Source organism: Sycon ciliatum, chromosome 1, assembly GCF_964019385.1.
Source record: "Sycon ciliatum chromosome 1, ocSycCili1.1, whole genome shotgun sequence".
Lineage (NCBI taxonomy): Eukaryota > Metazoa > Porifera > Calcarea > Leucosolenida > Sycettidae > Sycon > Sycon ciliatum.
This window is the reverse complement of record NC_088643.1, coordinates 58,844,724-58,913,889: the sequence shown is the minus strand read 5'-3', so window position 1 is coordinate 58,913,889 and position 69,166 is coordinate 58,844,724. Positions and strand designations below refer to the sequence as shown.

At 48.2% G+C, this 69,166-nt stretch overlaps 8 protein-coding genes and 1 non-coding gene across 11 annotated transcripts in view; 5 read left to right on the top strand and 4 right to left on the bottom strand.

Moving 5' to 3' along the window:
- LOC135804612 (DNA replication licensing factor MCM6-like) overlaps positions 1-4,309 on the top strand; it is a 10,494-nt gene extending 6,185 nt beyond the window's left edge. Inside the window, exons 13-20 of the mRNA XM_065318524.1 lie at positions 1,056-1,136; positions 1,268-1,315; positions 1,685-1,751; positions 1,945-2,036; positions 2,215-2,326; positions 2,712-2,900; positions 3,141-3,274; positions 3,711-4,309. Of these exons, the coding sequence (XP_065174596.1) occupies positions 1,056-1,136; positions 1,268-1,315; positions 1,685-1,751; positions 1,945-2,036; positions 2,215-2,326; positions 2,712-2,900; positions 3,141-3,274; positions 3,711-3,806 (819 nt within the window). The 3' untranslated portion in view covers positions 3,807-4,309. The remainder of the gene's footprint in view (positions 1-1,055; positions 1,137-1,267; positions 1,316-1,684; positions 1,752-1,944; positions 2,037-2,214; positions 2,327-2,711; positions 2,901-3,140; positions 3,275-3,710) is intronic.
- A 1,222-nt stretch (positions 4,310-5,531) lies between these two features.
- On the bottom strand, positions 5,532-9,089 carry LOC135804613 (nucleolar RNA helicase 2-like). The gene is made up of 2 exons (XM_065318525.1): positions 7,910-9,089; positions 5,532-7,178 (listed from the first exon to the last, which is right to left on the bottom strand). The coding sequence occupies exons 1-2, from the start codon at positions 8,966-8,968 to the stop codon at positions 6,069-6,071; spliced, it is 2,169 nt and encodes a 722-aa protein (XP_065174597.1). The 5' UTR covers positions 8,969-9,089; the 3' UTR covers positions 5,532-6,068.
- Positions 9,090-9,395: 306 nt separating this feature from the next.
- Positions 9,396-12,295, top strand: LOC135804614 (EH domain-containing protein 3-like). The gene has a single exon (XM_065318526.1). The coding sequence runs from the start codon at positions 9,677-9,679 to the stop codon at positions 11,426-11,428; it is 1,752 nt and encodes a 583-aa protein (XP_065174598.1). The 5' UTR covers positions 9,396-9,676; the 3' UTR covers positions 11,429-12,295.
- A 4,787-nt stretch (positions 12,296-17,082) lies between these two features.
- On the top strand, positions 17,083-17,544 carry LOC135805862 (AP-1 complex subunit sigma-2-like). Its single transcript, XM_065319984.1, has one exon. It carries the CDS (start codon positions 17,083-17,085, stop codon positions 17,542-17,544), a length of 462 nt encoding a protein of 153 aa, XP_065176056.1.
- Positions 17,545-19,170: 1,626 nt separating this feature from the next.
- Positions 19,171-24,076, bottom strand: LOC135804610 (uncharacterized). The gene is made up of 2 exons (XM_065318520.1): positions 20,942-24,076; positions 19,171-20,302 (listed from the first exon to the last, which is right to left on the bottom strand). The coding sequence occupies exons 1-2, from the start codon at positions 23,555-23,557 to the stop codon at positions 19,871-19,873; spliced, it is 3,048 nt and encodes a 1,015-aa protein (XP_065174592.1). The 5' UTR covers positions 23,558-24,076; the 3' UTR covers positions 19,171-19,870.
- A 4,447-nt stretch (positions 24,077-28,523) lies between these two features.
- On the top strand, positions 28,524-30,563 carry LOC135804618 (store-operated calcium entry-associated regulatory factor-like). The gene has a single exon (XM_065318529.1). The coding sequence runs from the start codon at positions 28,786-28,788 to the stop codon at positions 29,902-29,904; it is 1,119 nt and encodes a 372-aa protein (XP_065174601.1). The 5' UTR covers positions 28,524-28,785; the 3' UTR covers positions 29,905-30,563.
- Positions 30,564-30,740: 177 nt separating this feature from the next.
- LOC135804611 (tyrosine-protein kinase Mer-like) lies at positions 30,741-55,491 on the bottom strand. 3 transcript variants are annotated; one of them, XM_065318521.1, is made up of 13 exons: positions 54,990-55,485; positions 47,404-47,615; positions 47,015-47,273; positions 45,383-45,583; positions 45,046-45,175; positions 41,503-41,612; positions 41,090-41,197; positions 40,254-40,331; positions 39,092-39,303; positions 38,301-38,407; positions 36,874-37,033; positions 35,354-35,490; positions 30,741-32,017 (listed from the first exon to the last, which is right to left on the bottom strand). In XM_065318521.1, the coding sequence occupies exons 1-13, from the start codon at positions 55,147-55,149 to the stop codon at positions 31,438-31,440; spliced, it is 2,454 nt and encodes an 817-aa protein (XP_065174593.1). In that variant the 5' UTR covers positions 55,150-55,485; the 3' UTR covers positions 30,741-31,437. The 3 variants fall into 3 exon arrangements, with proteins under 3 accessions (XP_065174593.1, XP_065174595.1, XP_065174594.1); XM_065318522.1 differs by lacking the exons at positions 30,741-32,017; positions 35,354-35,490 and adding an exon at positions 35,498-35,925 and having other exon boundaries at positions 54,990-55,490; XM_065318523.1 differs by lacking the exons at positions 30,741-32,017; positions 36,874-37,033 and having other exon boundaries at positions 35,358-35,490; positions 54,990-55,491.
- Trnak-uuu (transfer RNA lysine (anticodon UUU)) lies at positions 36,746-36,818 on the bottom strand. Its single transcript has one exon. It is a non-coding gene; the product is annotated as a tRNA-Lys (tRNA).
- Positions 55,492-63,368: 7,877 nt separating the features above from the next.
- Positions 63,369-69,166, top strand: part of LOC135805851 (uncharacterized) — a 17,753-nt gene continuing 11,955 nt past the window's right edge. Inside the window, exons 1-5 of the mRNA XM_065319973.1 lie at positions 63,369-64,545; positions 65,815-66,063; positions 66,523-66,591; positions 67,147-67,368; positions 68,258-68,348. Of these exons, the coding sequence (XP_065176045.1) occupies positions 63,369-64,545; positions 65,815-66,063; positions 66,523-66,591; positions 67,147-67,368; positions 68,258-68,348 (1,808 nt within the window). The remainder of the gene's footprint in view (positions 64,546-65,814; positions 66,064-66,522; positions 66,592-67,146; positions 67,369-68,257; positions 68,349-69,166) is intronic.

Sequence of the window (69,166 nt, the reverse complement as noted above, 5' to 3'; positions counted from 1 at the left end):
TTTTGTCTAGTGCTGAAACGGCTATAGTTCTCGCTTGTAGAATAGTTAGTTGACCATCGTGGTCTTTCAAAATGTTTGTAGTGAAAGTGCACCGTGCATGTTCAAAAATGACATTCACCGTTCTGTAGGCATCCATCCTGCCATTCCCAAGACTCCACAATGTGCTCCTGGGTCCTGGCTTTCCTTATCTGCACCATTTAGGGGTGAAACGATTAGTTCGAATATTCGAGTATTCGTTCGAAAATTTCAAACGAGCGAGTATTCGAAATTTTGCACTCGATCGTTTTTTTGTTTTGTTTTTTTGTTTTTTTAGTATTGGCATTCTATTTTTCAAAAACTTCTGTTGTACCGCTCATTGACTGGTATGCATGCATTTTGCATGCCTTTGAGTCAGTATTTTATGACTTCGACGATGCGATCACCACGGCAAGTAACGTTAGTTTGTTATGAGATAGTACTGGTGAAAATCGTTACTCTAAACTCTGTACAAGACGTTGGCGACTTTTGTTCTATGTTCACAGATAATTTCTTCCGAATTGGTCGAGAACTCACAAATCTAGCGCTTTCGAATTTTGATAAAATACTCGAAATAATCGGACACTCGATCGAATATTATGAATGAGTGATCGGTTGGTCAAAATAGATACTCGTTTCACCCCTAGCACCATTGTCACTTTTCTGCCTCGAGGCTGCCCTAATCCAAGAAATTTGCTGGCCAGACCCCATGTGGAAGCTACACGCTCTCGCCTTCATGAGCTTTTGATAGCAAGTGTACTACTAAAATTTACAGATTATACAGGAATGAAAACGTCACTGCGGACCTGCTATCGAAACGGTCACATGACCGTTGTAATAATCACTTTAGCCCTGGTATTGTAATCAACTCATGCCTCCTGGCTTTTAAGTTTTAACAGTTGGTCTGCTGGCTCGCGCCTGTCTGTTTGCGTGTGTGTGCATGTGGGTGTTTGGGTGTCTGTCTGTTTGTGTGTATGTGGATGTGTGTGCGCACGCATGTGTGTCTGTTTGTATGTGCGTGTGTGTGTGTGCTTGCACAGGTCACAGACTATGCCATAGCTCAGCGTATTGTCGACCTGCATACTCGTGAAACACAGGCTGTGGAGCGAATATATGCATTGGTATGTTAACCTACCAGTATTATATTAGGACTTGTTCTGTGTGCATCCTTCCTTTCATTTTCAGTGCCTTGGGCCTGCCTATCCAGTAAATTTTCTCTCGCTGTTCTTCTGAATCTCTTCCTGATGTCCAGGATGACATAAGACGCTATATTCTCTTCGCTCGTCAGTTCAAACCAAAGGTAATTCTGAAATATCATAATCGCTTGATGGGTGCTTCAGTATCGGGAACTATAATTATACGAGTTCTGGACATTTTCGTTTTCTCGGCATTCACTCGAATTTTGTCGTGTCCACTTCTGTACCTTTGGCACGAAACATGTACGTGTATGCCCATAGAATGTTACTCGCATCACGGTCGCTCCGCTATGACTTGTGAGGGACTTCCAGTGATGTGCCTGTGCTACGTTTTGCTGTGCTATGGCGAGGCAGACTGCTCTGGTGACAAACATGACTGGGATTGAAGTGGCCAAGACTTCACCGCCGCTGTCGCTGTGCGCGAGAGCTGATCGGTATCCTATGTTCTGCTTTGGCTGCCCCTCCCCCTCCAGATTAGCAAGGAAAGCCAGGACTTCATGGTTGAGGAGTACTGTCGCCTGCGGCAACGTGACTCCGGTGGTAAGTGCTTTTCTGCACACACTTTGGCAGGTGCTTCTATCTCCACAGCATGTTGACCGTAGCCGTTTTGTCTTGGATTTATATTCCTCTTTGTTTGCTGCCATAGTCCCTCGTCATGCATGTAGTTGGTTCTGTGTGGGCGGTGCTGTAACAGAATAGTCTGCGGACCTTTTTGTCTTCGATGTGAGTGCAGGCACGAAGTCGTCGTGGAGGATAACAGTGCGTCAGCTTGAGAGTTTGATCCGTCTGTCCGAGGCCATGGCAAGGATGTACTGCTCTGATGAGGTACGCTATCAGTGCTGCCCATTCTTGCATTGTAGTCTTGACTTGCGTTGGCACCTTGGTCATTGCTGGCTGCGCGTGTTGACCTTGCATACTTGTACTTCAGTACGTGTGTTCTGGTCAATGTACATGTATGTGCTCTGCGATGATAATTTTACTCCTGCTTTGTTTGTTGTTTTAGGTGCTCCCGAAGCATGTGAAAGAAGCGTTCCGTCTGCTGAACAAATCCATCATAAGGGTTGAGACGCCGGACATTCATTTCGATGAGGATGTCGAGGAACAGCTGCAGAGTGGTGGGTAGTAAACCTTTGAGGCATAAAGCAATCTGTTCGCTTGCCATCAGCAGCACACGCGACGTTTTTGAGTTTGCTGTAAACAACGCGTTGCTGGACGGTAGCACCGTTTTCTCTTGTCACTACATGAACGTGTATTGCTGCCCAGCAGCTGTGCAGGCCTATACTAAATTTCTACTGCCTGCATACCCGTGACATATGTGCAGTCGCAGTTTGTAGGCGTTAACCACGGGGAAAGGAGTGGAGTATACACTGTGGCTATGCCTAACTTAGTTATGTTCATTGGAGGAGTGATAGTTTTCCTGTTCTCGGCCGGTGTACATCATTTAATTTCAGCTGCTTCTGGTCGTTCTCGGCCGGTTTGTGTGTGTGTGCGTCTCTCCAGAAGATCAACCCGAAGATGTTAACGGTGGTGAGCCGGCGGCGGCAGCGCCTGAAGACTCGTCGCAGGTGCCAGCTTCTAGCACCACCGGCAGCTCTCAGTCGCAAGTCCGCATGTCCTTTGAGGAGTACCGCTCGATCGCCAACGTTCTGGTGATGCAGCTGAGACGGCTCGAGACAAAGTCTGATGGTGGTAAGAGGAGATTTACTCTTCTGCCTAATTAATGCATTTTTTGCGCGACCTTCATCCGGCTGGTCAGAATATCATGATCATTAGGAACACCTATACGTTTGGTTCTGGTACTTCATCATTGACACTTATCTTCTCTTTCCACCATGTTGTTGTGCTGTCTCTCTCTCTCTCTCTCTCTCTCTCTCTCTCTCTCTCTCTCTCTCTCTCTCTCTCTCTCTCTCTCTCTCTCTCTCTCTCTAGGTGAGACAATGAAGAGATCTGCGCTTGTAGGCTGGTATTTGTCCGAAGTAGTCGGTGAAGAGCTGGACTCTGAGCAGGAGCTTGCCAAGCGCAAGTTCCTTGTTGAACGTGTTATCGAACGTCTCATCAAGCATGTAAGCTACCCAAATGTCAATGCACACGTGCACACACGCACAAAGACTCTCACACTCCTCTCTGTGTGCATGTTATCTAGCATAGGGCTTGAAAGTGACTATTGCATGGTATGTTTGTATGGGACGGTTGGAAGTGAGTTGCACACAATGTCTCTGTACCTGTTATATTACCCACTGCACGGGTGGACACACTAAAAATCAATTTTTTCACGTCAAAGTTTTTAGTGAGATATACTGCGGCGTAATGTCTCTCCTTCGAGAATTTTCTAGCAATAGCATTTTAGAGGTTGCAACGAACAGCAAGTTGCTGCTGCAATGTGCTCGTGCGCAAGGTCCTTTCCTGAACCACTCCAGGTGGTAAGTTAGTACCAATCAGTTGTGTGTATATAACAGTTGGTGTGTTGTGTGTGTGTGCTTTTTTTGTCATCTTGAACAGGACAACGTTCTTCTCTCCATACGCCCAGAGGAGAGTAGCGAGGAGGATGAGGATCCTGTTCTAGTTGTTCATCCTAATTTCGTCGTGGCCGAGTAGCGACAGTTACTGGTGTGACGTGACGCTGCTTTGATCCGAACGGCTTGCTTCTGCTTGTACAAAGGCTGTAGGCTGAATAATGCCAGCACCGATTGTGTTGGCTAGCTGCCCTTTTTCCATATACATATGTTTACTCTTCACATGATTTCAACAGAAAAGTTTTTTATGTCGTTGGCATGTTTTGTGGCTCGTTTCATGCGTACTGAAATGCAATGGCTGGTCTTATGGTCTTCCCTTCCCCCTCCAGCTGAGTTTCAATCTGCTCTTTGTTTTACTTTGTTTTTAGTTCACTTGAGTGTCACTAGGTGAATGGTGGGTGTATGTTGTGCAGGCTGTCTCTTGACGGCCATGCTGAGTTTTCTTCACGTCCAATGTTTCAGCTCTGTTCTCTTTCTTTTCTGTTGTGGCTTGCCCTGGCTCACACGCCCACCCCCAATGGTGTCTTTTTTTTACTGCTTGCATTTGTTGCAGTATGTAAGGAAGCTGTACGTATCTGCAGATAAGCAGGCGGTTTGCTGTGTGAGTTGGTACATGCACAGCGCTGCTCAATGGAAACTGATCGCGTGAGTCAAGCGTGGCCGGGTGCTGTGCAGCCCTACAATTGTAGACGTCAACTGCGAGTACTTGCCTGTGAAACTAGTTTATCCCATGGTACGATACGATTTGGGCGATTTCAGCTAATCAGCGGCCGTTCTGAGCGGGGAAGATAGAGCGATACACCCCTCTGGGGTCAATAATATTCCCCAGGTCACGACAAAGGGAGATTTTAGTGTTGCTCACGCTCTATTTGGGACACAGTACATGTACATGGGATATTTTAAAATGGATTATACCATTCGTACTCTGTGTATACCGTATCCCTGGAAACCAACAGAATGATATTAGGCCACACTTTTTTTATTTCTATGTTTCTCGTCACCCGCGCGCATACGATTCAGGAGTCTGGAAGAAAAAAAGGAAAAAAACTTGCATGTGGGGACCAGCACATGTACATAATGTGGCCTGGCCTGCGCGACACATGATGCAAGAACGGCATTTTTTGTGCGCAATCTAGCTGCACATGCACAGATTGTGACAGAAGCTCCTACCACAAACTACTACTAGTTGCTAACTATGGATGCTATCAAGAGTACATAACCATGTACTCTTGATGCTATCAAGAGTACATAACCCCAGGGGGTTATGTACTCTTGATAACACCCCCGGGGGTTATGTACTCTCGATGCTACATGTAGTATTTTGCATGGTGTATTGGTGGATTTTAGTGTGAACAAAGGTCTAATAAACTTTTTTTATTTTTCGGTCATTTTTTTTCCACCTCTCGCATACGTTTTTAGATTTTCAGGTGACGAGAAACATAGAAATAAAAACGTGTGGCCTTAATTAATAATAATAATATCTTTATTAGGATGACCCAGATAGAGGCTTGTCGCCTATCAAGATCACAAGTGCAGTGCAACGCTGAAATACGGTCAAGTGAGCCCGCTTTCTCCAGTTCACACCCCAGTGTTTGCAGGTCTACGCTGTAGGGCTGCGCGCAGTAACTGTTACTTGACTCACTTGATCCGATTTCATTGAGCAGCACTGTACAGGTACTTCACACCTGCTGAACACAAGTAACTTGCTCAACAGCTAGCCCACTCCGCCCCCGCTAAAAGCACACCACAGTAGTGTTTGAAAGGAAGTCAATGTTTCATGCATGGTACGATCAAGAGCATCCGCGTATATACAGACTGGCTTGATGTGAGAATAAATAATTATTACAGGCGTGGCTTCGGGTACTGGAACTCCCATCCAGATAGAGCTGATTGAAGAGACACCTAAACAGAAAGAAGGATCTACAAAACTACACAGTGTTGTGGGGAAAGTAAAGGAGAAAGACGTTTTATGTACAAATTGTTGTTATCTTCCAGACAACCTTCAGCGTGCAGTGTGAAGATGCTGTACAACAAATCTATCCGTAAGAGCACTGTTATGTACAATTCAATAATGCGGTACAGATCTAGGCTAGTATGTTGGTATGAAATATGACTGCTAGATAGATGCAAAACCACATTTCGTGGGTGAAAGATAATGACTGTACAGGTGATCCATATGTACACAACAGCTATAGACTATGCGTTAACACTAACAGGAGGGTGAATTGGTTGGGTTATCATTCTGCCGGAGGTCAATACAGATGCAGAACCTATCCTAAAGAAGAAGTCGTTCATTCACCACACCACCGTCAGGCAACATGTGGTACTAAGAGACGCAGAACTCCTACCTCCTCTGCCACGAGCCTGAACCACCACCACCACGACCATTTCCTCGGAAACTGCCACCGTTGCTCCGGAAACCATTATTACCGCGGAAACCACCACCATTGCCTCGGAAGCTGCCACCACTTCGGAAGCCACCACCACTATTGCCTCGGAAGCTACCGCCACCACTGCTGCCATAGCGATTTATCTCGGGTACCAGTGGCGGTAAAGGATCGGTGGCAACTGTCAGTGTGGTGGCACGCGTGTCCTCCCAGGTCTCTGAGACATGTGCGGTCAAGTTGCACGGAACGTCAAAGACGACACATTTGCTGTCCTGGCCCATGCGCATGCCTCGCACCTCCGGCTTGACCTCGGGCAGACTGCGCTCCAGTGCCTTCCACATGTAGGACTGGTGGCCAAACTCATTAGCGCTTGCCATGACGTACGTTGTGTAGCCCTCCTGGCCAGTCAGCAGTGACCTGGACTTGATCTCCTTTGTGCCAGACAAGACGGCAAGAGCTGCGGCCATCACGTCCACGGCACCGCGTTCAGCAACCAGCTGTTCGGCTGCATCACGGAAGTGCACACAGACTTCGGGCGCCACGTCGCTCAAGCTGCGCGCAGCATCTCGCGCTGCCATGGCGAGAATATCTTGCGGCTGTGGTGCGCCGATCTGCTGGAATCGAATACCGGCCTTGCGCTCCACAAACTTGGCTAAACTTTCTTGGCCGGGCTTGTAGAAGAGAATGCTCACACCAGCACGACCAGCACGCCCGGTTCTTCCGGATCGATGGATGAACGAGTCAACGTCCTTTGGCGGCTCGCACTGAATGACGAGATCCACTTCAGGAATGTCCAGTCCACGGGCAGCGACGTCTGTAGCCACGAGCACGTTGACGCGACCTTCTCGGAAAGCCCTCAGAGTCTGCTCGCGCTGCTTTTGCGGGATGTCACCGTGCAACACCTGCGCTTCCTGACGCAGGCCACCGGTGGTGGTTCGTTGCCGGCCATCTGCTCTGTCCGGCGGTGACTGCCGATCACTGGGATCCGACGACTCGAGCACAAGAGCATTGGCATCACTCTTTGTCTGCGTGAATACCATGCAGCGCCCGTGCAACCCACTGTACACCTGGAGAGCAAGAAAGACAAAGAAGAGAACCACACAGGAAATAGTTACACCTACATACCTAGAGTGATAATAGCAAGAGGAGTCAAGAGAGAGAGAAAGAGAGAGAAAGAGAGAGAGAGAGAGAGAGAGAGAGAGAGTAAATCATTCCCATTAAAACACACAATAGAGGCAGCCTGCCCTTGTATAGCAGTGTACAGAAATGTCCAACATCACAACCTTAGCCCATGCATGGGAATGAGTGTGTTAATTCCTGACCTGTTTCCTTATTTTACTTGTAGGCACTTTAAATTCACTGCTAAATCATACCTTGAAGCTTCAAAGCACAATTTCCCATTTCGCTAGCAATGATACAATGCAGCAGTCGGAGTTGAACAAGGAGCTGAGAGCGAGATAAAACAGTGTTCCTCCCATCCTCCAGTTAGGTGGAGGGGGTTCTTTGGGAGTGCTTAATTGTATGTGACATACAGTCCCTCTTCATTTAGAAAAGCAGCTATGTGACGTGGATTCGTTATTTTATTCCAGGCAATGAAGTTCCAGTTTGGTTCGGTTTTGAGTGGAAGTAATCATGACGTTATTGGCAATATCTTGTTATATCTCGCTCCCAGCTCGTCACACAATTCCCACTGCCCGTCGCAATGAACCAGTGCCATTCCTAGCGAAATAGGAGAACCCATGTGACGCGATGGTAGCACGGTGCCGCCTCAATTCTCTATTCTCTAAAACACCCTTACCTGGATGACATCACTGAGAACTGCAGCTCTGTCTTGCCAGCGGCAACGGAGTGCCTTGTGTTGCACCGTTTCAGATGTCTTCATCACTGCACTGCCAATCAGGTCCACATGCTTGGGCTTGTCCATGTAGCGGCTCGCCATGTCATTCACCCAGCTTGGCAGCGTGGCCGAGAAGAGCAACAACTGGGGCTGACCGGACTCGGAATCTTTCTGCTTCTTCCCTTTCTTCTCCAATTGAAAGGAACCTTCCAGAATGGCCTCAACCTTTTCTGAGAAGCCCTGCTCAAGCATACGGTCGGCCTCATCCAGGATGGCCACTTTCAGCTTGGTCAGATCCAGACCACGGCCACGATCCATGAACTTGTCCATGTGGTCCTTGACACGACCCGGTGTTCCAACAAGAATGTCGATTCCATTCGCTATGGCTTGCTCTTGTGCATCGTAAGGAGCACCGCCATAGATACAGTACGTATAGAGGCTCTTGCCACAGATCTGCCGGAATTCATCGGCTACTTGTCCAGCCAACTCACGCGTTGGCGCAAGGGCAAGCACTCTTGGTGCTCTTCCGCGGCCTGTGACTGGTCCCTCAGCTAGAAGACGCTCTACCACAGGTAGAGCAAATGACAACGTTTTTCCACTGCCAGTACGAGCTTGAGCTACGACATCATGACCATCATATACATCGTCAAAGGTGCGGGATTGAATGGGAAATAAGTACGTTATTCCACGTTTCGTAAGGGACTCTTGAGTTGCTGTTGCTATACGAAATTTGGAGAATGTGCCTTCCCGTTCCTGGGGAGTCAGCGCTTCCAGACACTCCTCTTCATCAGGAGATCCCTCCCGAGTAGTCGCCTGGTTGTCACTTTCTGGAGGCGTGAGCTCTTCCTGATCGTCGTCACTGCTGTCCGTCTTCTTTTTCTTCTCTTTTTTCTCTTTCTTCACCTTTTTTTCCTTCTTTTCCTTTTTGTCTTTCTTCTCCTTCTTTACCTTCTTGGATTTGCCATGGACCAACTCTTGATCACTACCAGCATCCTCCTCATCTTCAGCCTTTCGCTTCATGATTCCAAATAGACAACCACAAGCACAAACTACAGGACAATCTTCAAGGAACTGCTGACAAAGAAAATACAGAAAACCTTTTGTCAATGCACATGTGGCAAGTGGATTCAAAGCTAGTAGGGTGTGGAGTGTGGAGAGAGTGAGTCAAAGCCCGAAGAATTTGGTCGCCATTTTGGTTTCCAGAGTGATTGGTTGCATGCCATCTCCACGTGGACACATGCGAGGTTGAAAATGAAAATATAAGTCATAAAAATACGATCCATGATCCAGTGAATGGCGTCGACGCGCGTCATATACGTCATATCATGCGCAGCTGCATGCAGGATGTGCCGAAAAATAATGCCACATCACATGGCTTGACAAAAAAGGAGGTGTACCTACGTCATCAGTATAGGAGGTCGTGATCAGGGATTCAGGAGATGTGTATTTGCTTTTTGCTTTTGGATTTGAATCAGATCAAGAATCGACTCACTGTATGTTGTTTTGGGGGTTACTAGTATCGCCAATCATTTTCATTTACCTGTGCGTTCTCCTCGCTGTTGATTGCGCTTCACCTGTGTCTGCCTACAGGATCTAAGAGTTGGGGAGTTTTGTACTTTAGTATTGGATCTTTTTTCACCAATAACAGACTTACAGGCTTCTGTGGTGCACTGAAGCAGAGTTGTTTGAACCAAGTGGGCCCAAACGTTGCGATAGTGTGCTGGAAACATGCTGCGATTTCTGCGCAAGGACAACTCGCACAATGAGGCCCTTGTGTTTGACAATGTGTCATCTGGTCTCAAGCAGATGTACAGGGAGAAGCTGAGACCTTTGGAAGAGGCATACAAGTTTGGAGAGTTCCATAGTCCCCTATTGGGTGATGCTGATTTTGATGCCAAACCCATGATCTTGCTGCTTGGCCAGTATTCTACAGGAAAAACCACTTTCATTCGATATTTGTTGGAGAATGATTTTCCTGGCATCCGCATCGGGCCTGAGCCAACAACAGATCGATTCGTTGCTGTGATGCATGGCGACAAAGACCAGGTCGTTCCTGGCAATGCTGCTGTTGTGGATCCCAATCGTCAGTTCCGGTCCCTGTCCCAATTTGGCAATGCGTTCCTGTCGCGCTTTGAGGTGTCGTGTGTGAATAACAAAGTGCTGCAGCATGTGAGCATCATCGACACTCCTGGCGTTTTGTCCGGAGAAAAGCAGCGTGTCGACAGAGGCTATGACTTTGAAGGTATCGTGTCGTGGTTCGCCCACCGTGTCGACCTGATCATTCTGCTCTTCGATGCTCACAAGCTGGACATCTCTGACGAGTTCCGACGCTCCATTGGAGCTCTGAGAGGTAATGACCAGAAGATCCGCATTGTCCTGAACAAAGCTGACATGATTACCAACCAGCAGCTGATGCGCGTCTACGGTGCTCTGATGTGGTCGCTGGGCAAGATCATCCAGACGCCCGAGGTATCGCGCGTCTACATAGGCTCCTTCTGGGATCGGCCGCTCAACAACGACGAGAACCGCGACCTGTTTGAGAAGGAGCAGGAAGACCTGTTCCGAGAGATCCAGTCGCTGCCACGCAGTGCGGCCGTGCGCAAAGTCAACGACCTCATCAAGCGCGCCCGCCTCGCCAAAGTTCACGCGTACATCATTGCACACCTGCGCAACGAAATGCCGTCGTTCTTCGGCAAACAAGCCAAGCAGGAGGAGCTGATCAAGAACCTGAAGGGTATCTACACCCATATCAGCAAGACCTTCCAGCTGCCACCCGGCGATTTCCCGCACATGCAGTCCTTCCAGGATAAGTTGAAGGACTATGACTTCACCAAGTTCAACAAGATCAACCCCAAGCTGCTGGAAGCGGCCGACAGCATGCTGACCAAGGACATTGCGCATATCATGCAACTGATCCCGACGGAGGAGCGTAACGACGACCACGAGATGACCGGTGGCGTGTTTGGCTCTGGAGGTGGAGCGGACGGTGGTCCGCCGAAGTACGATCCGTTCACGGTGAGCGGGGCGCGCGGTGTCAACGCCGGTGCTGATTCTCATGACTGGATTGTTCTGGAGTTCAAGGAAGAGTATGACGCAATCTTCCGCCGCCTTGGCCCGGTCAATGGCAAGCTGACAGGGTCACAGGCACGCACTGAAATGGTCAAGTCCAAGCTGCCCAACGCTACCCTGCGCAAGGTCTGGAACCTAGCAGATGTGGACCACGACGGAATGTTGGATTGTGACGAGTTTGCTCTGGCAATGTACCTGATCCGTGTCAAACTGGAGAACAACGATCTGCCAGAAGACCTGCCCTACCACCTGACACCACCCAGCAAACGTGGCCTTGGCGACGACCTTCAAGATGGTGATGGAGCTGCGAGCGGAAACGGCAAGCCACCCTCTGCACCAGCAGCTGCTGATGACGATGATGATGTCATTGTTACCACTACCACTGTTGCATACACTGCGCCCGATCCGTAGGCTTTCGGCAATTACCAAACTGGCCTGACATCTTGAACTCGTGTTCTTCTCCCTGTTGGTACAGTCATTGTACAGCGCGTGCGAGCATGCCCACGTGTATGTGTTTTTTATTAGTCTTTGGGTAAGTACTGCTGGCAGTATTTTTATGTACGACCTATCTTCCTTTTTCTGCTTCTTTCACCTGGTGACTCTCCCTTTTCTGCTCTTCCAGATCATGTCTCCTTTTGGACAACGTTGTATTTAGGTCATCTGTAACTACTTTAAAATGAAATATCACCAAAGTGCGTGTTCCCTGCCTGTGTTGCTCCGCATATCTCAATGCTGCGTTGTTACATTTCCTAGATTTATGAAGCGGAGCTTCGCAAACACGGCATCACAAAAAGATTCACAATTCCCCATACTTGGTTTGTCTGTGGATGATTTTTCAAGGCTCCCACATTGTCATTGCTTTTGTACTTGTATCCATATTCGATTTTTCAACATTGTACAGTTTATCAAGTTTGTCATGCGTAGGTTTTGTACCTCATTTCTGTTCTTGTTTTTGAAAGTCTTTTTATGGCAATATGTTTAGGCCGCGTGTACATTTTTGCTCTTTTATTATTATCATTATCATTATCTGGTAGGCTGTTTTCTATTGTGTTGGAGTTATGAGAAAAGTGCGTGTATTCTTGAAGCATTGCCCCGTTTTCAATGTTCTTGACCTATCCGTAGTTCTGTAGCGGCAATATTTACATATTTTCCTCCTTCTCGTAGATCACAATGGATTGGGAGATATGGTTGCTATCTGCCAGATGTGGCTATGGTCACTATTACAGTATTTACTTCTCAGTAGATCTACTGTGTACCGGTATTGGTCTTTTCCTACAATGCAGTGTGTACTGGAACCGGGTGACTACTGTTCTGCAGAGAACAGCAGGAATTACTCCGCAAATTCTGTTGGATCTGATGCTTACCTATGTTGGCTGATGGCACAGGTTCTGAGAGCATGCATGCTGAATGGGTTTATACGGCTTAGCATCGCTCATTGCGGTTCATGCATCTAGCTGTTTACTTCTGTACTACATGTGTGTACTAGTAACTGGGGAACTGGTTTATTCCCGAAGCCAATTGTGCAAAGCCATGAAGTGAGAGCCAAACTGGAAATGTAACAGTGGGAAAAATGTACAAAAACACACTTCCTGTGACGCAGTCGACAGGTAACTCTGCAGCTGAATAGAACATGAGCACTAAACTCCAGGCCGCACATGTATGTGCCTCAGGTTGGGCGGTGTCATGTACACGCATGCACAAAAAAAACGCAAAACAAGACACGTGTTGAATTTGAGAAATTGAGATTTTGAGCTTAGCGGAATTTTAAAGGTCTACACTTTGTAGGGGCATCTTCAGGAAAAATTCACATTCAAAATGGGATTGATGTCGACTAGAACCACTTTAAAACCGGCAGCGGTATCCAAGTAACGCCACACATAAAAGAAATCCTTTTTGAAGTTTTTGGCCATAAACCCGGCATTAATTAAAACACCCTGAATTCAGTTCAAATTACAGAGTTTGTCATGTAAACCTCTCCAACCTAATGATGGGCCACACCAGAATATTCAGTCAGCTTTCTGAGCTTACCAAGAAACCTATGAAAAAGACAGGAGTTTCAACTTTTCGGCGAGCTTTTTTTTCATTTATTAAGGCTGATCAGTAAATGAAGCTACGGGAATGTCCAGTTTGATTCCTGAGCAATTTGCCACTGCTCAAGCCAAGCGACAAAGTATCTGGAAATATGCCGGCCACTAACCAGGTAGCCGGTACAGGCAGACCTCGCTTATCCGGTTCCCTCGCCATCCGGAAGAAAATGGCTGTACAAGTAACTTTGGAAGTACAGCGTGTATGTAGTGTGCTTATTACTGTATACCCAGACGTAAGTAACGGAGGTCTGCTCATTTCATCATACCTGGGGTGGCAGCACAGAGAGTGAGGAAATACTATACTTGCAGCAAATAAAGAATAAATAAAAGATAAAACACTGCCAACCACAAGAGTCAAGAAATTACAATGCATCGAAAAGATAAAGCATCAATACCAGTGGTAGTGGCAAGAGGCAGATAGCCAAGGATAACTAATTACTTGGCATTGTAATTGATAGCCGGAGATGATATTATGTTAATTGTTTCATGTAGATCTGCACGTTTTATGAATGCACCTATACGCGGTTAGACCGACTGAACAAGAGGTGTGACCAGCACACGTTGAGCAGGACTTGGCAGCAGCAAAACGCTAGCAGGAATATACAAGGCGCACATGGCAACGGTCGCGAGCCACCAGGGCAATGGCGCAGTGGAGCCGAACGGCGGAAACCAAAGGCCTCGCCGGTGAGAGTCGCGCAGGTGGTGACTGATGATTGCGACGGAGACCAGGACAGACGCTCTCAGGCTGCGCTTGCCGGCCACGCAATGACTCACTACAACAGCTACCAGAGGAACGAGCCACCATGTTGATGCATGCATGAACGGTCTCCGAGGCAGTCTCAGTGCATCCTAGAACACAGGATAGAGATAATATATAGATAGATACAGTCAAACAGTGGACGGAAAGGCTACATGGTCGTAACTCAGAGTTTCATGCACAGCTGTGCAATCATCAGACACCATGATAGTGGTGGGTATGCCGGCATTTCGTACGTAGATAGATATAGATAGACACAGAGGGAGAGGGGGGGGGGGGGGGGGGGAGAGAGAGAGAGAGAGAGAGAGAGAGAGAGAGAAGGGAATCATGAGACAATTCCTTTGCTGTGGTCCCGTCAAATCCCATGTCCAGCCAAAAGGCTGCTGTAGCAATATTTAGGACATAACCAGCAGGTGTGTCTGTGTGTTTGCACAACTACGTGTTGAAGAAAAGAAAGTCTAACCAACCAAAAGGGGCAGGTGGAACCGCTATGACCTCATGTTAACGGGGTCGAACGTAAACTCTCAGGTCAGCAGAAGCCAAAGTACCAAGGAGCATATCCCTATCAAGAGTGTGCAGCTCTGTACGTATATGCTATGAGGTCAACCAACGGCAATTAAATCACATCACACGGTGTAGTGATCAAATTGTACATGTTTAGGGCGGTTTAGCGAGGACTAGGGCACTAAAACAGGACCAGGAAAAAGTTCAGACTGTCGACCATTCCCATGCCTGGTCAGTTTCCCTTGGCCGCCTATGCTGCCTTGTCTTTTGCGCAGGGAAACTCAAATGTCTATTTCGTAATGAATTCATACTGCATTTCGTAGTTCATTTAATTTAGTGCTATAGTTCATGCTTCCCATGCATAATAGTGAGGTTCTGCCACACGGTAAAACGTGCCAAAGTACGTATGGAAACCTCGCCACGGTACGGGATCAAGTTTCATACGGATTTTTCATACCGTTTTCCGTGTGAAGCGCGCTTCACACGGACTGGACTCCGTGTGAAAACTGAGCGTACAGAGTACATGTGGCGGGGTGTTCGTGCATGCTACGTACAGCAGAACCGGTGCAACGTACGAAAAATCCGTGTCAAACTTCACTGCAGTTGACACGGAGTTTGGTACGTAGTTCCGTGTGGCAGAACCTCTCTAATTGCATGGTTGAGTGCCGTCTGCAATTCAACCTGCTAAAGCGTGATTCACAGCACTTTTGCGACGCGGCGATGGACAATACGACATGATCTGTGCACCGCAATGCGACGCCGCAATGCGATGTGAACTCGCGAAATGCCATTCACAGAATTCACATACTTGCCAACCCTACCGGAATTTCCGGGAAAATCAAGGAAAACTCGCTTTCGTCCCGGTACAGACCGGAAAAGTTATAACATCTACCGGATTTTCGAAAAATGTCCGTCAACACCTTTTTTGTTGATTTTCAGTGTTTTGGACGCTCGCTCGCAGTGCTGTGCCCAAAATGAAGGTCTAGCGAGCGAGAACTTTTGAGTTAGCGCATGAAAAAGTACTTTTTTCGTCGTACATGCTGTACTATTTTGCGAATGTTTCGTGGTCATGGTGACGTCACTATGATGTCATTTACAATAGTTTGCACAATTATTCAACTGATGAGGGGTGAATTCTCCGAAACACTGTGTATTGAGCAGGGAGTGGTGCTTTCTTGCAGGTTTGCCGAGTGGACGGTTCGATGGACTTCGCGTGTGCTCTGGATGGCAGTCGTGAGTCAGTCAAGTGAGAATTCAAGTCGGCAGGAAAACCGCGAGCTCCCATGTAGGGAGCAACACACTCTTCCCCTACTATCGCCGAAGTCGCAGCAACCTCTTCTTCACATTGCACAATTACGATGTAAAAATTGCAGATCAAGGAAAAATGGGCAAAATCAAGGAAAAAAGTCATCAGTGTCAAGGAAACTGTTTGCCAGGGGTTGGCAAGTATGAATTCAGTGATGCAACGACGCGTTGCTGATGTCCTTCAAAACTCAATACGAGGGTGTATGTCACCATGGCATTCACGTAGCTGGGTACAACGTTTACAAATCTACAAGCAACTCTCGTACCTTTCATACAACTTTGCTGCGAAGAAGGTCCGAATCGCACATAGGATTGCATGTCGCATCCCGAAATCTGCGATCAGCCAGCTACAGCAGCTGCACGGTGGGTGCAATTTGGGGATTTCCCAGTTTCACGGCCCTTGCATCGCAAATCGATATACGCACGGTGGACACTTGGCCGTAAAACCGTGCCCTTTTCTCTTGACCAATGCCCTCGATCGAGCCTGCAGCCACGGTCTTCCCATCCTTTCCCACCGTGCCATGGTTTCCATAGTAACCTTTCCAAAATCGTGGTTTTACCCCGGTTGTGTGCGAATCCCCTATTTCATGTACTACACTTGTAAGTTGTGTAGTGATCGTTTTCTTTCATTCAATGAATGTAAAGTAAAGTTGGAAATCGAATATTTGCTGACATGATAATAACAATATGTACCTTCAGTCTCCAGGACCCTGCGGCAACGAAGTGATCCACGTCGATGGCACAGGCTACGGCTCCACATGCCAATGTCCATGCCAAATCGTCGATGTTTCCTGGTCTTCCAACTGACAAAGTCCAAATAGCCATTGCAATGAGGCCATGGGCAGCGCTGTCAGACGGCGCACGCAGGAAATCGTACGGTCTAATCACCGACGAAGGCATGAGGACGAAGTCCACCAGCCAGCAGAATAGCATGAACCCCACCCATCCTGCCCCCCTCCCGAGCAAGAAAGTGATCGACCAACTCATGCAAAAAGAACAAGTCAGAAAAATCAGCAAAGACACAATGTCATGTGAGTTTCAAAATTTCAAGCATTTCAAACGCCCAGCATTGGGCCAGCAATACAACACTCTGTGGATCCACGTGGGTGGATCCACGTAGATCTACGATACCGGCCGGGTCAGCTGATCAGGCGATCATTCATACAGAGGGAGTCGTATTTTACGACTCCCTCATTCAGATCTACAAGTGTACGAATGACGCGATCGGATTTCTTGATTGAGTGCGCTCTCGTATCGATCTCGTCGGTGATACCGCAAACCTTCAGTTTCTGGAAAGATGCGGTCCACCAAGTCAACTGTGTGTTCGATTTCCTGTTGTTTGTAAACAGATTTTGTTGTGCCTCCTCTCAGTAGAGATTGAGTATAGACGAGGAGGAGACAGAGGAGCCAAAATGATTCAGTACATTTTCTTATTCAGCAGACACGGGAAATGTCGTTTGCAGCATTGGTATCATGCCGTGCCGTCCAAGGACAAGAAGAGAATCTACCGCGACCTGGTCTCCCTAATTTTGTCCAGGAAATCAAGAATGTGCCACTTCTTGGAATACAAGGATATGAAAGTGGTATACAAGCGCTACGCCAGCCTGTTCTTCTGTGTAGGAATCGACACCAATGACAACGAGTTGATTGTCCTGGAAATCATTCACCGCTATGTGGATCTACTGGACAAATACTTTGGCAGTGTGTGCGAACTGGACGTAATTTTTAACTACGAGAAGGCCTACTACATCCTGGACGAGCTGGTGCTCGGTGGAGAAATCCAGGAGACGAGTAAGAAAACTGTCCTGAAAGCGATCGCTACCCAGGACAGGGAGGAGGAAGAGGAATTGAGTGGCAAGTCCAAGACTTCGTAAGTGTGTCCTGAATCGGAGAATGCTCATGACCCGGTTCCCCCAATTCCCCGCAGTTATTATTATTATTATTATTATTAACTTTTATTTTACTAGAGTTCAGTCAGCTTTCGCAAGGACTTACTGACAAGGTGCAAGCTGCACGCACAGTGTGTGTGAGTGTGTGTGTGTGTGTGTGTGTGTGTGTGTGTGTGTGTGTGTGTGTGTGTGTGTGTGTGTGTGTGTGTGTGTGTGTGTGTGTGTGCATGGACAATATTGTACAAGTACTGTATGTACATGCGAGAAACCAGGTGTTGAACTTCAGCTGTTTGTCGTCAGGCTCTCATTGTACCTGTAGTTTTCATGACCACCATCAGTCCAGTGCATGGGCATGGGGTGTGAGCAACGGATAGGGTGCTGCGCTCGCTATTTTGTGTGAGTGTGCGTGTGTGCAACATCTGTGTGCAGATGTACTGTACTTGCGGGCATGTTTTCACGCAGGCATTGTTACCAGACGTCTGTGTTTATGTGTGTCTGTGTGTGTCTGTGTCTGTGTTTTCAAATTCCGCAATCCACTGTGTCATGTCCTTCCTTCATGGGGTGCTTTTTTTGTCCTTTTCTTTGCACGATTATTCACAAAGATCATCTTGCAATGATGAGCTTTATTAATCCAGCAATTGAAAGTACAGTCATGTAAATCCATGTTTGCCTAGGGGAGTAGATAGCAGTGGCTACTTATGGCCTCCCTGCCATCACAGCCACACAATATGGCAGACAGAAAGCGGGTGGATGCATGAACAACCAGGCAGGCTGCCAACATTACTGCATGGGCATACGTGTGTGTTTGTACCGGCAGAGGTAGAGCATCAATGATCCCCCCCCCCCCCCCCCCCCGCATTTACCACTTACCCTATTTGCCCTGCAGGGTTTGAATCCAGGCAGATGAAGAGTACGTACTCATTCTAGGCATTCGGAAACTATTGAGGTGCATGCGAAAGACATGTTGGTGTTGGTGTGCTCCTCCTTGCCCTTACTTCAAAGTAATATTACTACTTGCCGGTATTAGTTGACCTAGAGGGAACAGAAACTTGGTTGGCACGAGGGTGGCTTCACTCCCCCCCCCCCCCCAACCCTTAGAGCTGAGACTGCCATTTACTGGCATCCTCTTGTTTTTGCCATGACACCACACCAATCATTTTTGGTTGCATTCGATTACACACTCCGGGTCCAGACTTGAAAATGCTCGAATGAGCAGACTACGACCGCGTAAACGAACAACTGGAAGTTGTCGTGAATTCTATACTCCCCCTGCACTCGACAAAACCCTGGAAAGGGATCAAGCTACCAACTCTTTGTGCAAATCACTACTTGAAGTAGTATGCAATCAGCACAGAATCAGCAGACATGTGTGGTGTCGAGAAAGCGAATGCGTAAATTCTGGCGGAAGAATTAGAAATTCCACCTTTCGGAATGGCCCGCGGAATTGAATTCTGTAGATTTTGGCGAAGAAATACTCGTTGCAATCCATCGGTGTATGCATTGTGGGGAATTCTAGAAAGGACGCCAGATTTGTGTATAATTGAACATGCCTATTGTCCTACCCCCTCCCTACACGCGCGTGCGCAGATACACACATGTGTGAAGGAGACCTCACCGTGTACAAGTGTACACGTTCCAATGCTACTTTGCAGCCGCCTACAATGTAAAGGGATTTCATCATGATGGCAATCGTGGCACTGTTAGGATAGTATGGTAAGATCAACGGAAATAAGAACAAGAATAGTGGATCTCAATAAAGAAATAACAAAGTCATCTCTTATCAAAATCGAAGAGAAATGGTGCTTTTAAAAATTAGAATAATAGTGAGGTTTTGTGCATTGCAATACTGCACTCGTACTTGAAAGTATGTACAAGTCGTATCTAGGGAGTGCCAGGCGAATGGCAGATGGCAGGATGTGTTACATGTGATGTATATGGTTTTTGAACTGCTTGGGTCAGAGGTGTGCAGGTACTCGTTGTAACTTCCTGTAATAAGAATGCCATCACTATGATGTAATGCTTGTTGGCAGTTGTTGTGATGTTTCACTTGATGAAATCACGTGCCAAAGCTGTGTATCAGTGAGTCTTGTGCAGTGCTGCTCAATGAAACCCGATCACATGGGTCAAGTTTGCGCCCTGCACTCAGTTTGTACCAGTGTTCACAGGTCTAGGGCCGCAAACCGCCCTGCGTGGTATTGACTCGCGTGATCGAATTTCATTGAGCATCGTTGTAACGTTACAAACGTTTTAAAGAGACGCGCCAAGGGTGAACTGACAATACGTATGACTGCTGTAAATGCTGTGCGCGTGGTCACTGGATGTGCTCGCACCAGTTGCTGTACGGCGAGGTGAAAGCACTTGTCTCCATGGCATTATCGGCAGTACTGCTGGTGCAAGCATGCATGTGGCAGGAGCTGCGCTGGCACCGGTTGCACACATGCGCGTTGCGATAGTGCAGCAGCTGGCGCAGGCGTCTGCGTCTCGGTGTGGAATGGAAGTAAACCTTGAGTACAACAGCCAGCACACTAGCAGTAGCGGCAATCACTAACAGTCCCACAAGCGACGTTGCAGTGATCGGCAAGTCGCCCGATGGCGGCATCCAGGGTTTGCAGGTCGACCGCGTCAGCCTCTCCGTAATGTTGTGTGCCGTTTTGTCCACATTCAGCCTTCTCAGGCGGTGGTTAATGATGCCTTGCCACTGCCAGCGCGGGTTGTACAGGAAAGAAAACTTCTGCGTTGCACCCTGTAGTGCAATGGTAGACAAAGAGATGTACTTAGTATGCGAGGTCCATGTACTTCTTACCTGAACCGATACCTTAATACGAAGGAACATACCCATGCCCCTCACAATGCTCAACATGTCGATACTACAACAGGGTTCTAGCCAAAGGGGGGTGGGGCTACTCATTATCCGATTTTCGTGTTTTTCATGCAATTCAACGAAAATGCAGCCGAAAGTCACTATTAGATGGTTCATAAAGACACATTTGTCTGGGGCGAAGTCGAGGATTCGCCCCATACGTTACATTTAGCATGGCAAGACAATATTGGAAAGTGGAAAAATGGGGTACCGGGTAACTGTTTCCCATGCCCCCCCCCCCTGCTATTTTTACCTGGCTAGAACCCTGCATGCCACAATCATGTACTGGTATTACTAAAGTAAATGTGCGTTTTATTGTAATAGTAGGTACAAGTTGACTTTCACCGCACATGATCACAGTAGCAGAGGCCATCCAACGTCATCACGGAATACAGCAGTTCCAGTGCTAAGTGGCCCCAGCACTACCAACACTTGCCTGTGCCCTGAATGCACCTCGCAAGGCCTACCACCCCACTGGAGTACATGCAGAAAACTACTAGAAAGTACGCATGCTCTCCTTACCGTTATGGGAGTAGCTATGAACCGGCACTTCTTATCCCTTGCCACCATGGCAGCCGCATATGCACCGTGTGTGAAAAACACGTCAATTTTGCCGGAGAGAAGCTTTTGCCGCGCCTGACTGGCATGATTCATTGGCACTAGCATGCGATAAGATACGCCCAGCAGATTGGAGATGTAGTCACCGGAGTCCGTGCCACGGACGTAGCCAACCCGCTTCTGCACAAAGTCGGCGAGTGACCTGACCGTGGCAATCTCTGTGGCTGCCTTGTCAGTCTCGTTGAGAATCTTCGTAAGCGTTGCGGTGTACGATGCTATGATGACCAGCAGCATGAACTGCAGACAGAGGATGAACACCCTTGCGAAGGACTGCTTGACGTTATGCTCGCCAAAGCCCAGCATCGTAGCAAACGAGAAGAAGATGATGTCAAAGAGGATGTTACCTCGTCTTGCTGTCTGTAGTCCATCTGGGTCGAGGATTGCAAGAACACCGCCGCCAAGAAGCATGCTCACAACCAGAATGACCCACAGCTGCCAAGCAAACGGCTTGAAGATACCCCAGAGTGACTGCGGTCCTTGCATCTCATCGGGAGGTCTTAGCGTAACAGCTCCCATTGTTCTAAAGTAGAATGGCAGGGAGAACGAGCAATTATGTTTTCGCGCACTTCGTTCACTTATTGCGCCGAGAGCAACATCAAACTCCCCTGAGCTGCAACCATGCTCGATAATGTCCCTGGTTGTTTTCCACCGGCTCTCGTTCCAGATACTGACCTCATACTGCAGATCATAGAACTTCGATATGTTCTTCCAGATGTCGATAAGCGTGCCACTGTACTGGTCGAGCTGTGTCGAATTATGACTGGTAACTGTGCGCGAAGAGTTCCTGACAATGAAAGGAATGTCAGGGATGAGGAGGATGCGGATGGGCTTCTCCGAAACGGGCCCATCCGCTGGAAACCTGTTACCCCAGATCTTGTGTAGCTTCTTTTCCCTGATTTCTCGTATCAGCGAGAGATTTTGGCCAGACCACTTGCCTACGCGCTGATAGTATGCATGGTCTTGGACAATCACGAGTGCATAGTCACGAGAACAGCAGGACAGCACTCTCTCCTCCAATTCCACGCTGCTTACGTTCTCGATCATATTCATGAAGTTCACGCTGTCGCTCTTCTCTAGGGGTCTTAGCGAAACCCCAGGCAGTCGGTGCACATGCTTTGCATCTCGATGCAGCAGAGATGCTGAGCTTGTGCCATTGTCCAGTTGCTGCATGTAGCGTTGGACTGCATGGCCGACAACGATGGTGGCATCATACACGTACACAGCATGGATACTCAGCTCACTTATCGATGCATTGGGGCACCTGGCAATGTTGACTTTGGATGTGCTGTCGCGAAGCTGCTCAGCAAATTGATGCAAACTGTGGTTTTGTTTGCCTTGCGAGTGGTTGTGCACCCTGCTTGCATTGCCCGGTTTTTCACCTGCCATCAGCACCAGCATACCTGTCATTAGCTTCCAGTAGCGTGGCAAAAGGAGACGGATGCCATTGTGAAGATCCAGCAGTACCCATGTGAACTGCTTCTCTCCCGGACCAAGAAGGCCAATTTCCTCCCCATAGTCAAAGAGCAGAGGCAGGTACGCGGAGTGTACTCGCACAACGATAATTCTCACACTGCCATTCAGGATTTTCAGCAGCCCACTCTTGGTGGCACTCGATAGGGTACGGTTGCCATGTGCCAGCGATGGCTGCACTATATTCTTTATGGATATCATGTGGGAAGAGGCCGTCTCCACAGCAGTGCTGAACAAAGACGCAGCGGCACTGTCACCGTTCACAGCGTAGACCAGGCTGGCGTTGTGCCAGTGGAACTCCAGTAGAACGTCTCGGAGAGCGTAGTGCAGATGTGCGTCGTTGAGGTTGGCGCGCAACAGTGTCTTGTACTCGGCACTCCTCAGCCTGGCGTTCGAACTGGTCGTGAATAACGGAATGCCCAGGCGGCTGGCCAGTGGCGCAGCCATGCGTACCAGGCCATCCGACTTCACTGCAATCAGCGCCACCAAGTTCTCCATCTGCAGCAGGGTTAGAATGTCATCGAGCTGTGCTGTAACCTTCTCTTTGCCCATTCCCTGACCAGGATGTCTTCTGACCGGTAGCACTGAAAGCTGTTCTGATGCATTGTGCCAGTTCTTGCTGATTCGCTCCAAGTGTTCTTTGAGAAATGTTTCGTCGAACATTTTTGCTTCCAGTCTCCACGCTAAGGAATCTCCCATAGCAGCCAGGTCTTCGTTGATCCTCTCCACAGCCAAGTGCAGTGCTGCCTGGCACTGGACAAGCCATGGCACGTCTGCCTCACGCAACTCAGATAACAGTAAGCCAACTCTGAACACTCGTGTGGTGTCTGCAGCTGCTGGCTGTGCTGCCTTTTGCAGGTCCACCTGACTCGGAACACTGGCACCTTCTCTTCTCGCACTGGAGCGGCTGACAGCTGCACTAGTTGAGAACTGGACAAAGTCATTACTGTCTGCCTCCATGGAGATCGGGATCGACGTCAAGTTGAAGATCAGGCAGAAGACAAGGACGGGCGACACCGGCTGGCGTATTTTGCGCAGCCCGGCAGCCATTGTCGGAGAGAATCCTACCGCAGACCGTCGACTAGTTGCTTTGGACTAGAACTGCGGGAGGAACGTTGGGTTGCGTCGAACAGTGCGAAATGGCGGATGTTGTTGTTGTTGTTTGGCTTTATTTAGAGTGGAGTTCCAAGCGGATCAAGCACCAGTCCATAGCATACTGAGGCGTCGCAGCATATTCGATTACAAGTACGAGCTAACCTTTGTTGTCGAACCTCGGCAGTGGGGGTGCGAGGTGTGCTCGTGCAAGTGTCAACCATTCTTGCTGCTTACTACCGGCATAGCATTACACAATGATCATGATGATCACTCCTCTGAAGTCTGAGCTGATCGGCTACCTGCACACTAACGATGTACAGCTGATTTCGTGGTGGTGCACTGGTGGTCAGCAACTACCGGTACCGGTACACGTAGCATAAACACCAGTCGTGTTGGCAAAACCCGAAGTTCGAACGCCAACCGAGCACACTAGCACTGTGACCAGGTTGTCCGCAAACAGCCGATACCGGCAACCACTCGTTGCTTGCTTCGTCCTTTATAATAATAGGCTTTATATTACTGCTTCAGCGTTCCCGGGCCGTAGTCGTCTGAGCGGAAGACCCTCTGCACGCCATGTTGAAGCCAGACGCGTGCAAGACAGACCTTGACCTTGAAGACCTTGGTGACCCTTGGGACGGAAACTGGAAGTCACAGACTCACACGCTTACACCACGAGACCTCTGTTGATCTACCTAGTACCTAGTCCTAGTGAAACTGGCCAGTGGCAACCAGTAACGACTACCAGTACTACTACTGTACTAGTACACGTCTACAGTAGACTACTAGTAGATCTACACTGTAGTCGTTACTGGTTTTCGCTTGCTGTTGACATCGATCATGACAGCAATCCCACCCGAAGTATTAATTTACAGTTTATCGGAATCCGAATGGAGGCCACAATGGCCACGCGATAGTGATACCCTGCATGGGTCGCGGCCTCGGGGGTTAGAGAAACCCAACACGACTGACCACACAGCATGGGGCTGTACACAAGCACAAAAACGATTTGCGACGGAGGCGTGCGATGCGAACTCGCGAAATACCGGTACCATTCACAGAAGTCAGCGATGCGACGACGCCTTGCGGATTTTTCGCCGCCGTCGCAGATCGCGTCGCACCGCCCATCGCATCGCAAAAAAGCTTCTGTGAATCCCGCTTTGCGCGCAACGAACGCGCAAGAAGGAAGCGAGGAATGGTTGTATCGGATCGAGTCTACATTACAATCAGTCATGTGCCATAAACGGTAGGCATCGAACAGTAGGCATCGGCGGCTAATGCTAGTAGCATCAAGAGTACATAACGCCCTGGGGTAGCATTATATGCTTGTTTTAGTAAACTAGCACTGCATAATTATATGCTTGTTTTAGTACACTAGCACTGCCGAGCATTAAAGTGGCATATCTGCAGCAAACTGGCAATATGGGTGCTTTTGATGCCAATTAGGGGCCGTCCGTAAATATCGATGTTTTTTTAGAGACGATATTGGTGCGTCTGGGGGGGGAGGGGGTTTGAGCCATGTGCGTCTTTTCGAGCATCAGAAAAATATCGATGTAAATATCTGAAGTTTCGCCGATCCCTGCACGCGGACGTCTAAATGGCTATACAAGAAATGTGAAACCAGCTTCCGTTCGCGGAGCTAAAACTCGCGACACAAGAACAAAATCAAAAATTGGAAGCTGTACGCCCATGGCGAATTTCAAGAGCAAAAGAATGAGCTATTGATTGTGGAAATCGGCCGAACGATGGCTGCAGGAGACCTTCTCATGCAGCACAAGAAGGCTGTTGGCCCCAAGTGTTCTCGAGGGCGACCAAAAAAGTCATAATGCTCTCCTTCTCAATTAGACCATAATAAATACTGCAAACTTGCCATCTTGGGTTCATATTATTGACAAAAAAAGGAGAAAAAAATGAGCATCCAAAAATATTGATTCCATGATCTAGGCTCATTTCCTCTGTGCTGCGCTGACGAGTCCACAAAGGACGAAACAGTTCTGTCCGCAGATTGAGGATTCCATGATCTAGATGTACATGTGCGTCTTCTGGGGGGAGGGGGGGGGGGGGTCACGGGAGAGAAGCACCAATATCGTCTCTAAAAAAACATCGATATTAAATTTTACGGACGGGGCCTTACTGAACTACCAGACGAGCGAAAACTGGTCACACGCGCCGTCTGCAGCCGGCTGTGATCATGGTGATTGAGGCGTGGTGTCTCCAGCGTCATCTGAATCATTGTCCCCATCTATTCCCAGCTACAATGTAGCAATCCAGCGCTGCTACACTCTATTATACGTACCCATAGTTCAACATGGCATGCTTATCCATTTAAAATCTCGCAACAATGAAGTGTTGTTGGCCGGTCAAAATGCTACATTTTGCAAGCCACATGGTTCGGTTAGTCAGCTGCCGCTTCCGTAGTTACTACTCTACCTTCTGCAAGTAGGTTTCACTCCAAGTGAAGGCTGTAAGCTTCACCGCCTATATGGCTATGTTCCTCATTTCGAGAGAAAGGGATGATTATTAGTCACCTTACATTGTAGTCGATCTTACTTCCACTTTAGTTTGTGTCCGTGATTTAGCGGGAGCGGCCAGGTATGGATGATGGCGGAGGTAGTTCTGATGGCGATAAGTCATACCGTACTGGCAATATATGTTGCCGCGTAACGCGTAACGCAGGGGGGTGCGGCGTAACGCGCGACCAGGCTAGTGCGACAAATTTTCGTCAAGTTCGTAACGGTCGTCCGGCGGGGTGCGGCGATCTTTTCATTGCAGTTTGCACTGCAAAAAAAGGCTGAAAACTGTGAAAGCACGTGTACCGCGTGGTGAAAAGTTCAAAACTGGACGCAGCAGGAAGTCCTGACACTCGAAGGCGCATCATTCAGTGGTTGGCGATCTCAATGGTTTCTTCTTTCCCGAGGTCGTTTTGCGAAGAAGAGTAATATGTTGTACACTCATTAACTGTGTGAGTGACAGTAGTTTTTGGAGGAAGCGCTCTTCCCCTATGCCACTTTCCTTCTGATGATCTTTTTGTGAACAGATCACGCTGATAGTTAAAATATACAGTCTTCTATTGATATCGTTGTCGCCCTTTGCCGTCGGGTTTGTAACAGTTGGATAGCAACTGAAATTCTGTGCCTTCAATGTGGATGAAAAGAAAAAAATGATGCGGCAAAAGCAAAAAAATGATGCGGCAATAGCAAAAAAGTGATGCGGCAATAGCAAAAAAAGGACTGCGGCAATATAGAAACCTGTGTAACGGCTCCTGTGCGACTTTGCATGTAACGCCCTGCGTGCGGCAAACATGTGCCAATGTAACGCTTCATGGCCTCACTGCGGCAACATATATTGCCAGTACGGTAATATGGAACGGTTGAACATGTGTCAGAGTCAGAATAGTCGGATGAAACTGAACCAGAAAATTTGCCAAAATCGAAAGGAGCTTGAATATCGGATTCAAGATCATTTGCGCGGACCTGAAAGCCAACGCAAACCAGGACAAGAGTGAGTCAAGGACAATCTATGAAGGTTGTGCATATCAGCCCTGCCGCTAGTTACGGAGTTCCCTCAAGAGTTTTTGATCATCTCTACTCATGGAAAGTTGTTTTGTGAAGTGTGTCACCAGTGACCTTATAGTGATGCCAAAAAAGCCACTGCACTATAATGCTACGGAGCGACATTGCCGCAGCAAGTAGCAGAAGGTGAAAGCTAAGATCCACCAATCCACTCGATCCATCTCATGGAAGCAGTACCAGGAGAGGGATAGTGAACAGATAGGCGAAACAGGCCTCACCAAGCCGCTTACAAGATTGCTGCAGTTGATGCCTTTCAATAATGTTGATCATCTGGCATGGTGGAAAGATCAAGATAACACCGTCGATTGGCAGAAGGCTGTGAAGATTGTGCTCACCCTCATCTGCAGCTCCTGAATGAGTATTCTCAGTCTCCTCGAGTCGGCAATGTCATACCGCCAGAAATGTACATTGGAAGGTCGCATCGAAGTTAAGCTAATCCTGCAGTACAATCATGGGAAACTGAGTCGGGAGTTGTGAGCTTACAACTGAGGTCTATACTCTATACTGCACAACGAGAAGCAGAACACAATGTGAATAGTCTTGATTTTGTTTACCCCACCACATGTGCATTCAGGGTCTATCAAGAGAATATTGAAACCCAAAAGGAATCATGCGGCTCGCAAGTAATTATATATTTGCCAGACTGTCATATTATGCTGCAGCAGGTTTTGAAATTTATGACGTTCTTCCCCATCCTTTTTACCCACAATTGTCACTTTGTAAGTAAAATAAACGAGCATTAGCTGCCGATGCCTAGGCAACAGAACATCATTTTCTACAGAGTGAGAATCAGTGTGAAAATAGGAAAGAGCTAAAGGAGAGATAGAGGGGGAACTAACCAGTTACCTGTTACTTCACAGCATGCTAGCACATGCCACCTGACCTACAACCACTTGTAGCATGAAAATAATTCTAAAGCCAAGAGCTAGAGTCAGTAGAGAGCAACCGACCGAAACAACCAAGCTTGGAAGTACTACAATGTAGGAACACGAAGTAATGGATGATGCACGCTTCGGCGGCCACCACACTGGCACACAGGGAACAGTTTGCTGGATCAACGCGACGCCGTAGTCTACTCTACGCAGTAAACTCTACGCGCCGCCGTCAACTGGTCAACATGGTCAACGCCGTCAACAAAACAGCTAGCTACTAAGTCTAAGCTAGGCCAGGCTGAGCCGCTGAGCTCATGTCATGAGCTAGCGCCTGTGTGAGTCATGACACGTGGCGAAGTCACTGGAAGCTGAAGTGCACTACTACTCGTAGTGGCATCATTCCTGATTCATGCTGATTTCGACACCGACGTCATCGTGTACAATGTTTGTGGAGTTCAAAAATCACCTTCTTCAGCACCAGTATTATCGTTATGTATGCAGCAGCTCAAGTCTGCCTGCAAATGTAGCTAATGAAACCTGACTTGGAGCTTGCATGTCTTTCTTTGGCCAGGGAAGAAGGTAGCTGACGTGTGTTTGTCTTCTTTATTAGAAGTGGCGTTGCTGCAACGCCCAGTTATCGTCGTAACAAGACTTAGTTTTGTTCTGTGATTTATTTTACTATTTTAAAGTATCTGCAGTACTCGGACCTGACCAGTGCAGTCTTCTTCATAATCTATCTAACATGGCATCCTTATTCTGGATCAGCATCTGCCTGGTGTTCGTGTTGAACACTTCTTCAAGCCTCGGCTGGGGAAGTAACAAGGAAAAGATTCTGCTAAAGGATCTTGAAGTGTTGACACTGGAGGATGGTCGTATGACTCAAGGGCGGCGAAGCAGCCCCATTCCTCAACTGCGGTGCAAATCAAGCGGCTCCGCGTCCTGCCACTCATATACTCCTCGTGCGGTACAGTGCTACAATCGCGGCTCTGACGGCTACGATGTGCAGTGGGAGTGCAAGGCGGACATGGACGCGGCCTACAAGTTCGGTCGCATTTCTGTATCGTGCGAGGGGTACGACTACCCGGACGACAAGTACGTGCTGAAGGGCTCCTGTGGTCTGGAGTACGAGCTCGACTTGACTGGGCATGGACGTGATCAGCAATATAACCAGGGTAGCCAGTACCAGCACCAGCACCAGCAGCATCAACACCAGCAGCAGCAGCATAATCACTACCACACGGGTTATGGTCCTCAACATGGTCAAGGCTTCCTGGCGGATAACAGCTGGACAATTCTCGTCATTGTTGGAGTTATCATCTTTGCTGTGTATCGCTATCGACGCATGCACGACGATGACGATGAGGGAGACGACAGTAGTAGTCGCCGCACCGGCCCTCCACCAAGCGGTGGTGGTCAACCGCCATCGTACGACGAGGCTCAGTCACAACATCACAAGTCACAACCGCGCCAGTCAGCGTACTCGCAGCAATCACACAACACTACTACTGGTGGAAGCACACATACAGGAGCTGCTGCTGGCAGTGGCATGGGTGGTTTCCTTGGTGGTGCAGCCACCGGTGGCTTATTGGGCTACCTGTTTGGCAGCCGCACTCGCACACACCACCACCATCGACCCCACAACACTGGCTATGGTGGTGGATGGGGCAGTGGCTGGGGCAGTGGTGGATCGAGCTGGGGCAGTGGCGGATCGGGCTGGGGAAGTGGCCGATCGGGCTGGGGAAGTGGCGGGTCAAGCTGGGGAGGCAGCTCTTACCGCTCTTCGTCCAGGGGCAGCAGCAGCAGCAGCAGCGGTGGTGGCAGTCGCACCACGTCAGGATTTGGCTCAACAACCCGGCGCTGAGTGCAATAACCCATAGCTGTCTGTCCGTCTGTCCGTCTTTCCTTGTGAGTTACCAGAATGAACACATTGCACCATAACCATGATAACTGTCCTGCTTGCACACTTGGTCTGCTTTTGCAATACTGTGTTCGGTACAAAACTGCATTTGTTTGATATAATTATTGTGAACATACTGTTGAGATGCTTGCTATAGTTCTTTTTAATGTAAAACTTTGACCATGACATTTAATAGCTGGTGTATTTTTTCTTAGTTCCTCTTATAGTAGTGCTACACACACACCATGGTTTGGATGATGCTTACCAGATACTAGTTAGTCGCACGGATACAGCGTACGGCCTCCCTGACCGGCTCATGTCAATAAATTTTTAGCCCTCCTTGAATGCAAAGCTGCAATCAGGAACTAGAGTGGTTCACTGCGGCGCTGTTTGCTGTCACAGTACTGGTGATTGTGATGTCGTCTCCCAACACTTGCACTATGTACGAGCAGTGCTGCCCATTGGATCAGTTGGCTAGTGCTATTTACAGTGTTTTGCAGCCCCAGACCTGTGGATACTGGGAACTGATCCAGGATGCTAACTAAATTTACTTGCATCATCATCATCATCACGAGATTGGACTTCATTAGAGAGGTTAGGCCGCACGTTATTTTTTGACATGACGCCAAAGTTAGTTCAGCTCGCGTTGGAAAACAACGCGAGCGAGTGACCTGCAGCTCACGTCGAAGTTTGGAGTTTTGCGCCAAATTTGACGTGAAATTGCGCATCATGTCAGAAATAACGTGCGCCTTCACCTCTTTGTTGAGGTGCACTGTACTTCAAAATCAAGACTGCTCAACGAGAGTGTAAACAGGGGATTTCATGGTTCGAATAATATAATCTGCTCATGAACAAATGAACACTTGACTTGGATGGTACTTGCGGCATAAATTAAATTAAACAGAGAGGTTTGATTATCCTACTAATACAGTAATAGGATAAGTTGATCAACAGGGAACGGCACAAGGCCATGCCACGATGATGAATGTACCAACAATAATTCTGGTCCTCTTGCATATTGCCTGAGCAATTCTATGAATAGGGGCCTGCTCACACAGATATAATACCTCTAATACCAAGAGTACAGTATGTACTCTTGCTAATACTAATAAGGTAGAAGTAAGCTAATTGAGTGGTACACGGCAATGCCGTGATAAAGAAAGCGGCAACAGTAATCCTGGTCCTCTTGCTCACTGCCTGAGCAAAGCTATGAATTGGGTCTGCCCACACAGATATTCAGGCTGGTGCCTCTATTATCAGCACATACAGAAAAGAGGAAACAAAAGTGGAATACTAGTACATGCAGTAGTAAGTTACTAACTTATCATGAATTGTCTCCGGCTAGAACGGAAAGAGAACGGAGAACAAACAATGCACATGCAACTGCCGGCGACATGCAGCTGATTGTACGCAGATAAAAGAAAATCGATCCGGACTGGAACGATGCAGACCATGATGCAGAAATGATCAAGGCTTTTGCTGCCCGAACTGTTCATATTACACATGTATGTGATTATCTTCTTGCAGATCAGATAATGGTAGGCTGATAGTGTTGGACGTGAATGAGCAGCTTTGAGCCAGCCCACTCAGTTCTGTGGTGTCCAGCAATGCAGCATCACTGGCATGTAGCTGCTCCCGTGTTGGCTCCAGTGCGCTACAGTTGGGCTGTAGGCTTGCACGCATGGAGGAGCTCATTGACACACTCCCCAATCCGCTCAGGCTCTCTGGACTGCTACTGCTGGGGCCTCGCGGTCGCTGAGGTTCGCGTGGCAATCGCTCGTGCATCTCTGGGAGATGTTCATCTTCCATTTCCATCTGAGATGCCGCTGAATTGTAAGACGCGTGCAGGCGGCCAGTATCGGCCCTACAATCCAGCTCTTCCTCAATACTAGGGCACCGCACATCCAGGTCAGCTGTCCGCCTGTATGGGACATGCATCGTGGATTGACGAGACAGCTGAATGATGCTGTGGGCTTGCAGGCAGCTATTGGGATGGTTGAGGAGATAGGACCTGGCATCCTGAAAAGTTGGCCGGTCGTCGGCATTCACCACCCAACACTGTTGCATCAGCTGGAACCTGCAGCGGTGTAAGAAGTCAACTGTGATCAAATCCAGAGTTGGAGTGCTCAATAAGCACGCACTGTAAAAACTCTGCCACAGTCCAACACCCAGAAAAGCATAGTACCAAGGTGCAGTCATGGTTTAACCCTTTACCGTTTGTGCGTACAAATTTCGACCGCTCGCGGTCGATGACTTCTATGCGCACAGCGCTGGACTGGTTCACCGCAGAGAGCTGGGATTTTCCCTACTAGTAGCCAAGATATACGCGCAGAGGGTGCCGACAATTTCTTTGTGTGATGCAATTATAAAAAATCGCGAAAATCGCGACTTGAAAAATGCGCTTTGGGAAAAGTGCGTACCCTGCGACTTTTGGTATTGCCTGCAGATTATTTCGACTTTTGCTTGAGCTGGCCTCACGACTGTCTGCCCTGCTGTGCAAGCCATGGACGCGGAGCAAGCTCTTTCGCTTCTGGAGACCCTTCCTGACGACTCTGTCGCTGCCTCATCCAGGGAAGATGAGTTTGTGGAGCCAGACAATCCTGTTGAAAATATTTATTCTGACGACGACCGCGACGATGACACGGCGAGTGAAAGCAGCGCCAGCGAGAGTGACATGGATGTCACAGACGACAACAGTGTCGCTGAGATGAGTGCCACTAGTGGTGGAAGGGGACGTGGCAGAGAGAGAGGATTCGGCCGTGGAATAGGCCGTCGTCACGGTAGAGGTCGTGGTGCACAGGTACTATGTACAGCCAGCGGTGCAACCTGCACTAGTCGATATTTGCAGTACTTGGGACAATGCTGACACCGCTGTGACTGGTAACACTCCTGCATTCCACCCAGAGAACGAACCTGGTATCCACTTACCTGAGGGAGCCACTCCAGTGCAAGGATCTGATTTATTGCATATTGCAACAGTTTGCCCGATCGGCAATAAATTCAAATAATTATTAGTGCCAAATAGTGAAATCTCTGTTCGGTTTCTGGACTTGAAAGTTTAGGGTTCACGGATTGGCATGCTAGCGTCGCCAGCTACATCATGCACGTGACAGGCGCGTGCATATACTGTCCCACACAATCGGTCAGTGCTCAAATCGCATTTTCCCATCAATATCACTCACTTTCAACTCTACGGGATTCATTACGGTTGGCTCAAACTGCCTGAATTTTTGAATCCACACGCACGAAAGACGTTCCAAGACTTCCACCGTTCGTATTTTTTCAAACGAGTTCCGGGTTTTCCAGTAACTTTGGCCAAAGTTCGGCTAAAAAAACAGGGGGAGCCGTTGCGTTTCCGTAAAATACTGAACGGTAGAAGGATAGCCAAGGTCGAGAGCAAAACAACAAGCCATTATTTGTCAAAATCGAACAAGAAACGGCTCAGCGCATCTATTTTCCGTGCACGCGCGCGCGTACTTTGGCCGACAAGGTGTGGAGAATTTCTGAAGAAGAAGAATAACAAGAGCAGCAGCGCTCGGAACAGCCGTGCTGGATACTTCCAATCCCGACGATGGAGCGTGTTGGCTGTCGTGAGCTGCTGAAACGACCATGACATTTCTTTTTCTTTGTATACCCTACATATCTTGACGTGCCCTAGCTCAGTTTCGGCCTCTTTACAGGAAGAATATTTATTTTCTTCCATGGCATCAGCGGCCAAACAGCAAGAAGAGCAACAGATCGAGATTTGCAGGGCAAACAAAGGATACGTGCAGCTACATCTAGTCAGGTTCGATGCAGCTGCGCTTTGCCAGAACCAGAGAGCCTCAGCAGATAAGAAAAGACGACAGAGTGTCTCAGATGGAACTGGATCTTTCGCCAAGACCGCCACCGCCGCCATCATCAAGTCCAGGTCAGTCAGAAAAATGCAAAGCCCGAGTGAAGTGAAGCCACTGAAGCCAAGGAAAAATTCAAAAAGTACGCTCTCCGGCTAGACCTCGAGTCGATATTTTTTTACTTCGATAGGCGCTGTCGCGGCCTGTACAGCGCTCGTCCATAATCCAAAATGGAGGCGCACGTGAAGGGTGCTTTTAGTGGCAAGCCGTGAACCCTAAAGTTGTTGCATCGCATTCCTGAGGGTTTTTACTTTCAGAATCACCTCATTTTGTACATAATAAAAGTGAAAAATAAAAAGTTAAAAAGTTACGGCATGAACAATGACGGTCGGTTTTTGCTGTACAAATACCTAAAACGGTAAAGGGTTAACTTGGCAGGTTCAACAATTGGTAGCTGGATAGCGAATGTTGATGTGACCAAGACAGCCAGACCAGGGACGGCTCATTGTCAAATTCTATGCCAGGGTAACTCGAAAGAATTTCAACAAAATTCGTTTGAAAGATTTCACGACAAGTTTACAATGCTATAAATAGCGACTTCAATCACGTGACCAAAAGGCAGAAATCCTTCGTCGCACGAATGTATGGTGCAAGCATGGCGTGCACGGAACAATTTTTCTCTCGACGTTCTACACCTGCCTACATGTTATTCATATGCCCAGCGCCTTCGATTTTCGTGACATGATGGGCAAGCATATACAAATAGCTTTCCAACGGTGTGTCGCATGTCATGAGTCATCGATTTTTTTATATATCGCTCCGTATATTTAGTTTTCAAAGGAAATTTTCGGCATCTCAGCTACCTTGCCCGTCAATGACCGAGTCCCTATCGTGTTCAGAGTCCTCGACTTGGTTTAGATAGGTTCATGGTAAGGTTCTCCTCCGTTGCCGTTTTAGCAGTTTGAAGAATTTGTGCACAGCGGCTGAAGTCGGCTATGGAGTCAGTGCACTATTTGAGTGGCTCTGTGTGACAGAGCGAACAGACTTTGGCTTGTAAACCGTTATTGTTCTTCATGTTAAAGTTCTGGAGGTGCTTGAGCAGGAGGTGGTTATTTCAATCCATCGAAGCCGAGAGCACATCCCGTCCAACATCTACATGTACGATGGTTTCTCCGTCACTCTCCAACAACACCAAACCCGCACATCGCGCATACGTTCATGGTGTATGCATGAGGCCCAAGAAACCCACTTTTGTGCCATCGCTCTGCATACAGTTGCATACATGGCCTCTGACGATTGCATACCAACTTTGCGGCCTCATAACTCCGGTTTGGGACAAGATATACCCATAAAAATTTTCTGTATGTGTTCTGCAGAGGTTTCTCTTTCCAGTCGTGTAATTTGCTGGCCCTAATTCAAATATTAGAATTTTGGACTGAAGTCGCTATTATAAAGGGAATTGTACTTGTACTGTGCTGAAATTATGTTGCATCCTAGTGATCCAGCGCCTTTCATCCCATTCACCCACTGCTCCCTCCCCCCTCCCGAAGAAACATTGCTCTTGTTGATACAATACTCACACAAATTCTGGGCACCGTTCGGGCCGTGTTAGACGCTCTCCCAACTCCAAGTACTGTCGAACATTCTCATTGAGGATGCTACGATATGGTGCGCGTCCTAGGGAAAAGATCTCCCACATAAGGACTCCAAATGACCACTGGGAAGGACATCAAAAAATAAAAATGTCGCGTTAAACAAAAGTTCAAGCAGTACGTTGAGTGGTTGACCCATAAAATACCCAAGTTCAAATGCACCTGAGTTCAAAGTATGAATAATGTTGCTGATATGAGTAAATGTTTCCAGTACAATACCACCCGCACCTCGCCTCCGCCACTGCTACTGTCACCACTCCATCCGCTGCATGACAGTCAACTGGGGACTCGTGGTCTGGCACGAGGGTAGCATGGATGCAGCGAGTGGGATTTACTGCCTTTGACCACTTTGGCGGTGGGTCTGGTCTACTCACCTCCCACCGCTTTAGGATCTGCATTGTTCCCTGAGGGTGGTGGTCCTGGTGGACCTGGTGGACCTGGTGGTGTTCCGGCGGATGCAGAAAACTCAGTCCGACTGACTATCACACGAGTCGTGGATTCTATGAAGGCCCCAAGGAAAGTTGACATCAGCAAAAGAAGCAATGGATGCGACCAGCTGTGGAGTTGTACACTCTTGGTGAAATGCAACAATAGGCAAGAAAATTCCACCGGTATGACCTTCTTTGGTTCATACTAAGTTATGTTGGGGGGGGGGGGGGGGGTTCGATTTGTCAAATCGGGATTCAGATTAGGTTACTAGTAGTCGGATGATTCACACGAACAAATTGAGCAGCGCTTAGCTTGAGGATTGTGATGGCACATGTGCCGTTACAAAACAGTGACTATGGCGATGTGCAGAAAATTAAGCAGGCAGCAGTCACCAAACCAAGCTGGCTGCAATCTCTTGCTAGAGAAAACTATAACGGGGTAATTTTTCATACTCTTTGACAGACCATCGCACAAGGGGCTGTGGAAAACAAAACTGCAACTACCAGGAACATATCCATTCGAGATAGTGGTTGCAAATTTGGTGGAAAGTTGCTGGCTGTCAAGTCGGCGGGAAAGCACGAGCTCCGGCGTGGGGAGCAGCCAACTTTCCTATACTATGTATCCATTCCTTTCCAAAATGGGGAGACAATCGATAGCGGGGAAAACCTGAGCAATCCAAGCAATCCGGCTTGGTCATGCGGATTCCTGTGATTCAAATCCGTCCAATCCTGATCTGGAATGATAGATTCAACATGCCCAAATCCGACCAATCCTTTGGATATTCATCGGGATTCGACAAATCGAAAGCTGCCATGGTTACAGAAAAGCAAAATAACAATTTATAAAGCTCCTGGAAAGCTGTAACTGCAAAACAAAAAAAAGAAAATGCGCCGCCCGATAAGGGACTTGAACCCTTGACCCTCAGATTAAAAGTCTGATGCTCTACCAACTGAGCTAACCGGGCTACATGGAGACTGCAGCAGGCAACAGCAATACGGTATTCACTGACATTCCCTTACCACATCACTTTTCTCCGAGAAGACTTGGTTCACCAAGCTTTCAAGTGCCATCCACTTGATCGGCAGACAGCGTGTTGTGCTAATTCGATAATACGTTTGGTTGTGCAGACTTCGAGCCAGACCGAAGTCTCCAATCTTTGCCTCCAACCGGTTGTTCAGCCTAGAATGAGTTTCAAAAGCCAGTACAGATATTGTGGAGGACTTCATTGTACGATCAGGTGCACAGTGCAACAGTGCAACATTACTACTACGAGTACTCATCCCATAGTGCGCAGAGTTGTAACTGGACGAGGTTACTAGCGTGCTGTGTTCTTTCCTTCTCTCTTTTCAATTTTTGATAACAGCAATCCCCACAGGCCTACTAAAGCGGGATTCACAGAAGCTTTTTTGCGATGCGACACGCGATGCGACAGGCGCGAAACCGGGAAAACCCCAGATCGCAGCCCACGCAACTGCTGCAACTGGGCCATCGCAGGCCATCACAGAAGTTGAGCTTGGCTCAACTTTTGCGATGCGATGCGACAAGCGATTTGGCGTACGATTTTGATCTTTTCTACAGCAAAGTTGTACAAAGGTTCAAGAGTTGCCTATAAATTTGTACAAGTTGTATCAAACTGCGCGAATATCATGGTGATGTAGCCAAATCAGCAAGACTTTGTCGCATCACTGACTTCTTCTGTGAATGGTATTTCACGAGTTCGCATCGCACGCGTCCGTCGCAAATCGCGTCGCATCGCAAAAAAACTTCTGTGAATCCCGCTCCAGGCCTTCTTACAGGGTACCCTGGATGTGCCAATGCAAGGTTACGGAAGCGAAACATAGATGTGCAAAAGAAACTGTTAGCAGGTAACGGGATTCTAACGATCGGAGCCTAGGAAACTAAGAGAAAAGAGACTATACCGATTCGAAACAGGGGGAAGAGCACGGGCCTTTGTTCCCAACATAGAAGCCAAGCCTGCGGTTGGCACTACTCAAGATAAAACTACACTGGTGCTGCAGGACCACATGCCACGGCTGCGGTGTCGATAACTCATGGTCTCAGTGGCCACGCATCTGAACGTGAAAACGAGATTTCACTCGTAGCACGCTCCAGTACTCACGTTACTGTACCCAATGTACCCAATGTTGACTACTGATGCTGTATTAGAGACTCTACCGTGCTCTCTACAGTGGCGACAAGTACAACGGCCGACCTACATGGGGTTGCGCTGCACTTGCACTATATAAACCCCGGCCTTTGCTGTGAACACGACTCTGCTTCATTCGTGAGGTTGAGTTTTGCTTGTCACCATCGTGGTGGTATGAACTTCATACACATCGTATACATACAATCACACAATCAGGGTCAGTCGGGGCAGCTTGAAAGAGTGCTCTACTGTATTTCCGTACACTACATCATCATGTAAGTGCTGTATACATGTACGTACATGCAGTTCCTGGCGGCCAAGTCACGGTGAATGAACCCTTTCGACTCCAAATAGGACATTCCGCAGGCAATCTGCACACAGAATGTTACCAGCAGTCTGGTAATGTCCTGAGCAGTGGGATGAAATACAGAACCAACAACGCTGCAATACGGCACAATTTTGATGACTATGATGGATTGAATTCAACTGGGAGATGGAGGGGGAGATGAGGGGTGGCAGTGTATGCATGCCCATACTACTGTTGTGGACATGAAAATCCAGTCCGAGGCTAAGCGGCCCCATGCCATGGCGCTGGCCATGCAGCCGTGAGTATGCATATGATCAACATGTGCACCGCATGCAACGTTCTGTACGCACCGAGGGCGCCGGCCCTGGTCATTAAGCCGGATTTCCATGTCCACGGCAGTAGTAGTTAGTTACTTTGTGCCAGTTTGTGGGTTTGTGGTTACACGACGATTGCTTCTGCTTTTGTTGTGTGCAGAGTTCAAATGGTTTTCAATGTCAGCTTTAAACACTGGCATCTGAAAACGGCCATGCTGCCGACTGCGCCATGCAGGTCTGCCCAATGTCCAAAAATTCACCTCCGTGTATGTAGGCCGGGCCACGTTGTCTGTGAGTAATCCTTTCCTGGTTACACACCAATATAGGGCTGGAATGTCTTATGGCGCCATGGTGCAATGTTGCCGTCAGGCGAAGAGTCCACGCATGATGCTGGTATGCACTCAGTGCCCCGCTGGTATGTAATCAGTGCCCTGCTGGGGACGGTCGGTCGGTGATAATGTATATCTCACCTCGCTCCATATGTCTTCTAGGCTGATGGACTTGCTCAGATGCTGCAGATAGGACCTTAGGTCACCCTCAGCCATGTACTCCAGGCAGACCAGAGGAGGACCGCTCAGGCGCAGGCACACGCCGACCAGGCCCACGATGTTTGGATGGTGGAAGTTCTGCATGATGAGAGCCTCCGATAGAAAGTTGTCCACATCCTCAATGCTGTTCACAGCTGCAGTTGGTACCCACAGGGGACAGGACATGATATGCTATGATGTGACTAATATGCTATGATGTGCCTACAGTGCATTTCAAAACTATAGACGCGTAGGGTTTTTGAAATATTTCAAATTTGGCTGGAACTTTTTGAGAATAGTTTTCGGAATATTGCTCAGGATCGCTCCACAATTACTCTCATATAGTTTCTAAAGGATTGGATAAGAGACGCCCAATTTGGAAAAATTTATGCACAAAGTGATCACAGATTTTATGTGGTATAGATGCTGGCATAACGGTTTTTGCCTAGGTACGCGTCTATAGTTTTGAAATGGACTGTAATATGCTATGATGTGACTAATGCAAGCAGCAAATCTAGTACTACCTAGTCAGTAGTTTGAAATGTTTGGGCAAGGGTGAGATCTAACAAATGGCAAATACATGTCAACATACCACACAGTTGGTATGTCATGGCAAGCACCCATGCCAGGCTGTCCGACCTTATCACCATGCCAGGCTGTCCGACCTTATCACCATGCCAGGCTGTCCGACCTTATCACCATGCCAAAGACCATGTATAATGTAAACAAAGACATTTGTAGTAAAGAAAAAAAGGGACCAATAAACTGCAAGTTACGCTATATTGTCCACTAACACCACCAGTTATTTAACAATCAGCTCATGCGATCACATTGCTTGACACTGACCGACGGTACTGACGTTCTACAACTAACTGGCTAACAGCCTTTTTTCTTTTCTATAAATTTACCCTTCGCTCTCCATCCGAGTCCATTCTTGCACACCTGAAAAGACATTTGTCCGCCATAATATGAACAATCACAAATGCTTCACCCCAATGCTAGTCGGTTCAGCTCAAAGTGCTACAGGGCAGTTAGACGGTCTGCCATGTGGTACTGCTGATTGAAATCGTGCTCTAATAGACTGTCTCATTAGTCATTACTATACCTTTTAGTGTCTTCACAGCAACGGTCATTGTCTGCCGCCCTTTCATAACGGAGCCCGCCGTAACACGTCCATATGCACCTGTGTACATAAGAAAAGAAGATTCTGCCTCAGAAACAGAATGGATTTAGTTTAAAAACCAATTGAACTTGCAGATTCGGGCCAAACCCTGCAGCTATCCAGATCCTGGGAGGCACGTACCCTCTAAAACCAAAACATGTGATAACGATAAAACGTGCGAGTGCGTGCATATTCACAAACAGATGTTTCACATCATGCGAGCTGAGTAACTATGGGCTCTGTGCGAATGGGAATCAGGGTACTGCAAGATTGATCGTGTCATGTGAGATTCTGCTGTCGTATATACCAATGATGCTAGTTGCACGCTCTTTGATTGTGCATCCGCACCTGTATCCCAAACCTAAACCAATAAGATTGGTATTCCACTGATGATGATGGCATGAGCACTCATCCATTGCCATAGTAAGTTAGCTGCAAGGTGGACTGCGTGTTGGGGGGGGGGGGGAGAGACATAGTTAGAGAGAGAGAGTGAGAGAGAGAGAGAGAGTGTGTGTGTGTGTGTGTGAGAAAGAGAGAAAGAGAAAGAGAGAGAGAGAGAGAGAGAGAGAGAGAGAGATAGATAGATAGAGAGAGAGAGAGAGAGAGAGAGAGAGAGAGAGAGAGAGAGAGAGAGAGAGAGAGAGAGAGAGAGAGAGTAATCGCACCACCATCATCATAACAGTGCACATGCACAATCCACTCTATTGCAACATGTCTGCCTGCACAGCTACAGAGCACAGTGCTTCAAAGTATACAAATCCATGGATACTAGTACTTGCCAACTCCTATCTCATTGCCGATGCTGATCTCTGAGGATTTGAGGAGTACATTCTTCAGTAGAGGTATCCAGTGCTGGAGCAAGTCATTGACAGCCTGTTGGTCTGCTCCTGCGCAGCAGTATAGTGCACCCGGCAATGCATCAGTGAGAAGGGTTGTCTGTACTGCAGTGATGAAGCTTTGATATAACCTACATGCACCTCTAAGGAACTTGAAAAGTCACTTTATGTACTTAAAGCCGAAGTCTCCATATCTGAAGTAAAATGACTGGATATGATATAAAAGGTCTTCGGCAAAAAGCGTACTTTATCCACAGCAAAATGTACAGTGTAAGCACTATACCCATCATCTGCCCTCCCATGGAAGCCCTCCAATGTTTCCAACCTCCTGTACCGACCCGGGCCCTCATCCATACCTTCAGCAGTGAGAGTATCGCTCTCCACTGTGTTCTGTCGCAGCCTGTTGTTGATGTTATCTGTATTATCCTCCTCGCTAGGTGCCGCGGGTGTTGACTTTGCCCTCACTCTGAATGGCGCAACATGTTTAACATACAAAGCAGAACACCATAAGAAAATGTTGAGCGGTCGCTGCTTGGCTGCTTGGATGACGATTACACCCTAGCTTAGTGGTAGAGCATCAGTGGCCATAAGCAAGGGTTCCTGGTTCAGTCGAGCCCTGGTTGTGACAGTTGATTTTTCAACTCCCTCAACCTTACGTATACATAGGAAGGTCTCGGATGGAGAGCCAGGGATTAAAATTAAAGGAAAGGACCAAAATGTTTTAAAAGTGTTATCCATAGTTTGTCCCCTATAGATAGAGCTTAACATCCCCTGGCAGGTCGTTGAATGTCAGTACCACGTCGGTCAGTACTGTGCTAACTGCTGCACCTTCTGGCCCCACAATATCTTGCTTATAGTGTTGGACAAACTACGGTTGACATAACGTAACATTTTCTCCTTTCTCTTAACCATTAGGAAGGTCTGTCATTTCGTATGTTGAAACCTTTCTGTCTCGAGTCGAATATGGAGATTCTGAATTTCAGCAAGCGAGCCTCCTCAATCTGGAAAGCTCTTTTCAATTTCTCTATTCCTGCATACTAAGCATACTAAGTACGTGGTCATCACGGGCAACTAAAATGGCATCCGCAGGCACAGGTGAAATAGGTATAAAAAAAACAGGAACCGGAAAAAAACTTTACACTCAACTCTTTGAAGTTTTTCCCTTCAATTTCCCTGAAAGTTCTATTGCTCTGTCGACTCTCAAAATTCGGAATGCAGAAGCTTTCTATTTTCTTCGGATTCTGAATAAGAGGCAACTTATCACAGTTGTCATCATACCGTCTTTCAGCCAAACGACAATGGTCTGGCGCAAAGTGGAATATCCAGGAATTGCAGGAGCCGAGTCGCAATTCCGATCTTTGCAACACAGTATCACATGTCGATCATATGATCCATATCTGTATCATATATGTTAGACTCAATTGGCAGTCATTCTCCTATAAACAGTCGGAGGTCCAGTAGGGAGCCGAACTCATGATCTAGTTATATTTTGATGAATCCGCCAAGCTCGTGCGACTTTCCCTGTAGAAAGTCGAAAGTTGAAACATTTCTAAAACGCAGTCTGAGTTTTTGTCGGTTGGGATTTTCGGAAAGATCACGCGCTCATTCCATCCACCAACCATGGACTGTGCAGGATAGTTTGAACAGTCCAGCAACACTCAACCACATCATCGTCCTTCTCAAGGAAGAGCAGCTACATGGCATTGTACAAGTACAACAGTTTGCTGTGTTGGAGTCTTTGGCTCGCGGAGCTGAAGCTAATGGAAATGATACCACCACCACCTGTTACTACAGTAGTAGTCATTGGACATTTTTTGGTAATTCGGAACCTGGCGGAGCGTGGAGGCCAGCTAACTCTCGGCAAGGAAAGAAACATCCGCGTGGCAATAGACCTTTGGTACAAATACAAGCTACTTTTGTGTAGCACCGTATCGCAACAGCTACTTGGTACGATTTTAACTTCTCGGCTTTTCTTCTGCTTCAAGGCATTCAAGTTGGTACTGGTCCTGCCTGCTCTCCTGATCACCAGAAGCCAGAGCCTCAACGATGACCATCATCAAAGACTACAGAAACCGATAGCACCGGTACTTGAAAAAATACTAGTAAGCTTTGGAACATATCGCTTTGAATCCCACAGCCTTTCCTACTTTGTGGTAAGCCCTGCATGTTTGGTGACTTCCTGACCCTACAAAGAAGAGCAAGGCAATGAGTATGGCTTGGCACTTGGACTCCAATGACAGAACATTAGCAGCGCGAAAGAGAAAATCCAAACTATCCACCAGTAAGTGCGTTTTCGTTCGATTATAAGACCATGGACTTATATGCGAGAGACAAACATTGCATTGACATGTACATGTGCAAGTATGCATATAATTGGTGAATGCCAGTACAATGGAACCATGATGAACCTCGTGTGGTTTTGTGATTTTCATTCACTTATAAGTGCATGTTCTTTTAAGCAAGAGTGCTCTTATATCCAATAATAAGAACATGTCCCTAAATGCGCGAGATTACGGTAATTGTCCCTGCATTCACAGCCAAACAGCCAAACACGCCATTTGACTGTACCCAGCACATGTAATCGTAGAACAGAAGTGCCGTGTTTTATCTATTCGTGGTGTTTGTAGGTAGGACTTCCATTGCATACTGGGGATTCAACTGCTTATAGACGCCTAGGGGCACATCATCCGACTGTTTACAGGATTCAGAGTGCATACATGTACAAGACTCCTGACTGCGTACCTGACTCTTGACCGCGTACCGGACTCCTGACTGCGTACCGGACTCCTGACTGCGTACCGGACTCCTGACTGCGTACCGGACTCCTGACTGCAAACCGGACTCCTGACTGTGTACCGGACTCCTGCGTCTACTGCTTATAGACGCCTAGGGGCACATCATCGGACTGTTTACAGGATTCAGAGTGCATACATGTACAAGACTCCTGACTGCGTACCTGACTCTTGACTGCGTACCGGACTCCTGACTGCGTACCGGACTCCTGACTGCGTAACGGACTCCTGACTGCGAACCGGACTCCTGACTGCGAACCGAACTCCTGACTGCGTACCGGACTCCTGACTGCGTACCGGACTCCTGACTGCGTACCGGACTCCTGACTGCGTGCCGGACTCCTGACTGCGTGCCGGACTCCTGACTGCGTGCCGGACTCCTGACTGCGTGCCGGACTCCTGACTGCGTACCGGACTCCTGACTGCATACCGGACTCCTGACTGCATACCGGACTCCTGACTGCATACCGGACTCCTGACTGCATACCGGACTCCTGACTGCATACCGGACTCCTGACTGCATACCGGACTCCTGACTGCACACCGGACTCCTGACTGCATACCGGACTCCTGACTGCATACCGGACTCATGACTACATACCGGACTCATGACTGCCTATAGTGACCCGACTGCCTAAAGTGACCCGACTGCCTAAAGTGACCCGACTGCCCATAGTGACCCGAATGCCCATAGTGACTCGAATGCCCAGAGTGACCCGACTGGCCAAAGTGACCCGACTGGCCATAGTGACCAGACTGGCCATAGTGACCCGACTGGCCATAGTGACCCGACTGACCATAGTGACCGGACTGACCATAGTGACCGGACTGCCTATAGTGACCCGACTGCCTATAGTGACCGGACTACCTATAGTGACCCGTCTACGTACTGAGTCCAACATAATACACATATACATGCATCACGTGAGCTCCGCTGAGGAGACCTAGCGAGGTCGAACCAGCTAGCTGTCCAGAGATGGAGTATCATACATGTACGTCTATGCATCCAGCAACATGCACATCATGTGATACTGTTGTGTTGGTGTGTTGGTGTTCTGTAGCTGCCTGGTTCTACCTACTTGCAGCAGCCGTTTGCCTGCGTCTTACCTTTGAAAAATGACTATCCCTGCCTTGTACAAGATGACGGCAGCAACCAGTGAGATAATGGGCAAACCGATAGCCAGGCTATTGTTGTATACCTTGCTGTCTGTGTGCGACTTGATCGGCAATGGCTGGCCTTGATACACAAACCAGAAGGAGTACGAGCAGAATTGTGTAAAGAGCCAGGAATAACAGCAACCAGAAACACCGCCGCCACCCCCACCACCGCCACCACCACCACCTGCAGCAGCAGCAGCAGTAGCACTGCCAACAGCAGCATATGTGTACAACAACAAAAAAAGCACAGGAACATACAGATGAGACTCCAGAAAACTGCATGTACCTTTACAAACCAGGTTGACATCGAATGTGTAATTTGAGAGATACAGCTGCACATGCTTAGGAATGACATTCTCGCTGTGTGTGTACTCCCTCTCTGGGTTTCTAGTCGGCTCCAGCAGGAAGAGGGAAATGTTGAGTTTAGCAGATACATCTAGCGTGCAGTTGCAGGTACAGGAGTACATCAGCTGAAATGGCAGATCATCTGTGTCAGAGATCAGCAGAGACAAGATAATGCTCGACATCATGCAGATCTGTGTCAGAGACCAGCAGAGACAAGATTCCGTGTCAGAGCTCAGCAGAGACAAGATTCCGTGTCAGAGCTCAGCAGAGACAAGATACTGTTTCAGAGATCGTGCACGGCTGATTGCACTGGTTTGTGACCTCTCCTCAGCAAACAGCTCCCTGTCCCTGCATGTATGTACGTAGAATCAATACTTTGCATTCTTGCAAGCCGGCTTGTCCATCATACACTGTGTAACGAGCAGCAGTGTCGAGTAGTGTCAGGACAAAGCTTCAAAGGTTCGGACGGTATTCATTCTCCAGCGAACGAATGTCACAAGTTCAACTCAAATGAACCTTTGAGTACATGTGTTACTCGTATGCACAGCACTGCTACGTGCTTGCACTTATCAGTCATAGTCACGTTATTATACTGTGACAGTGTGTACGTAGAACAGTTAATCGGTGAATACTTTCGTCCAAGTCCGAAGAAAGGCAGCTTGCCTGGCTGAACAATTGCCCATTGAGGTTGAAACGTAGTGAAAGGTTAGATATATCGCCGTTTAGTCCTGCATTACAATGAATGAACATTCTTTGGACGAAAGGGAGAAATTAGAATTTCCCAGGAAATATTATTAGTATTTCTGCTTGCACCGCTCAAAACTCCATCTAACTGGCGACCAAAATTAAGACAAATGTAGCCACATACGTTTTTGAGTACAACTTCGTTTGTAGTCTTGGCATGGCTGAAGAAAGTGCAAACAATGAGAGCAAGCATTTACCTGTATTCGGGATGAAACTCTTTTGCAAGTACAGTCTAAACAGCACTGAGCAGAATTGTACTTGCAAAAGAGTTTCATCCCGAGACTCCAGCAATCTAGGATACTCTGTGGCATCTTATCCTCCAGAGTCAGTTACTACCATGTGATACAACCATTGGCTTGGCAGGAAAATCCTGTAGAATTGCATATCCAGGCAAGATTGGGAGGGGAAACACACTGGAGTAAATAAGCTCCCAAGAGTGTGCAACTCTGCATTATGGGGTCTCCGACGGTGAAAACTCACATCGCGCGTCTCAGGTATGTTTTGTACTTTGTACAACAAAGGATAGCGTGCGCAATCCGAAAATCTGCCATGATTATGCTAGCGAGTTGCATAGTTGCAGTGAGTTTCTGTCAGGGAGTGCTTTTAGTATTACTCCGCTACTCGCTAAACGGGCTGGAAACGTACAGCTGGAAACGTACAGCTGCGACACCACACCACGTGATGTGAGTTTTCGCCGTCGGCAAACCCCATAGAAAGGGTATCAGGAGTTGCACACTCTTGGGAGCTTATATGCTCTTGCTACTATTTGTGGAACACTTTGGCAAATTTGAAAGTTAGAATATCACCAAAGTTCGTTACATCATCTTACCAAACTCTGGGTTGGTCCCATCAGGCGTGGAGGCCCTGAAAGATAGAAAGTGTCCAGAAATGCTTGCGAAGGCATGTGAGCGACTCAATTGAATAGCTTCCTCAGGAACACTCCAATTATTCCTCTTCAGGTACTTTTCTAGCTCAGATATGTGGTGGGAGTGCCCACGTGTAGACTGTACAGACCAGTTGATGTCCGTTGCGCTCGGTGTCTTCGTGTCCACAACTAAGGCAACTAGCACCTCACTTCCATGTTCCTTCTAAGATAATTCAACAGGAAGAACAGATCCGAAGCAACAGCAAAGCATTTCATGCCACGGAAAAGCATGATCGTCTCAGCTTTTGGAAAAGATATACAAGTAAATTGCCGGGATTAATCAATGAGCTTACGACCAATGCAAAGTCCAGTGACTGGCGCAGACCCCGGGCAAGCTGTGCGGGCGCTGTCACATTCAGTGTAGTCAGTTGAAATGGCCCGCGGGAGCTCCAGCATGCTGTCCACGAGTCTCCTCTGCTCTCCGGATCACTTAGCATGACGTTCAGCTTTCTGCAGCTGGATGATGTCTTTGTGCTGAGTACCACATCGTGGAAATGAAGTGTGCCTGGATAGAAAATTAGAAATCAAACGCATGACAAATAGGATTCAGTGCCCTTGGTAAGCTGCATGTGTAAGCAAATTCATCTAATCTAGGTGGGGGGCAATGAAAGTTGTTTACCCGATTCAGCACAGATAATCCCCCCCCCCCCCCCCCAAAGAAAGAAAGAAAGGAGATCTTGCATGTGAGATGGACATGAGGATTCACTGCAATTGAGTGAAGCTTGTGACAAGAAACGCTTGCTTCTTATAAATTGAAACTAGTTTCTAATTTAGAAGTTGCAACTTTGGCGGTTTTTGGTGATGAACTACTTGGTTGCTCCAGCAAGGAACACATGCTTCCTGTCGAACTTGACTGACTCACAACTGCCATCCGGAGCACACGAGGAGCATGTCGCACCTTCCACTCGGCAAACCTGAAAGAAAGCACCACTCCCTGCTCAATACACAGTGCTTCGGGGAATTAACCCCTCATCAGTTGAGCTTGAGTAGGCCGAGGAAGATTGTGCCTGAAAAGCACCACTTATATAGTGCTCTCCAGGCAAAACCATCACCAGGTGACCATCGCCAGGCGATGAGGGGTGAATTTCCCCAAAGCACTGTGTATTGAGCAGGGAGTGGTGCTTTCTTGCAGGTTTGCCGAGTGGAAGGTGCGACATGCTCCTCGCGTGCTCCGGATGGCAGTCATCAGTCTGCCAAGTGTCAAATTCGGCAGGAAGTGTGTGTTTGTTCCTCGTTGGAGCAACCAACTTCTAGTTTCCAATGTTATTGCAATTGAAGTTTGGACGAAGGCTGGGTTAATGCCACTACTTGAAGTTTGCGAAGTTCACAGTCTGCAAGAAGTGAAATTTGACATGCCAAAGTCCTCGGGATCGCAGAGAACGTTCACCTGATAATCCATGAGGTTTGTCTGATCGAAAATGACATGAAAATCTTGCAATATTTTAAGAAGGAATGAACTAAGTTTACTGGTAATGAGTGGTTGCTAGCCAATTTATTGCAATGATGCTGTGCAGTCATAACGGTGATCCGGGCATTTGGCAGTATACTGACGGATAGTACCTACATTCAATGACATGACAGTTGTCTCTATCATGTCCCACTCCAAACTTGTTCCTTAACCCTTAGGTGCCAGTAGGTCGATTTCGACCTATGCTGACAGTGCTTACTAAAATCGAGCACAGAGCCAGTCACGTACATCACAGGTGCCTGATTTTTTGTACAGAGACCCTTCAGTAGCTGGCCTGCAGATAGCAGTAGAGAAAGTAGGGGGGTTGCATTTGAAAAAGTCGAGTCGTGATCAACGACGATCGCGCAGATCAGCGGAAGTCAATCGAGCGTGGCAGCCTACGCACGCGTCCCGCAACATGAACAAAGCGTTGCTGTTTCGCTTCGTTTTCGACTAGTACAGTTCATGGCTACTACAGCTGACCTCCGTCATGGATGTTGCAGGAGCGCTTGAGTTGTTTGAAGAGCTGGAGGCCGATGATGCCCCTGTAGAAGAAGAATCAGAAGACGACGATGGTGAATAATCTGACGCTCTTTTCTCTGACGGAAACCTGCCGTCATCAGATGAGGAAGACCGACTCAACGATGATTTGGTTTTCGGTGAGAATGGCAGCTCTTCAGATGAGGATAAAATTTCCGACGATGAGCTTCAAGAAGCTGTAGGGCGAGGGCAAGCGCAGCCAGTTCGTGGACGTGCTCCGCTCACGCTGCGCGGAGGAATTGCTCGCGGCGCTGGTCGAGCTCAGCCAGCTGATCGAACAGCTGATCGTGGCGTGCGTGGCGCGGAGGCTGTGGCGGAGGCCGTGGACGAGGTAGTGGATTCGGCGTGCTGAGTGGTGTTGGCGACCAAGATGTTCTTGGACCAGCACAGTACCCTGACCCTTTTGTAGATTTTTCTGACTTGAAAATTCAAAAATCGGATCTTGCTGTGTCTTGCCATTCAGAATACATACTTTTGTCGCTACATCATCTAAACGGTTGCGGAGATATAGGCTTTCCAAAAAATTGAGCCAAAACTACGAAAAATCTAAAATTCAGTCAGGCACCAAAGGGTTAACCAAGAATCTTTCAAGTTGGAAGGCTGTTGGTCAGTGCATCCAAGACTAGATAGAGCTAATTGTCAGGCCACTGCATGCCGCAGTATAATTTGTCAGTATTGTGCCAAATGTCTCACATTATGACCCCTCAAACTCCTCCTACCCCCCCCCCCCCACACAGTGTCATTGAGGTCTCACGCTTCCGGTGGCGAATGGTATGCTGATGACCATTGAATCTTGTCTTGCATGTCCCTTCCGTTAATCCGGTGTACTCCTTGATGTCTCTCCCAGGCATAAGTGCCCGGTACACAATGCTCGATGTTAGACAATTTCCTTCCAAGGGACAATCACTTTTGACACGGTAGTTACAGGTTCTCACATCCTCGGTCTTCTGGTGGTGGTCGCTGCGGAGGATACTATTGTTCTGTTTGATGATGGTGGCAACATTTGGCATACAACTGTAACTGTACTTTAGTGTGTCCCTGAATATCTTGTAGAGCTTGCATCCTTTGTGAACGTGCTTGTTGACGAGTTGTGGAAATCGCTGACCGATGTTCGCAGACACATTCTTACTAAACGGTGGGTTAAACCAGGTAATGCTCCGGTGTCGACTCCTTTGTTTCTTCTTTCTTCTTTCTCCCACTCTTCCGTTCTTTCAAGACCTGGACGGTCTCATTGTATCCGCTGTCTCTGAGTGCATTATTGTAAAGTTGAGATGCGTCCTAGAATGTCTCTTGATCCGTTGATATGTCCGTTAGTCGTCGGCTGATGGAAGAATGCAATCCTGGATGATGATTGGTGGGTTGTTGGATTGGTGATGGATTATAGTGGCCGGTCGTTGGGCTTCCGGTATGGACGATAGTTGCCAGTGTGTAGGTCCAGTGTAATGAAGTCGACTGATTTGAGGTTTGCCTGGATGGTGATTTTGAGTCCTAGGCTGTTGAAGATTTTGGTCATGACCTTCCTGATCCTGTCAACCTCCGGTCCCGACACATTCCTGAACATTGGCAACCGATCGTCACGGTAGAGTCCAATGTCACTGCCGTTGTACACCTCAGATAGTTTGGCAAGGGCTAGCGTGCCGACCAACTCACACACGTCAGCACCGTCATAGCATCCCATTTTAACATCAAATACTCCGCTTCTAGTCTTCATCCACTCTTTCCAAAGGCCGAATAGCAGATATTTCCTTGCGTGGAGGATTGTTTCCTGATCCTCCGAGGACACCGACGTGAAGCCTCTGGTAAACTGCAACGGTGTCAATAACAGCTCCTCCGAGATTGACAGGTAAAACTCCACGACATCAAAACATACAAAAACGCAGTTTTGCTTTTCCTCCAGCCCCTCGAACCAGTCGATCACGGCGGATGTGCTAGTGAAGCAGCGGCTGCGCGACGCCTGCAAGCCACGACGTGGAAACACCACCAGAGCCCAGCAGGATATTGTTCTGTCACTGCGACAGGATCCACGTATCATTGTCCGTGACGCAGACAAAAATCTGGGCACAGCTATCCAGAATTCCGATGAATTTGCCGCCGAAGCCGCCCGACAGCTCGCGGACACCTCAACATACCGCATTGTTTGCCCCTTTGGCCGGGACACTGCCCTCAATCCAGAAGTCAAGGCCATCGAAACGGAGCTAACCAGGATCATTTCACCTTGGGCCCTGTGGAGTTAAAGGCAGGCCCATCGTGTCGTGTCAGGGCTACTGCACAACCCCAGCCTCTCGCTATGTCGACTACCATATAAAGAGTCTCATGAAATCAGCAAGCACTGTGTTTACTTCTACTAACAATGTTGTAAAGAGTTCGATCACTCCGTCGAACGATGACTTGAGTGACTTGAGTGACTGCTTCCTTTTGACTGCAGACGTCGAAAGTCTTTACACATGTATGTCGTGGAAAGACACAACCAATGCCCTGTACGTGTTCCTCGACGAAAATAATCACCCCTTGAAAGACTTGCTCATTGATCTTTCTTCTTTTGTGTTAAGAAATAATTTTTTCGAGCATGATGGTTTGGTGTATCACCAAGAGAATGGCATGGCGATGGGTACACCCATGGCGGTTAATGTTGCAAATATTTTCCTCTTCGTCCATGAGCGTACATCACTCTCGGTCTTCCGTAACACCATAAAGTTCTTCGGTCGATACGTTGATGATCTTCTCTTAATCATCAAAAGACTGAGCAATCTGCCTGCCGTCAAACGGCACATGTACGCAAAACTTGACACCATCAGACTTACTTGGTCAGACCCCAGTAAAAGTATTGAGTTTGTTGAATTGATCATCTCTATTAATGATCAATCCACATTCACATTCAGTACTTTCCAAAAGCCCAGGAACACTTATCTGTACATCCCATTTACGTCCGACCACCTCCGCTCATGTTTCAGAGCTTTTATTAAAGCTGAATTGCTGCGCTATAACCACACAAACAGTGAGATCACCTCCCTGCTCGCTATACGTGATGCTTTCTGGACCAGGCTTCGCAAGCGTGGTTACCCTCCTACTGTCCTAGGTTTCTCCACGATGCGTTCAGTGATACCCCAGCTAGCTGTCAACTCATACCTCCAGCTAGCTCTGTGCAAGCTTCTGCCTCTTGCCCCACAGTTTTTGTTACTGACTATCACCCTGGCCTCCTCAGCCTTCAACGCACCCTGCAAAATTCTTTTCGCGTAACTTATGTTTTAGGAAATCACATTCACGATGGGTATAGGTATTTTCACCTCCATGCACTCAACCTCGTGTTTGTTTTTTCGCCTTGCAAGCAACCCCGGCCCCGTGCTTTGTTCACGCTTTTTTCGCGCTAAATCGCTAAATTGCTTTTTTCGCACTAATTACTCGACAGTACTCAACGCCTGTCTGTCCAGTTCTCTGGTTATATTGAGTTCCATATTGTCATTTATCTTCATTCCTCTGATGAAGTGACTCATGTCACAGAAACCGGTTAGGTTAAAGAACTTGCAACTCTCCTTCAGTCATTGCTTGTCAGTGCGTGGTTATGTTTTAAACTTCCCGTGTAGGGACCTCCGTGTAGTAACCTCCGTGTAGGGACCTCCGTGTAGTAACCTCCGTGTAGGGACCTCCGTGTAGTAACCTCCGTGTAGGGACCTCCGTGTAGTAACCTCCGTGTAGGGACCTCCGTGTAGTAACCTTCGTGTAGGGACCTCCGTGTAGTAACCTCCGTGTAGGGACCTCCGTGTAGTAACCTCCGTGTAGGGACCTCCGTGTAGTAACCTCCGTGTAGGGACCTCCGTGTAGGGACCTCCGTGTAGGGACCTTCGTGTAGGGACCTCCGTGTAGGGACCTCCGTGTAGGGACCTCCGTGTAGTAACCTCCGTGTAGGGACCTCCGTGTAGTAACCTTCGTGTAGGGACCTCCGTGTAGTAACCTCCGTGTAGGGACCTCCGTGTAGTAACCTCCGTGTAGGGACCTCCGTGTAGTAACCTCCGTGTAGGGACCTCCGTGTAGGGACCTCCGTGTAGGGACCTCCGTGTAGGGACCTTCGTGCAGGGACCTCCGTGTAGGGACCTTCGTGTAGGGACCTCCGTGTAGTAACCTCCGTGTAGGGACCTCCGTGTAGTAACCTCCGTGTAGGGACCTCCGTGTAGGGACCTCCGTGTAGGGACCTTCGTGCAGGGACCTCCGTGTAGGGACCTTCGTGTAGGGACCTCCGTGTAGTAACCTCCGTGTAGGGACCTCCGTGTAGGGACCTCCGTGTAGGGACCTCCGTGTAGTCACCTCCGTGTAGGGACCTCCGTGTAGGGACCTTCGTGTAGGGACCTCCGTGTAGGGACCTTCGTGTAGGGACCTCCGTGTAGTAACCTCCGTGTAGGGACCTCCGTGTAGGGACCTTCGTGTGGGGACCTCCGTGTAGGGACCTCCGTGTAGGGACCTCCGTGTAGGGACCTCCGTGTAGGGACCTTCGTGTAGGGACCTCCGTGTAGGGACCTCCGTGTAGGGACCTCCGTGTAGGGACCTCCGTGTAGGGACCTCCGTGTAGGGACCTCCGTGTAGGGACCTCCGTGTAGGGACCTCCGTGTAGGGACCTCCGTGTAGGGACCTCCGTGTAGGGACCTCCGTGTAGGGACCTCCGTGTAGGGACCTCCGTGTAGGGACCTCCGTGTAGGGACCTCCGTGTAGGGACCTCCGTGTAGGGACCTCCGTGTAGGGACCTCCGTGTAGGGACCTCCGTGTAGGGACCTCCGTGTAGGGACCTCCGTGTAGGGACCTCCGTGTAGGGACCTCCGTGTAGGACCTTCGCCACTGCTTCACTAGGATTGCCTTTGATATCTTTCCAACATCGCTCTTCGCCGGATTGATGAGGCGGCATGAGAGGTTGTCGTTGAAGTTGTCCTTATGGTCCTTTAATGTCATGTACGCGTTTTTTTGCCATGCAATCCATTCTCTCGTCCAATCCATGGGCGTTGGCTACACTCTTAGCCTCCTCCATATTTATGTCGTCGTACGTATTTTCCGGTGCTTGTTTGTAGTTCTTGGTCACATTATCATGCATCATCTTCTCGTGGCGGTCCTTCTTGACGGCGTGTATGTTCCTTGTCTTGTCCGCAGCCACGGAGATGTTGCTTGACTCCTGGATGTGAGCGATGTCATCTCTGAGCCGCGACGGGACAGTGACCGTCATCCTTTTGAACTCAACAGTCTCCACCATCCTCAGCAGATCATCCTCAAAAGGCTCAAGTTCCTCGACCTGCGGTGGACATTTCCGAAATTTGAACCCAAAGTCGCTCGACTCCTGGATGTGAGCGATGTCATCTCTGAGCCGCGACGGGAAAGTGATCGTCATCCTTTTGAACTCAACAGTCTCCACCATCCTCAGCAGATCATCCTCAAAAGGCTCAAGTTCCTCGACCTGCGGTGGACATTTCCGAAACTTGAACCCGAAGTTGTCCTGCTGTTGCTGTTCAGCCTCGTCACCTTGCCCGGGCCTTTCATGAAGTTGTCCTGCTGTTGCTGTTCAGCCTCGTCACCTTGCCCGGCCTTTCATGAAGAAGATTGCCCACCAACGCAAACCCTGTGATGACAGCAGAGCCCTGCTGAAGTGAAATGTACCCGAAATGCAAGGTACGACAGGACATTCTTCGTAGATGAAGATTAGTGTCAAAGACAATACGTTGTGCCAATGGAGTGGGAAATGTCGTTCCCGACTGAATGGTTGGTCTTAGCCAAGTTTCAGGTTCTTGAGACTCGACATTTGGATAGTCCTATAAGAGAGTTGTAATCTTAGCCACGTTTTCATATTAGTAGTAATTGCAATATGCCTGCACCCCCACTGCTTCCCCACCTCACAGTTTAGAATTCTTGGCACCTTACTATCTTGCCCGTGTAAGCCAACTGGATCTGGTGTTGGCTGGATGCGAAGGAAGTCTGGTAGGGAAATCTGTACCATAGCACCGGTAGAACCATGCGCTCCATCAATGAACAGCATTGAAAGGAGCACAAAGAGCTCAGCTAGTCTCTTGCTGCTCGCCATGCCCCAATGTCGTTGCCGAGATCTCTAATAGACGATACACCCTAAAGCACAACAACGTCATAGACAGCGGAAGCAGCAGCAGCAGCAGCAGCACGGACGGCGGCGGCGGCAATTGCAGGCAGAGGCAGTCACAACATGAACATAGCATGTGCGAGTTGTGTACTATCCACATTCTCATTCTTCTAAGAAACATTTTTGATGAACATTGAGTGGCTGGAGTTTGTGAATAGCACTATTTCTTTCTTTCTTTTTTAAATACAGACTATGAAAATAAAGTCATACTTGCCAACCCCTGGCCAACAGTTTTCTTGACACTGATGAGGTTTTTCCTTGATTTTGTCCACTTCTCCTTGTTCTGTCCAATCACTCACAAAATAGTACAGCACGTACGACAAAAACGTACTTGTCCAAGCGCTAACTCAAGAGTTCTTGCTCGTTAGAGCTCCAATATGAGTACAGCACATGCTCGCGAGCGTCCAAAGAACTGAAGATCAACAACAAAAAAGGTGCTGACGGATATTTTTCAAAAATCCGGTAGATATTATAACTTTTCCGGTATACCGGGACGAAAGCGAGTTTTCCTCGATTTTCCCCGGAAATTCTGGTAGGGTTGGCAAGTACGTGAAGTAGTGCTATCGCGCTTGCCTTGAAGTGACAGAGGTCCTAACATCATTTTAGAGAATAAGCACAAAGATGACACCGGTACGCTCAATGCAATGTGGGAGTAGATACATGTACTGCTGTAGATGCAATAGACCCCAGCACACTCAAATACCATAATTATAGAATATTGGGGGACTACTTGCAGTGCTGTGCTGCCCACATCGTTGTATACCGTATTTTCCAGAGTGTTGGCCACACTTTCATTTAATGGTATATGCATAAAGAAACACAGAAGGAAGAGGAGGATGAAGAGGAGGATGAAGAGGAGGATGAAGAGGAGGATGAAGAGGAGGATGAAGAGGAGGAGGAAGAGGAGGAGGAGGGGTGTTGGTAACACTCTGGAAACCAACACTCTGGAAAATACGGCACTGCATCTGTGCAGAGTGCACAACAAGCGTGCAAACCCATCATTGCCTTTGGCTTTGGTCTGTTCTTTGGTCAAAGCCTCGGCCACATGCCTCACTGGGCTTGCAGGAAAATACTCTACTAAAATGCAGTTCAGAAACACAACTGCGTAGAGTAGATCTACACGTGTTGGTTCTGTGAACGTTTCCTTCCAAGTGACCAACTAACTAGTTTCTGTCCCATACAGTTGAGTTACCCTGACCTGGGTTTGTCACAACTGCCGGTAGCCATCTGGTCAGCTCACTCTGGGATTGGGAGCTAGTGCGGTGTAGACTCTACTGACCAATCAGGAAGAAAAGGCGCGGCAAACATTTACACTTCTTAGTCTTATTCCAAGCGCGCTGCCAATCTTTTTCAAGCTCACATTCGACGAGCGGCTCAGACTAAAACATGACACAATCTTCTCCTTGAGCAACTACTATCGCCGCCAAAAAATCTGGCCAATGCTTCACAATCATGGTAGTCGACTACCATGTGCAGCATTGGCCGGGATTTTTTTTCGTGACGACAGTACCACAAAGCAAGTCTGCGCCTAACGACCCCGTCAATTATTTCGGTTTACTATAGTTTGGCCGAAAGGAAATAGCGTCAGGTCCCGAATTAACTCCTTTTCGCACAGCTGTTTTGAATACTTCAAACTGTTGCTCATGCGTGCCTAGGAAGGTTCTATCGACGGAATGGGCACGAAAGAGGCTTCGGTTGGATAGATAGCCCAAGAAAAAGTTCCCCGTTCTTATGGGAAAATGCTAGTAGTGGTGAAGTATAACTTTAAGACGGGGTTAGTACATGTACCGGTATGTGACACACTCACCTCCGCCGTCACGGACTGGTCCAAGCTCACCACCACTACCCGAACCTGAACAAGACGACTCTTGCCAAAAAGCAAACAGATGCACCAACATCACTCTCCTTTAGATCAGAAGAGAATGAAGTCGCTGCTGATACTTTTTGTCCTACACGCCCTGCATGCCCTGCACGATACAAGACATGGCCGGCCGGAGGTGCAGGATCTAAGGCCGGGGGCCGGGCTTGGCGAGCTCCCACTCGCAAGTGGCCTAGCCGACGGAGCTCCGGAAGCTGTTCGCACTTGTTACACCTGTACATGTACGAGACGAGCACGCGACGGACGCTCATTCGCGCCAGTCTTCGTTCGCGATCACCGTCACCATGTAGATCTACTACAAAAAATGTACATGTAGTACGACTCGTAGTAGTACTAGTAGTACAAGCTTCTTCATCCGCTGCATGCATGCCACGAAGTAGTTCCAACCGCGTAGTCTACCGGCCGAGCTGGTGCTGGCGGAGTTTTTATTTCGTCTCGTAGACTTCGACAAGGCCATCGAGTCTTCACGGTACGAAATGCGAAGCCTCGAAAATTAATGCAGCCAATCATGAATGCAGGCGCGAGACCCGCACCATGGTGTAGACCACCAAGGACTTAGGTAAGTAATTAGTTAGGAGTTAGGTGTAGTCTGTACGTGTACCTTCCACTAAGTTCCAGGCGTTGGCGGAGTTTGTCAGGGTATAACGTGAAAGCCCATTTCACGCCTCCGTCTCCATGCGTTCCCTGCCCTGCCTGCGGCTGGTAGAGCAGACTACAGAGTCAGTATCCCATGACATGAGATGATGAGTGAGTAGATCTACTGGGGGCCTTCATTTAGAAAAGCGATCCTGTCAGCTTTTCTATTATTGTGTTCACATGGCAGAAAAAACGACATCGCTATGCTACGTAAGTTTCTACGTAAGGTGCTCGGTATTTCACTTAGGCTACGTAAGTCTCTACGTAAGGTGCTCGGTATTAGATCTACCAACGCGTGGTAGCCGTGTGCTGTGCACGTGCACGGCAGACATTGTGTTCAGTGCATGCAGTCCGCGGATCCGTGTTCGGATGTGCATGCGCATGCGCGAGGAACTTTACTTCCTTCTTTGGAACTGCTTCTTGCATGAACTGTTTCGGATATTTCGTCTCCTGGCCTGGCTTATTTCGTTTCGGCGCTGCTGAGACCTCCTTTCGCGGAATATTACTCAATGACAGGTGAGTTGACCAGTTGCCTTTGATTCCGCTTGTGTTGACTCTTTCATTCAGGAAAAGTGTGCTGATTTTAGGGCGGAAATTAATAATGGAAAAGTTGACAGGATCTCTTTTCTAAATTTTGCTCTTCTGCTGCCGAGCTGCGAGGCCGCCTTTTACGGAATACTCGATGACAGGTGATCTCTAAGTTGACCGGTTTCCTTCGATTCATTTGCTTATGTTCACCTTTCATTTACGGAAACGTGTGCTGATTTTATTCGGATTTAGATCCATTTTTATCTCTTTGCCCTTGTCTACAGTGTGCGAAGAACGCGAGTTCAACTTCTTGACGGTAAGGCTTATGTTAGATGTGTTGTCGAAATACTCATATTCATTGTACATTGGTACGTTACAAGTAAGGCACTGGTCAGTGGCATACTATCGTTGGCAGTTCCCAATCTGGAGGGAAAGGTTCAAGTACCAATTGACCGAGTTTGCAAAATAAATTCGCATATCAGGGGAAATCTCTATTGTGGAGAGGTTCAGTAACTTGTTTGTTTCATACGAAACAAGCCAATGGGTGCAGTCTCGTGAAAATCTCGAACTTGTATGATTGGATTTGTTTACTCAAGTCTGGGCTGTTTGATTTGTGAGTACCACCGAGATTGCACTGCCCCAAATAAAGTTTCTTGCCGCCAAAGCAAGAATTGCGATCTGCAATCTGTTTGTAGTACCTGTAAGAATGTGGAGTACATGTATCGTACTTTCTCTGTTGCTGTTTCAGTTGCCGTCATGTTGCTAAAGAAAGGTTCAGTAGAGAGGTTCTGCAAAACAAAAATTCGAACGAAGTTTCGCGACAGTCCTTGCGAAAGTGTGTGCGAATTTTTGCACGAACTTTGCGTTCTGCACATTTTCGTAGTTTGCGCGGGCCAAGTGCACGTACGCCATGACCCGATCTCACGAAATTTCCTACGACAGTTCATTTCGCGTTCCCTGCAAGTTTCGCACTTCATGATGTAGAGCGAAAGTTTGTACGCATTTCGTTTTGCAGAATCTCTCTAGTGACTCAATTGTTTCATACGAGACGAGTCAATGAGTCGGTGTGGCTAAGAATCTTTCGCTGTAGAAGAAATCTATTCGTATGTCTATTGGAGATATATTTGTGTTCTCTGGTTATAAAATAGGTTAAGCTCACAGAATAAATACCATCGTTCCCTTGGTGTTCGTCCTAAAGAGGTCCTAAAGAGGACTAGATATCATTCATACTCACCAAAAGATGTGTAAGACTTTATTATTGTGGAGTGCCTTGTTTATCTCTCAGTACCTCCAACCATAGCCTTGCCCCTTTTCTCCTCAGGATCAGTGTAGTTGTTGGAACGAGGTTTTGGACTCAGCAATGTATTCGTTTACATTTTAATACATGTTTATTGTTCCTCCTTTGCTGTGTTGTTTTAGACAATCGTGGACTAACAGTTTGAAGTCATTGAACTACTTCCAAAAGTTGTATCGACATCGACAGGATTACGATTTCAGTTTCAATATGATGCTGGATGACCTTATCACGATAACCCATGACTATAAATCATTATAAACACAGAATCAACAAAAACATCTGCGACACGCACCTGGCGCATGGCTACATTTCTCAAATAAATCTGATTGAGGGTGGAGAAATCTGAAAGGCAAGACAGTTTCATGAAATTCTGCAACAGCAACATGCAGAGAATGGCCTCCGTATAAAAAAGTATCACCACCACTGCTCACATGTTTCCCCGCAGAAGAACATGCATTGTGCTAGTGCCATTTTCTGCAAGAAAAGGCTTGCACATCAATGCGTATAATATGGTATTGATATGATGTGAAGGCCATCATTTACATATTGATATAGGGCATTCCATTGATTGGTACATGGTGACAGAAAAAAACAAAAGAAATTATAGCAATAAAAACTGCTTTATGGCAGTTTTCTAAAAAAAGTTATTGTGTTCTAGTCCATGGTCCCCGTCTAAAAAGTAAGAAATTAACGAAATGTGATAGCTGAAAATTATAATTTCACACAAAACCTCACAATAATCACACACAGAATGAAAAGCTACATGCAGAAGACATTTTCCCCTCGTGATCCTCTTTCCTATGCATGCATGTTGCCAATTGTTGGTGCAGTACAAGTTTAGTGTTGAAAGCAGCATTTCAAGTGTTGTGATTATTGTGAGGTTTTGTGTGAAATTATAATTTTCAGCTATCACATTTCGTTAATTTCTTACTTTTTAGACGGGGACCATGGACTAGAACACAATAACTTTTTTTAGAAAACTGCCATAAAGCAGTTTTTATTGCTATAATCATTCATGAATTCACCTGTTCACTTCTGTCACCGGCTTCATCAGGCAAGCCAGGGACGCGTCATAAACCGGATTTATACGACTCCCTGCGCATGCGCTGTCGTCCTGTCGACCCTGGTTCAAGTCTTCAGCTGATCAGTTCAGCCCAGGCCAAGGGAGATGTAAAAGGCTTTTACGACTCCCTGGTTCAGCCTCAGGCTCAGGCCGTAGTCAGGGCTGGCCATGATGGCATCCCTGTATGAGTGTATTGCTTGCTAGCTGGCGCGCTTGCTCCGCGGTTTCCTCCCAGCCCGACTACAACTTAGTAAGTACAAGACACGATCGATGAAACACTTTCCGCTTTTTACAACGCAACTTTCTCGGGATGTCAACCATTATTTTTGTTGTAAGTAAGCAAGTAGACTACTACTAGTACTACACTACACTACAGTATTACAGTACTAGTCTTGCTAGTGGCAGTGCCGAACGATCGTGCATTCGTGGGCAACATTGAATGCATCACAACTGATGAACGTACAGCGGACGGCCGCACAACAAAGCAACAAGGCTATTCGGGGGACGTAGCGCCGACAAAATAGCTGGGCGAACATTGCGGAAGGATGGAGGAAAATGAAGCGGACGAGCAGGTTCAGCGGCGCATCGACATGGCGAGACGAGTGCTGGACGCGTTCACGTCAGCATTCCACAGGCCGGATCCTGTCAACCGATCGGCAAGCTGCAGCGGACCGGTCGGTGGACGAGGTGGCCAAACTGGCAGAGAGCCTGTGCCCGTGCCCGCGATGACGGTGGACCGTTTCCCGTACGACACTGATGTTCTCGCCATAGTCCAAGACCTGGAGAGACGTGTTTTTCCCCAGCGCCAGGCAGTAGCCAGGCAAAGACAAATCGAAGCACGCGCTCGCATCGTTCCTATGACCGGGACTAGACGTGGCCAGAATCGCGGACGGGCTGGCAGGTTAGTGAAGTTTGACACGATTGCCGAGGGGGATGAAGGAGCACCGACCGGCCTGGGCAGCCAAAGGCGCAGCAGCTTGCAGCCTGGCATCCTGGGAGCTGCGTCGAATTGGCGACGGGCGTCGCGCGTGCTTGCGTCGCGCCCAGCTACGGCCGCTGGCGTGAAGGGCAAGTCCAAGGACAGGACGAACAGACAGAGCCGTACGGCTTTCGGTGTTCAGCCTGTCAAGGGAGGTGCAGAGCCACCAGCCGGCTTGCCCGGTGTTGGAAAGAAGCTTGGTAAGATCAACGCCAAGAAGAAGCGGCAAAAGGATGCACCGGCAAAGGCGACGGCGGTAATGGACACCCTGGTGGAGGAAGGAGAGACCGATTATGACAGTGTCACAGGTGGAGAAACAGACGAATCCGCTGACAGTGAAAAGTCTCAGAACACGGCAGGGGAGCCCATTGATAACGCTGAGCTGGAACGCGAGGAGCGTGAAGCCTACTGTGCCGCCGTTGACGTATTGGACAACGGAAGACGTCCGATGTACTGTGCTTCGCCGCTTGGGCAGTACTTCTCTGCAGACGGCGGCGGTGAGTGGCCGTGTAGCCGATCGGAACCAGCTGTTGAGCAGCGCTGCGTCCCGCAAGCCACCCGCCTACTACCCGGACTACGAGAGGATGATGACAGCAGTGTTGACGATGAAGACATGACATTGTACAAACGCCACGATGGCACTGCATTTGGCCTCCTGCCAGGGCAGTATGATGCGGCCACAGTTCGTAGATTGATCCAACATCAAGTCACTTGTGATATCTGCCGTCGCGATGCCAAGGAGAAGGAATTGGCTGAAGCTGCACGTGGCGGTCCCGTCCGCGAATTCCAGTTTTTTCAGAACCCGCGGGATCTTGATGATGTTTTGCAAAATGCTGCCTTCTTCGCAAGTAATTACGATAGGTCAGCCTTGGTGCAGAAGCTCGGTGACTTGCTGACCACCTCAGAGGGATTTGCCTTTTGGGCATTACTGCAGCGTAAAAGGAAGGAGCGGGCTGCCAAGCGTGGAGAGCAGTGTGAGCGCGTCAGCAAGACATACCAGTGTAGAGAGAGCAGAGCAAGTGGCGTGCTGCAGTCTGCACAGGGTGGTATTGCGGCACGCGCAGGCAGTGAACGTCTCCAGGGTGAACAGCAACCGCACAGCAATGGCGATTTGAATACGAGCAGAGCACCGCCGGTACCGCACTGTGAGCATGACAATAGCACAGAGCAGGCAGCAGCAGCAGCAGCAGCACCGCGCTGTGAGTATGCCATTCTGTGCGCATCTCAGGACTGGATGAGCCGGCTGAGGACGGACGGCAGCAAGCCCGCACGACCTCGCAGACGTCCGCATCCAGTAGCGCTGGCATCGTACATTGCCATGCGAGAGTACCTTGAGGCACAGGACACGCTCAGCCGGCTCTATCCCGAGGTCGGAGCGGACACGGTGCACAGGCTGCTAGCCGTGCTGTCCAGAATGGAGAACAGCAAACCAGAGCGGCGGCAACACCAGCGCCTGAAGTCATATGACTGGCCAAGGCCTTTTGGTGATCCGGCCAGTGTAACCGTGGATGATCTTGCTGAATATGTCGCTGACCGAAATGGTGAAGAGTATGATGAGGAGGCAGAGTGTAGAAACTTGAGCTCAGATTCGACAGGGAGTGTTGGGGGAGACCACAGTGTCATTACCACCACTGAATCATGTTATGAAGATCGTCTGCCTGAGATACAAATCCCAACTGAAGGCCACAAGACTGATGGTAGGAGTAAGAAGATTGTCACCACCGCAGTACCGGTGCAGAAACAGCTGAGCCACCTCAAGGATATAATGGTCGAAAGGAATGTTCGACCAACCCCGCAAAAGTATGTAAATATTGTACGGAAACACAGTGAGTTGCGATCATTGCTTGAGAACTTTGGCCAGAAAGCAGAGCAGCATCCATCACCAGCTGCAGGAGACTTAGGGAGCAGTGAAGCTGAACCAGAGACGGATGCAGATGCATCATCTATGTGCAGCTCACCACAAGCACAGCAGCTGTATCACGGTGGCGGGCTCTCATGTGAACATCACGGCCAACACCAGCGATATGAAGAGTGCCGCATACACAGCGCATTGGATGTTGCGCGTCTCCTCTTTCGTTTCTATGAAATGCAGCACGGCCATGCACGTGCAAGCAGGCTACTACTGGACTCCCTATCGGGCACTTCCTGGTCTGCTCAACTCTCTCCTCCGACCATGCAAGATCTGGACGTCCTGGCCGCGATCAAGGATGTTGCGCCAGAGCTCTATGATTACGTAGAGCGGGCGGCTGAAGAGGTAAAAGATTTCTACCGGATTGAGACGCCCAGACAGCAAGCGCCGTTGAGTCTAATCATAGACTCACCTATCCGCCAGCCAAGGGGAGCTCGTCAGGACAGCGGCGAAGATCTTGAAAGCCGAGGCCATCCGTGCGATGGATCTCTGTACTGGAAAGAGGGTCCCGATGAGCTGCGCCGCCTGCGCTGTGCTGGGAACAACTGCTCTGGTGATGCGGGTTGCCGGGGCTTTTGCCAAACTGGAAAAAGAGTAGCCCAGGCTAGACTAGCGGTGAAGCAGACTGCAGGTGCAGCGCCTCTACATAGACATCTCAAGCAGACTGCAGGTGCAGCGCCTCTAGATACACATCTCAAGCAAACTAGAGTTGAGAACAACTCCAAGCAACTTAGGGTTCAACCTAACTCAAAGTCGGTCGCTCAGAAGAGTATCTCCGCAGCAGTACTACACGGTGGCAGCAGGTGGCAAGATGCGGTACAGGAGTTACTACACGCAGTAGTTGTTGATGGACGAAAAGTGCCACCACCAAGAGGCCTGCCCAAGCTCAATCCCGAGCGAAGAATCCTGTCGGATGCAGTGCAGATGAGTCTGTTCGAGAAGGCATTCCATGCTGTGCAGTCTGCCCTGCCGATGCCTAATGTTAGAGTTACTGACAATCAAGATGAGCGTTCACCTCTGGAGATTGCTGCTGGTAAGCATTTAGCTAGGCTGGGCACTGCAGACTGTTGTTTGGTGTGCTGAAGCAAGTGATATGGTCAATTGAAGCTGTGTGCATGTGCTGTGGTATGGGCATGGTAATGCAGAGCATAGCGTCAGCCGTCCTTGGGACACGCAGTGACTCCTGGACAAATCAGATGTACATGTAGATAATTGTTGGTCTGACGTCGACTGGTCACTTCTGTACGTCACGTGTCTGTGAACCCCTTTGGCTCAGAGAGGGAGACTATGTACGTGTCGTGACAACTGACAAAGAAATCATATTCAGGAAATTGGTGCACTCATCAGCACAAAAGTGGTGCGCTCATCAGCACAAAAGTGGTGTACTCATCAGTACAAAAAGGTGCACGTGTCAGCAATACAAGGCAGTGTGTACAAAGCAGCGCAGCAGCGTGTACAACATACATATAGTGTATTTCGGTGAGAACACACATGCACGCGTGCACACACACACACACACACACACACACACACACACACACACACACACACACACACACCCATCAATGCGTTCCCGCAAAGGGTTTTGGTCTTGGCCATCATCTGCAAGAATTATCAAGAGGCACTTGGCGTCCCCCATGCATGTGTTGTAGCACTGTGCTAGGGATGTAGTGTATCAATATACAGTCGACCTACCCTTATAACGATATTTGCGTCAGACCAAGAAATATTGTTATAAGGGTAATATTGTTATAGGGGTAACTGGTTCATTTCATACACATACGTCATAATGCATGGATTTTGTTTAATTTTTTACACTCTTCATAGCATAAAAAACTGACATACATGCACATCATGTACACAGCAAGGTGCCTGCTGGTGCCCCCATTGCATTTCGTCATGTCCCAGCGACTTATCAAGTGAAGCTTGTCCTGCCTGGATAGTGGGCTCTACATCTTCCCTGCTAGATATTGTTATAAAATGGAAAATGTTGATTGGTCAGCCCATTTGATCTCGTTATAGGGGTAATATCGTTATAGCAATATTGTTATAAGGGTAGGGCATTGTATACAAAAGTCAATGGAGTGATTTGGTTTGGCAGAAAAATATCGTTATAAGGGTAATATCGTTATAGAGGTTATCGTTATAAGGGTAGGTCGACTGTATTCAATACCAGTGGTGCACAGGAGTGAAGAGGTTAGCTTCGCCCTACACGTAATAGTAGTTGATGGGTGAAAGTGTCAATTCGTGCTGGGGCATCACGGCTTGCGAATGTGCTTATTGCGGTCTTTTCCTGTTTCAGAGCGTCGCTTAAAGACGCACCAGCACGTGGGCCAAGTACAATGGGCCAGGACTCGTGACTCAGCCTGGCTACAGTACTTACAGAAGGCCACGCAGGACACAGTATACTGCCTGTACGCACACCTCCTGGATACAGCGGTGCAGGAGGAAAACGACAAGAAAACCGCACCGCCTGTCAAGTACATCATCACACACCAGTTTGAAGGAATGACAAGACAGGTGCTGGGCAAGAAAAAACCAGAAAAACATGGTATGTTATTACTTTTATACGTTAGTGGTCTGCAACGACAACAAGTACTTCTGTTGAAGCCCTAATAAAATGTTGGCTGTCTTCGAAAAGCTCTGTCTGTGCTGTTCTCTTTTACAAAGACCGGGATTTACCAGTTGACATCGAGTTAAACCAGATATTAAAACTGATTTCAACCATCAACATTTTGAGAACAGTGACTTTGTCATAGAAGCAATGGTTGAAACATGGCGATTGAACAGTGTATTGTTTCTCTAGGAAGCATAGAAACGATAAAATGACACTTGCAGTTGTTGGTGCTTAGTTGTTATTCTACGGTTAATACCCGTTTGCCAGTCTTTCTATCATGATAAAAGATGCGCCAGGCTGGATGAATTTGAGTTCTCTCGTATGTTCTTCTTCCAGTCATTTCATTTCATAGCTCCTTCTCTGTCTAGAAACCATTCCGTTCTGCATTCACAGGTGTGGGTAAGATCGTACTGGAACATGGTGGAGTTTACTATGGAGAATTTGCCAACGACTTGCCACACGGTAAGTGAGGATTATGGACGTTTGATATGTGTCTGCGATTGCATCTTACCATGTACTACTAGTATCAGAAGCCACTCACCTGCTGTCTGTATTAGCATTACCCTTAAAAAAACCTGTTCAAACTTTGCTTGCAAGTAAGAATTATCATGATGCAATGTATTTTCTATGTCCATGCATTGTACCAACTTCATGCAGTCGTAATAATATTACAACTATTTTTCTGATTCTCTCACATACCTGTATCATGCACAAGAAGGACATGGCCTTTTGTCTTTGGTGAATCTCGAGTGAACTGCTTGGTGTGGATACACAACAGATACCTAATAGATAATGATAGCTGCCCGCGTCTGGAATGGTTTAGAAGTGGAGCATCTATCCGACTGTGCCGTCTCCGGATAGGAATTCCCAGTGTGCCACTGTTAGCGGCTTTTTTTCCGGAAGGAGCGGGAAATACGAATAGTGAGTACAGAGAGTATTTTGTACTGTATGGATGATGTCTTGGTATAAGTACACCTGTTACATGTGATTACACCACTTGCACTCTCTTTGCCCCAGGCCTGGGAACGGTTGTGACTGGCGATCGCCAGTGGATGTATCAAGGACAGATGACTCGCGGCCACATGGAGGGCAAGGGACACCTTGTCACGATGAATTGCGACCGGGTCATCGCCACGGTCACGGGACGCTTTGCCCGCGGAGTCCCGCACGGCCGCTGCCTGGAAAGGGATTACCAGGGCAACGTGTACTATGGTCCGTATCACAAAGGACAGCGACAAGGTGGGAAGGAGTGAAGCATTTTGTAGCATACGTCCTTGTAGGGAAGATACGGTCTTGAATGTACAGTAGTGCATGTGCTGTGTAGAGAATAGCGTTACCAGTTCACTTTCAGGAGCGTCGGTAGGTACTGATGGGCGACAAAGTCATTCTTTTGATGTATGATTTGCTCGTGGAGGTGGCTCCGCTGGAATATTCGAAATTTAGAGCCCAAATCATTGCATTTTGTTGAATCAGGGAGTACCTGGGGCAAAGAGTTGTACGGTCAATACCATAGTGACCGTAGCGTGTCTGACGCCACTGACTTTTGCTTTTGCGAGGTCATATGTGACCAGGACATGTATGGATAGGTATTTTGCCGTTAGTGTATTGAAGGATGGGAGGTGAGCCAGAGCATGTACCGTAAAGTACCGCCAGAGCGCCCCGTCTCGCGAGAGCGCCCCACCTTTTACAGCCAGAGAAAGGAAAATCGTATGGCAGAGTGCAACGACTCAGTGTGTACGATGTGAGAATCTTAGTGTACTAAGGTCACACTTGGCAGGTTTTTGTGTGGAGCTTGTGTCTGCTTGAAGGTACGGATTGACTGCAAAACGTGCAATATGTATACAAGGTTCATGTCGTATGACCTACAGACAGCAGACCACCTCCACAATACGACCATGAAAGGATGAGATGGTGGGGCGCTCTGGCGGTACTTTATGGTAATTGTATCTTACATAATAAGACGAGCAGCACAATAATTTGGTTATCTGGATGAGACCGGGAGAAGTGATGCTCCCTGCGCGGCGCACCGTGACTAGTGAACCTGAGTCATGATGACCATTACCTGCGTGTACTGTGTGGTGTTTGATGCCTCGCCGCCGGCACTGCTGGTGTTCCGCCTCCTGCAAAGGTCTGGGTACGCTGCACTACACCAACGGCTACGTGTACCACGGCGAGTTTGTGAACAACGTGGAGCATGGCTCGTGTGAGCTGCTTTGCCCGTGAGTCTCTCTTCACGTGCATGTTAAACGGGGCTCAGAGTCTTCACTTCAGGTGATGTGCATAAACCCTAGCACTCCCAGTGTTTCGCTGGCCTTTTAGGGTCCAAGGGTAGCAGAAGCACTGGAAACAATACCTGTGGACCATTGCCTTACATGGTCGGCTGACTGCTTGGAAACCCTGATCTTACAATGACAGCTATGGCAAACCGTGCTATTATTACGATGTTAAGTTAGCAAACAACCTTTGAAGCATGGTTTCCCTCTTACCATCTGCCATGATCCGTACCGGTCCAGCCCCCTCCCCCCCCCCCCACCCCACCCCTCCCACCCCCACTCCACACACACACCTGCCATTCCTACACTCACATAGGTTAGAAGACTAGTGGTTAAGGGGTTGATTTCACACGGACACCGGAGCAGATAGATTGGTGTTAGAACTGTTGATCCTGAAACGTAGCATATACTGGTAATGCCTCTGCATACAATGTATGGTCATTGGATGGTTACCCCTCAGTGACTTCCCCACTTATAAGTGCATGGGCTTATATGTGAAAAGTTGCTACAAAAAAGATTTTTTGCTGGGTGAACATGTTTGGGTAGAAGCCCATGTGCTTATATGTGTGATACAGGTTTGTCTGTGTCCTAAACAACAGTGTTATCACAATGCTTAGCAGTATATTCAGCTCCAGGGTGTTTCACCAATAGTGTTCACATATAGGTGCATGCGCTTATAATTGTGGGGGGGGGGGGGCGCTTATGTCCGGGCATAAGCACATGTGCTTATATGTGCGGAAGTACGGTATGTTTGATCCTGCACA

Excerpts from the sequence above, each read along its gene's own strand:
- LOC135804613 (XM_065318525.1), bottom strand. The coding sequence starts at position 8,968 with ATGAAGCGAAAGGCTGAAGATGAGGAGGATGCTGGTAGTGATCAAGAG. Across the intron at positions 7,179-7,909 it reads TTCTCAGTGATGTCATCCAG|GTGTACAGTGGGTTGCACGG; the intron begins GTAAGGGTGTTT and ends CTTGCTCTCCAG.
- LOC135804614 (XM_065318526.1), top strand. The coding sequence starts at position 9,677 with ATGCTGCGATTTCTGCGCAAGGACAACTCGCACAATGAGGCCCTTGTG.
- LOC135805862 (XM_065319984.1), top strand. The coding sequence starts at position 17,083 with ATGATTCAGTACATTTTCTTATTCAGCAGACACGGGAAATGTCGTTTG.
- LOC135804610 (XM_065318520.1), bottom strand. The coding sequence starts at position 23,557 with ATGGCTGCCGGGCTGCGCAAAATACGCCAGCCGGTGTCGCCCGTCCTT. Across the intron at positions 20,303-20,941 it reads TCATAGCTACTCCCATAACG|GGTGCAACGCAGAAGTTTTC; the intron begins GTAAGGAGAGCA and ends ATTGCACTACAG.
- LOC135804618 (XM_065318529.1), top strand. The coding sequence starts at position 28,786 with ATGGCATCCTTATTCTGGATCAGCATCTGCCTGGTGTTCGTGTTGAAC.
- LOC135804611 (XM_065318521.1), bottom strand. The coding sequence starts at position 55,149 with ATGGCGAGCAGCAAGAGACTAGCTGAGCTCTTTGTGCTCCTTTCAATG. Across the intron at positions 41,198-41,502 it reads CGATACTCTCACTGCTGAAG|GAGCAGACCAACAGGCTGTC; the intron begins GTATGGATGAGG and ends ACTGCTGCGCAG. Across the intron at positions 37,034-38,300 it reads TTGGCCGCCAGGAACTGCAT|GCTGAACAACCGGTTGGAGG; the intron begins GTACGTACATGT and ends AACTCATTCTAG.